At 45.4% G+C, this 72,089-nt stretch overlaps 1 protein-coding gene across 1 annotated transcript; it reads left to right on the top strand.

The window, feature by feature from the left end:
• Nucleotides 1-11,614: 11,614 nt before the first annotated feature.
• TERB2 (telomere repeat binding bouquet formation protein 2) lies at nt 11,615-66,478 on the top strand. Its single transcript, XM_029575353.1, has 7 exons — nt 11,615-11,921; nt 25,278-25,359; nt 32,316-32,455; nt 51,816-51,877; nt 54,067-54,152; nt 64,799-64,887; nt 66,015-66,478. The coding sequence occupies exons 1-7, from the start codon at nt 11,858-11,860 to the stop codon at nt 66,155-66,157; spliced, it is 666 nt and encodes a 221-aa protein (XP_029431213.1). The 5' UTR covers nt 11,615-11,857; the 3' UTR covers nt 66,158-66,478.
• Nucleotides 66,479-72,089: the final 5,611 nt, after the last annotated feature.

Raw genomic sequence — 72,089 nt, 5'->3', positions numbered from 1 at the left:
TTTGCAAACTGCTTTCCTCTACAGATCTGGGCATTATAGTCATGTGGTATAAATATATTGTCTATTTTTTATTGCTTGGGAGAGGAACATACCACCAACATAAAGGTCTTGTGTTATTTTTATTTATTATATTCTGACATTTGATCTGAGATAACACATCGGTTTACATTCGGGTACTGTAGGTATTTCCCTATCCCCAGAGGGCTTACAATCTTTCAGGCCGATACAGTAAAGTGCGGCCGCGGTTACCCTGCTTCTAACCCGCTTTCTACTCACAATTTGGCCGCGTTAGTCCTAGCTGCGATGCACTATCCCTTTTAACCCATCCTTACCGCCTCTTTAAATCTACGGGTAGCCCTTTCCGTCCGCGGCATGTATATGAGATGTCAACGATCGGATTAGCTATTCCCTCCCATACAGTAACGCGTGCCCCGATTATCGCTTTTTAAACCTGCAGTTTTGCCGCGCGTTTAACCTAATTTACCGCCTACCCCTACCCCTGCGTTAGTGTGGAGCGTCAGGCAAGCCGAGACGAAATTTCACGGGCCACGGAGCAGCCCCAGCCAGCCCCGATTCACTGCCTGACCCCCTGACTCCCCGGGACAAGACCGAAGTGAATCGGGCAAACTTTCCGCCAGCCCCCGCTCACCTGCCCTGGCCGCATCCATCTCCCGTGCTGACAGCTCCGGAGCAGCCCAAGTCCTCTCTCCCCTCCTCCCGGGGACAGCCGGCGGAGAGAGCAGCTTCAGCAGCCCGGGGCGGATCGGGCGCTCCCCATGGCTCCCTATTCTCTAAAATGTAATGAGTGCATGCCGTGACCGCGGACGTCGCACGCTGTGACCTGAGCGCCCGGCTGGCTGGGGCCAGCGCACCCAGGACACTACAGTAAAATGGATTGCGCTTCCTGGACGCGGCTTGCATTTGCATGCCATTTAAATACAGTATTGAGCGGTATGTGTTTCAAACTGTGCGTGCGGCAAACGCGGGTGTGCCCGGCGCTAACGCACCCCTTTCTACCGCACCTTACTGTATCGGCCCGTTTGTATCTGAGGCAATGGAGGGTAAAGTGACAGTGGGACTCTAACCCTGGTCTCCTGGTTCGTAGCCCACTGCTCTAACCACTAGGCTATTCCTTCTCCTGTACATAATATTGTTATTATGTTCCCTATGAGCTAAGTGACTCTTAGATGTTTCATTTGGAATGTCTGCGGGATTGGCTCAGTCACTAAACGCTATAAGGTTCTACAGGCCATGCGTAGATCACGTGTAGACATAGCTATGTTGCAAGAAACACAACTTTCAGATGCTGAACACCAGAAATTACAGAAACAATGGGTGGGTACATTTTTTTTTTCTATCTTCTCTAACCATAGTAAAGTGGGTGTGACTATACTTTTCATAAATCCCTGGCATTTACTGAGCAGCGCTCTCTTGTGGATCCAGAGGGTAGATATCTTTTCTTGGTGACAGTGTTTTGGCAAACAGATTTTGTTGGATAATGTATATGCCTCAAATGTTGATTCTCAATCCTTCTTTACTAAAATATTTAATATTTTTACAGTACTCTCATTTACCTATGGTTCTGAGGGGAGATTTTAATTTGGTGTTTGTTAGTGCTACTGGCGGCCTTTGCAGATGATTTATTAATACATCTTTCCAACCCAGTACGATCTTTACAAGCTGCAATACAAGAAATCGCAGAATATGGTCCCCTTGCAGTTTTCAAGCTTAATCTTGATAAATTGGAGGCGATAGCCGTTGGCTCTTGGAATGTCATTGTTTGGGGTGGGGGGGGGGGGGAATTTCCCTCTTAAATGGGCTGGGAGCAAAATAAAAAATGTGGGCATGTGGCTTCCCAGGGAACTCTCCACTCTTTATTCTACCAATATCTCCAAATTGCAAGAGCAAACTAAGAACTCATTGCTTGCATGATGGCACTTACCCTTGTCCTTGATGGATCACAATCATTTACTTAAAATGACCGTTCTTTGCTGATGGTTATATGTTTTGGGTGTATTGCCTGTTTCTCGCTCTGGATCCACTCTCAGGAGACTGTGGCTCATCTAGTTGTTTTCTTTGGGGAGGGGGGGGGAGGGGGTGAAAAAACCAAGACTGGCTTTCAAGGTCCTGATGAAACTTCCCCAGAAAGGGGGTTTTGGATTGCTTGACTTGAAGCTGTACAATCACGCCATTAACCTCAGGCACATAGGGGACTGGATCTTGAATATAAATTTTTACTCAAACACTGCCTTGGAGGTGTGGCTGGTTGCTCCTATTTCTCTTAGGTTCATACTCCAAGCCAACTACTCTCTTGTCTCTCATCCCTCTCTGCCATCTGCTCACAACTCTAAACCTGAAATTCTACATATACGCAGATGACATTCAAATTCTGATTCCTGTCACTGACTCGTTGGCAGCAGTAGTCCAGTAGTCAAGCAATGGGACACTTACCTGCAAATGATTAACCTTCACCTTACAGACCATAATCTGGTGCTTAACACAGCCAAGACGGAACTCCTGCTTATCGCTCCAGAAGACGGTCACCACCAACAGTCGCTTGCTAACATCCATATCGCTCAAGCAAGAGACCTGGGAGTCATAATCAATAGACACCTGAGCTTAAAGAAGTTCATAAATCACACTACCAAGGATTGCTTCTATAAATTACAGGTGCTCAAAAGACTCAAGTCTCTACTATACCATCATGATTTCAGATCTGTTCTCCACGCTATCCTGTTCTCCAAGGTAGATTATTGTAATTCTATTCTACTAGGTCTCCCAGCATCCACGATAAAACCCCTACAGATGCTTCAAAACATGGCAGTGAGAATCCTGATGAATACTAATCGGAGAGAGCACTTACACCTATACTCAAGGATCTGCACTGGCTTCCAGTTAACTTCAGAATACTACACAAATCACTCACCATTATTCACAAAAGCATCCACCATCAGACCCCACTTGACCTGCTATATCCGCTCAAACTACACACCACAGTGGGACCCATTAGGGAAGCTTACAAGGGATCTCTACACGCCCCCCCAAACAAAGTCGTGCACCAATCAACTATCAGAGAACGGGCATTCTCAACAGCGGGCCCTTCAATCTGAAACGCCATACCCCCGGACCTCCGGCAAGAAACTTGCCTCCTAGCTTTAAAAAAAAACAAACCTCAAGACATGGTTGTTCGGTCAAGCTTTCCCCTGTTCCTAAACTAGCATTACGTTTGCAAAATCTATCCTTCCCCGGTTCCTAAACAAACATTATGTTGGCATAATCTAAATAGCATTTCTTTTGCAAACCTAGACAAACCTTACTTTCGCACCACCTCCCCACCTACATTTCTGTATTTAGTATCGATTTCTCCCCCTCTTCATTTTCAATTCCCAGTTGTATTCCCTTGTTTTATTGTAACTTTTACTTCTTCTGGTTATAGTTTAGTGTATATTGTTGTTAAGATTTTTGTTCTCTGTAAACCGAATTGATTTGATTTGTATGAAGAAAGTTGGTATAAAAAAGCTCTAAATAAATAAATATATACAGCTGCAATTTTTGTCTTTCCCCTTCATAAGACGTGGCAATGCCTTCAGTCTCACTTGCTCTTGCATGCCTGCTTATCACCTTTTTTGCCAATTTGGGGGAATGTGGGTCCTTCTCTTTTTCAAGCATGGGCCTCAAAAAGTTGATATTCCTTGCCCAATTGTTTAAAGCAGATGGGTCTCTTTTGTCTTTCCCTGACTTGTATATCAGTTTAACCTGTCCCCAAATGACTTTTTTTTTTCCTTTTATCAAGTTCGTCATTATGCACAAACCCTCAATCTTACGGACCTTCACAATCTGAACTGGCAATTTCTCTTAGATTGGTTCGATGTGGAGGAACCTAGTAGATGTTCAATTTCTTTTTTTTTTTTTTTTTTTTTTATAAAGCTTTGCTAAATAAGTCCAATACTTGGACCTTGGACAGTGCCTGGGTTAAATAGCAGCAGGAATTGCAAACCTAATTTCCTTTGTCAGCTTTTGTGCATGCTCATCTGTTGTCTGAACCATCACAGGCAATGTTTAAATGAGAGAAACTCAGTATAAAATTTTGTATAGACTATTTTACCACATCAAGCTTGTCTAGCTAAATTCATGGATTGTAATGTGTGTTGCTCATTTGGGTCATTCTCTGGGGTTGTGAGCGAGTTCATATCTTTTGGATCACTATGCTGGCTACATACTGGACCTTCACATCCCTCTATCTCCTCAGACGGCACTATTTGGTATCTTTTCTACATCATTTTTGGGGACTACAAAACAAGTTATGGATACATTTTTTATTCTAGCAGCCACGGCCATCCTTTGTGCCTGGAGACTTCCGGATGAGCCTTCCACGACCCAATAGTGCAACAGTCTTCATACTCTATTGACCATGGAGCTGCTCTTGTGCAAGTACTCTTCTTCTTTTCGAGTCAAGAAGCGAACATTGGATGTTTGGATGCCCTATCTAATGTCTCTACCACATAGAACTCTGAGTCAGATTTTGAATACTCTTGATGCCTAAATCTGGTTTTGCTTTGTAGATTCATGTCTTCTCAAGAGAGGGGGTGGGTGGGGGATGGGGGAGGGGAGGGAAGGAGGGGGGTTAAAGTTCACTTAGTTCATATGTTGTTAATGATGGAAAATTACATGATCATGTGGTATGTATCAGAGCACAATATGTACCATATGCTTTAAACCTGTATTGCTTGCATTGAGCATTCTTACTAAACAGATTTCAACATAAAATGATTTAGGGAATAGCCGCTGCTTATTACTAGCATTAGAAGCATGGAATTTATTTACTGTTTGGGTATTTGCCAGGTACTTGTATTAGTCCTGGGGGAATTCAGTGCTAAATTGCCATTTTCTGCACAGCATTGCCAAATCTTGGTGGATTGGCCATATATGAGAAGTCTCAACTGAGGAACATGATGTCTTGGTCAATTTCTTGCACCCCCAAGGTCCTGCCAGGACCTTTTACTGGCTGTCCCATAGACACCTGTTAGGTTCCAGAAGAGTACATTATTGCTACCCTTGATGCACCCATAAGAACTTCATCAGGCAGGCAGTACATTTATTCTCAACCCACTTTGTCACTCATTGACAGGACATTCAAAGCATGTGCAAGGCAGGAAAAATCACTAAGTGGATTGTTGTGAAATCTGTAGTTTAAGCAATTCTTGCATGTAGTGTCTTGCCTTTTCTTGTTTTGTGCTTAAATAAAAGCTTGGAAAGCTGTGTTTGGTGCCCTGGCTGGAGTGGCTCCTAGGCGATGGGGTTGTCAATTTTGCTGAATTGGCAGTAACTCAGCCACCACTGACCAATGCAAGGTAACTAATCAGCATATAAAGCTTTGCACTGACTTTAGACATATTTTCATAAATTAGTCAAATGTGTTAAAAGCTAAAAGTGTGGTAAGTACAGTAAACTGAGCTGCATTGTAAAATTTCACAGCTCTAGCTCATTCGCATGTTTCGCATTTGGGTGCCAAAGATGGCTCTTTTTATCATAGTGCATTCATGCATGCAAATGATGCTTGTTTTTGGGACTGAAATTCTGACCAAAGCAAGGCTGGGTCCAAGACAAGAGGGTGACTTTTGTAGAAAAACATTTAAAAACTACACAGTAGAGATTTGCACCCAAAAAATGGTGAAAATTTGTATAAAAAGGTGACATTCTTTATGCTTCAGAGATCCACTCTCTCTTAAAGAAACTGAAACCCTCCTCCCATCCATCTGACCAAATTCCTTCAAAACTTCTCCTTCTAATACCAGACACCATATCCAATACCCTGGCCGATATCATAAACTGTTCTTTAGTGCAAGGAATTTACCCAGAAGCCCTAAAACTAGCATCTATCAAACCCCTTCTAAAGAAACCAAATTTGGACCCAAATGACAACAATAACTTCTGCCCTATTTCCAATCTTCCTTTTATTGCCAAGATATTGGAAAAATTAGTCAATTCACAACTCTCAGATTACCTGGAAGATCATAAAATACTGCTCCCTACACAATACGGATTCCGCAAGGCATTAAGTACTGAGTCTCTCCTCATTTCATTGTCAGACCACATCATCATGGGCTTGGACAAAGGACAATCCTTTTTACTAATCCTCCTGGACCTGTCTGCGGCGTTTGACATCGTCAACCACGCTATCCTCCTTAACCGACTGGCGGACATCGGAATAACAGGAACAGCTTTCTCCTGGTTCAAAACCTTCCTCTCAAATAGAGGATACAAAGTCAAAATAAACAATAAAGAATCTCCTCGATGCAACTCATCACTAGGAGTTCCTCAAGGCTCCTCCCTTTCCCCTACCCTCTTCAACATTTACTTACTTCCTCTTTGCCAACTGCTAACTAACCTTCAACTAAATCATTTTCTTTATGCAGACGACGTGCAAATATTGATCCCCATCAAAGAATCAATTACAAAAACCCTCAAATACTGGGAATCCTGTCGACAAGAAATCAACCTCCTACTTTCCAGTTTAAACCTGATTTTAAATTCAGCAAAAACCAAACTCCTCCTCATTTCTCCGGAAAACAGCAACACCACACAAAACACACCACCAAACATCTTTGTCTCCCAAGCTAGGGACCTAGGAGTCTTAATTGATAATCACTTAAATTTAAAAACATTCATCAACCGCACCACAAAGGACGGCTTCTACAAATTACAGATATTGAAAAGAATAAAACCACTTCTTCATTTTCAAGACTTCAGAACAGTCCTACAAGCCATAATTTTCTCCAAGATAGACTACTGCAACTCTATCTTGCTAGGCCTCCCTTCCTCGTCCTTAAAACCACTCCAGATGCTGCAAAACGCTACTGCCAGGATTTTAACAAACGCCAGAAGAAGAGATCACATCTCCCCCATTCTTAAAAAACTACACTGGCTCCCAATTAACTTCAGAATACTCCACAAGACCATCACCATCATCCATAAAACCATCTACTCTCAAGCCCCACTCAATCTCCAGATCCCACTCAGACTATACTCCTCGTCAAGACCAATCAGAGAAGCATACAGAGGATCCCTACACGTTCCACAAACAAAAGTTACACACCATCAAACATTCAGAGAACGGGCCTTTTCCACCGCTGGACCATCATTATGGAATACCATCCCCCCCGACCTCAGACAGGAACCTTGCTTACCAACATTCAGAAAAAGGCTAAAGACATGGTTATTTAGGCAAGCCTTTCCTGATCACATCTGACAATCACAATGGACTCTCATAACTTTCTCCAGAAATACTACATCCACTTGTAAATTTTCTCATTAACACTATGTAATTAATCTGAACACTATGTAATTAATTAATTTAATTATTGACTAAATCGTTTCAGCTACTCTTCTTCTTTTCCAAGTTCTAATTTCCCTTGTTTTATTGTAACTTTCTTATCTACCTATCAACACCATTTTTCGTTCAATGTTATCACTCCCCTGTTTCCTGTAAACCGGCATGATATGATTTTATCATGAATCCCGGTATAAAAAAGCTTTAAATAAATAAATAAATGTAATTATATCTTTGCTTTCAGCTGGCTATAAAACCCTCCTATTGCACATACTAGATGTACAACATGGGCCATGACTATTGATCCAGTTATGGCCTGAATTAAAGTATACATCAGAAGCAATGAGTCAAAGTAGGCCTTAAATTTCTTTTGTAAAATTTTTCATGTAGGTTGCTGGCCCATAAAAAGGATGGCAAGCTCATAGTAGGTTCCAAGCTTTGCATAGGAACTTAGCACCAGAGGTTGTAATAATCCACAAAATTTCAGTGCCTGGACAAAGTGGCCATTTTGTGTTGCGTGGAGCACAGTACTCTAAATGACCTTCATTCAGCTGCCTCTAGATCTTGAACCAATAGAGAGCCAGCCGAAAAAGTTTGCATGGTTTTGTTTGAGGCCCTAGAGAACGCCCACCCAAAATTGTATTCAATTTGAAGGAAGTCGAGCATGAATGATTTTCTGAATTGGTGCACTTGACAGGGAATGTCCCCAATGGCTCTTACTTATGCATGGGCTCCATTCTGAGAACACATGTAACCCTTTTGCTAGGGATAAGCTGGATCCCAAAGGGCCAGAAAAGAATTTCTTAAAGTAGGCTAGCTCCTCTGCCCTTTCCCCAACTCTTCTGTCTCCAAGAGGTGTATTCTTTTCTGTGAGGGAAAGGCTAACCTTCTGGGCCCGGGCACTGGGAGTGTGTGTGTGCGTGGCTACAGCTCTTTGGGATAGACACCTTGACAAAACAGGCAGGACTCGCTGGATGGGTGTTCAAATTAAAGTTTACTGTGCTTGATTTGAAAAGAATCAATATGAGCAAATAAAGTGTCCAAGTGCAACCAGATTCTTTATCCTTAAGTTGGAAGTGTTCCTTTGGAACTTGTGTTTCATCCATGGTGAGGAATGAATTTGTGTCCCAAAGGGCTGGAGGTGTCCTATCCAGGGTGGATGTCCCCTTCCCCACCGCATCTAATGTCCAAAGGGTACTTCTGAACTCCAACCTGCTTGTATCCTGCATCCCAGGGTGGAAACTCCGATGAGAGGGTCTCCTGATGTTTGTCTCCTCTTATCCCATAGTATCCTCTTCGAAAGATATGAGTGGGGACCCTTCTGGAGAAAAGGCCTCTACTGGAAGAGTTCTTACAGTCCAGCTCTGGCTAAGGAAGGGGGCAGCAAAATACTTCCTTCCCAAATCAAATGAAAAAACTCAATCTTGCCAAAAACACTGAATATTATTTACAGGTCTCTGCAACTCTTCTTGATGGGGCAAAGGGGTGTACAGATTCCTCCTGCACCACTGGAGAGGGGATTTCAACCTCCCGGAAGGCACAGGTTTAAAACAGCAAAGTCCTTATTACATTGAGAAAAATGGGGAAAAAAACAGCTCTCTCTCTAATCCTCTCCTCCTTCCAGTCAGTCTCCAAGACTGGCAGGGCAGTGTCTATTAGAGATGTGAATCGGAACCGGAATCGGTTTGGTTCCGGTTCAAATCGTGCAATTTTTTTTGTCCGGCCCGATCGGTTTTTTTTTTTTTATCGGCTGCGCCCGATCCGATAAACAAAAAACCCACCCGACCCTTTAAAATCGCTCCCTTAGCCTCCACCACCCTCCCGACCCTCCCCAAAACGTTTTAAAATTACCTGGTGGTCCAGTGGGCCCCGGGAGCGATCTCCTGCTCTCGGCTGCCACTAATAAAAATGGCGCCGATGGCCCTTTGCCCTTACCATGTGACAGGGTAACCGTGCCATTGGCTGGCCCCTGTCACATGGTAGGAGCACTGGCCGGCTGGTGCCATCTTTAAAAATGGCACGGGCCGTCCAGTGCTCCTACCATGTGACAGGGGCCGGCCAATGGCACGGTTACCCTGTCACATGGTAAGGGCAAAGGGCCATCGGCGCCATTTTTATTAGTGGCAGCCGACGGCCCAAGAGCGGGAGATTGCTCCCGGGGCCCACTGGACCACCAGGTAATTTTAAAACGTTTTTGGGGGGGTTGGGAGGGTGGTGGAGGCTAAGGGAGCGGTTTTAAAGGGTCGGGGTGGGTTTTTTGTTTATCGGCCGACAGCCCGAGCGCAAGAGAACGCTCCCGGGACCCCGCTGGACCACCAGGTGATTTTAAAACATTTTCTTTGGGGGGGGGGGGGGGTCGGGAGGGTGGTGGAGGCTAAGGGAGCAGTTTTAAAGGGTCGGGGTGGGTTTTTAGGTTGTGTCCTAACTCCCGTTAGTGTGCACTAACCCGATTAACGATTTTTTTCACGATAAATCGGTGGAATTTCTATTGTATCAGATGATATTTTAAATCATCAAAAAATGATTCACATACCTAGTGTCTATCCCTCTCTGTACTAGACTAGGGGCCTAACTTGGACAACACACTGAACATGCATCTGTCCTTCATGAAATCAAAACTACACAGCCTCGCACTCCTCCCTCATAAACTTGGCTACACATTCTAGCAAGCTTCTGGGGAGATGCTATTTGGAATGGTATGTCCCTCTTGATGAGGTGTAGGGAATGGGATATTTATTAAAAAAAAAAAAAAGAGTGGGGAACAGTAGGAAAGAGCAGAAAGATGTGAGAAAAGCTAATGAGGAGTAAGAAGAGATGAGATGAAAAGTACTGAGAAGAAACTGAGAAAAAGACTGGTGGCAGTGGTATGTGTGATGCTATGGCAGATACAGTTCACAGGGGTGAATGCACAAACAGTGCAAAATTGGAGGACCCCCCTCCCTTGCTCACTTGGAAAAGTTTGTGCCAAACAGTGGTGCTGGACTGGGCAAAGGATGTCAGGGAGGGAAAGTCGGAGGATGCTGTGCTGAAGTCAATGCCAAAGGGAGGTGCGCTCTGCCGAACTGGTGACAGTAGTGAAGTTGGTGGGGAGTGCAAGGCTGAAGATTCGCCTAGGGGGTGCGTAGTACCCTTGTACCGGCCCTGTTGGTGGAACTGGAAGTTTTCTTTTTAATTAGAAATCACATTTTTAAAACAGTACTGGGTGCACCAATTCCCACTGCAGCACGGCAAATCAAATTAATTTTGGATCAGAATGGGGGAAGTGGGCATCAACCAATTGCAAAGATAGAAGGGCAAGGGGGTGAAGGGAGGATGGCCTTAAAGGCTCTAACTTAGCCTTGATCCTCCTCCCTAAGTGCTTCTGTGTCAGATTCAGGAATCTTATTGGCATGACAATTTGTATATATTGCCTGATACAAGTACAAGAACGCAATAACAAAGCAGAGAAGGGAATTACAAGGTTCTGGTAACCTTCAGTATCGTCTCTGTTGTTGAATAACATTTCTGGCTTGGACAGAGATATGTCGTATTTTGCTGACCTTTTAAGTACCCCCCAGCATTATATGGAATTCTTTTGCAGGAAGTCTATTTATTTTCTCTGTCAGCTCTGGAAAACGTTCAGCTCTTGATACGGTTGCATTTTGCTCATCGAAGTCTGTCTCTTTTCAAGTGTTGCACCGCAGGCAGAGTCTGCCTCCTGGAGGTTTCCGTCTCTGTTTTGTGGTCCCTTATTCTTCTGTGTTTGCCTGCGTGCATGATCCAGGCGAGGGCCGCTGCTAGTCTGCGGGTTCCGCGCAGCGCTGCGTAACAGGCCGGCTTGCGGTCTTTTCCAGAATCTTCCTCCCTGTCCCTCCCGTTACCCAGGCGGTTCTCAGCTTACAGCTAGCTGCAGTGGAACGTAAAACTAGCGAAGCAGTGTATGAATGAAAAGAATTCAAATCCCCAATCTTTTCCACAGCTAAAAGACCACAACGTCCAACAGACCGGTGCTCATAGACTCAGCCGGAGCGGTCCGTCCATGAGCAGAAGTCACTGGCCCGTCTTCCGGGATCAGTCACGTGTTCTAGGAGGCACGCTCCGTGATTGGCTATCACTCCTTAGCAGCTAGCAAATTTATTGGTCACTAGAAACTCCTTCTTAGTTCTGACAGTGTCATTTATGGAATGAAAGAGCAACTGTAATTGGCTTACTTGCTGTACCTGGTCTACGGTACAAGCCCTTCTATTGGTGCTTTGTTCTTTCCACAGCTTTTTGTTTTCACAGCCGGTGCTGTGGAGCTCTTCGTTCTCTTCAGTGGGTGGAAGGGCACCTGTGCCGGGTTCAACCCTGGAAATGTGCCCTGCCAAGGCCCTTATTGTGGTTTGCAACTGAAAGTTTAAACACACAGAAGCCCCTTCATTAATCCACCAAAAACCACAGAGCTTGAAGTGTGTGAGGAAATACCGGGCTCCCAAAGGCCCTGCCATTTCAGGCCTCAGTGTAGGGTTTTGCCCTGGGCCTTTGGAAGTTTGTTGAAGGCTGGGCCTTATGTTCCAAGATGAGAAGGCGTGGATCTCCCAGAGCGTGGGCCGGGATCTGTGCGAGTTCTGGGGTAGGTCTGCACGTGTCCACAGCTTTCCATGTATTGAGAGACTTGCTTATGAAGTCCATTTTGTTATTTAGTCCAGGTGATACAGCAAGGAATTGGCTGGGTCTGACCCAAAGTCCCCTAATTTGGATACTGGGCTTGATGGGTCCTTGGTCTGACCCAGTATAGCATATGTTCTTATATTCTTATGTAAACTTCCACACAATTAAAATATTAAAAAAAACCCAGACACATTAAATAAGAACAAACAATTAAAATTAATTAAGGATTACATTAATAAGTATTAAACAATTCTCCACTCTCACTAGCTGGAAACCTCGGATTCCAGTAATCCTGAGATTGTTGTAGATTAGGGTAGGGTAGGGGATGCACACATTTTCTCTTCTCTCTGTCATATATATATATGCGCATGCATGCTCGCTGACACACCACAAACACACACTCATACATGTTCTGTACATTTGCTGCAACACCAGGCTCACACTCATATGTGTACGCTTTTGACACTCCACAATCACACTATCACTCACACATGTATGTTGGCTGACATACAATCATACTCACACATGTACACTCGCTAATGCACAGTCACATTCTCACAAGCATGCTCGCTGACGTACAATCAAACTCTCACACAAGCATGCTTATTGACTCAAATGCAGATGCTAATTGGCTCACTCACATAAGTTAAAAAAGTGTTTTTACTTACATTAGAGATTAGGTGGGTTCCCTGGAGGGCCCCTGGAGAATAAGGTCTGAGTGGGCTGCCTGTTAATGCTCTTGGGGGAGGTATTCCATAGTGTGGTAAAGAGAAGGATGCAAGGCCCCAATACATTTTTTTCATTTTTCTCTTTCTTTTTATTTTTGCCCGAGAATGACTGCAAGACTGGTGGCATAGAGCAATGGGAGGCCTCGAGGTCTGTTGGCTGCCTCCCATCCGGACAGGCAGCGCAGATATGAGGGGGAGGTAGCAGCAGCAGGAATATTTCATGCCGCCGAGGTGGAAAGGGAGGGCTCAGAGAGCGGTAGAAACAGACTGCAGGAACTGCTGCTGTTGTCTCGGAGACTATTGTTAGAGGGCCTGAGAGAGGAGTGGGCCTAGGAAGCCACCACTGACGTCACAGACATTGAATATGGCGAGAGGGAATCCTAGAGAGGTGCAGGCTCAGAGAGCCTCTGGAGAGAATGAATGTGGTGAATGAAGGATCTGAGAGAGGAATGTGTCATGCGTGGAAAATAAAACACTTGAGTAGAGAGCCATGGAGGAGGCTTCTGCTTTATGTGAATAGATGCTGCGGGGCCTTGTGTTGGTTGCAGCACCTTCACAGGCATGGGACTGCTGCAACCAACATGTGACTGACTCGACCACGCCCGAAGCCCCATAGGCCAATCTGCCCCTGTTTGGAACTTCCCACTTGATATGGCCTAGACTGGTGTAGCAGGACGAGATGGAGAAATTTTCTTACCTGCTAATTTCCTTTCCATTAGTCTTGCTACACCAGTCCAGGACCCTCCTGGGAAGCGAGGCTGCTCTTCTCAGAAACTTTGCTGATTGTCCTCTTTTGGGGCATTATTTTTCTGGTATTTGGCTATTCTTTTCACTATACTTTCTTCGACAACCTCCTTGTCTTCATTGCAGGTTACAGGGCAACTTCTCAGGTTTGTTCGAATGTTGGTTAATTTATGTATTGGGGTCTGATCCGAAACTCTGACCTTACAATATCCATCACTCCCTTGGAGGTCCCCTGTATTTATCCCATGCTTTCTTGAATTCAGATACCATTTTTGTTTCCACCACCTACATTGGGAGGCCATTCCATGCATCCACCACTCTCTCTGTAAAGAAATATTTCCTGAGATTACTCCCTCGTCCCATGACCTCTTATTCTATAACCTCTTGTACATGGAAATCTTTGAGATATTTAAATGCTTCTATCATATCTTCCCTATCTCACTTTTCCTCTAGGGTATACATGTTTAGATTTTTAAGTCTATCCTCCTATGCTTTAGAACGAAGACCACTGATCATTTTAGTGGCCACTCTCGGGACTGACTTCAACCGGTTTATTTCCTTTTGAAGGTGTGGTCTCCAGAACTGTACACATTATTCTAAATGAGGTCTCACCAGGGACCTATACATGGGCAATCTCACCTCTCTTTTTCTGTTGACAATTTCTCTCCCTCTACAGCCAAGCATCTTTCTGGCTTTTGCCATCTCTTTATCTACCTGTTTGGTCATCTTAAGATCATCAGATGCAATCACTCCCACATCTGCTCTTCTTTCGTGGTTAGAAGATTTTAATATCCAATCAAGAATTTCGGTATAGAAAAGAGTTAAATAAATAAAAATAAAATAAAAAAACTGTACCTCTCCTTTGGGTTTTTGCAGCCCAAATGCATTTCTCTGCATTCTTGCCATTAAATCTTAGCTATCAGTCTCTACACCATTCCTCAAGCTTTACTATATACCTCCTCGTGTTTTCCACACCTTCCTGGCTATCTACCCTTTGCAGGTTTTGGTATCATTGCCAAAAGGACAAACTTTTCCCTACAATCCTTTCACTATGTCATTCACACAAATCTTGAAAATAACCGGTCCCAAGACTGATCCCTTAAGCACACTGCTAGTAATGCTCCCCTCCTCAGAATAAACTGCATTTACCACTACCCTTTGTCACCTTCCACTCAGCCAGTTTCTAACCCAGTCAGTCTCTCTAGGTTCCATATCAAAAGCGCTCAATTTATATATAGTCTCCTCTGCCTAAGCGCGTCAAAGGCCTTACTGAATTCCACTACATCTAGCACTCTCCCTTGCTCCAACTCTCTGGTCACCCAATCAAAAACACTGATCAGATTTGTCTGACAAGATTTACCCCTTGTTAAACCATGCTACATTCCATTGGATTCCAGAAACTGCACTGTCCTTTGTTTTAGCAGCAATTCCATTAATTTTCTCACCATAGAAGTGAGAGTATCAGGCCTGTAGTTCTCAGCTTCCTCCTTACTTCCACTTTTATGAATAGGGACCTCATCACCCCTCTCCAGTTCTCCTGACTCTAAAGAAGCATTAAAAAGGTCAGCCAGTGAAGCTGCCAGGATTTCTCTTAGTACCCTTGGATGTATCCCATCCAGCCCCATCATCTTTATCTTCTTTAGTTATCGAGTGTTACCTCACTTCCAATCTTATTTGTGTTTGTTTTATGTGGTTCTGCTCCAGGCCCTTCCACAGTGACCACCAAATAGAAATATTTGTTAAGCAATTTAACTTTTTCCTCATCAGCTTCTACATATTCCTTTCCTTTTGAGTTTCACAATGCTACTTTTGCACTTTCTTTTATCTCTAACATATCTAAAAAAAAGTCTTGTCCTTCCCCGTTTTACTGTGTTTGCTGTTTGTTTCCATTTGAATTTTTGATTCCTGACTACTTTCCCAGGTTCTCTTAGGGCCGGATATTCAGAATTACGTGAGCTCGTAGATTTGTGCGCGCAACCTGGCACGCACAAATCTACGCCCGATTTTATAACATGCGTGCGCAGCCGCGCATGTTATAAAATCCGGGGTCGGCGCGCGCAAGGGGGTGCACACTTGTGCACCTTGCGTGCGCCGAGCCCTAGGGGAGCCCCGATGGCTTTCCCCGTTCCCTCCGAGGCCACTCCGAAATCGGAGCGGCTCGGAGGGATCTTTCCTTCCGCTCCCCCCCACCTTCCCCTTCCTTCCCCTATCTAACCCGCCCCCCCAGCCCTACCTAAATCCTCCCCTACCTTTGTTGTCCTATTTAGGCAGGCGTAACTTGCACCGGAGGCCTCGGTCCCTCCCCTGGATCGGAGCACCACCCATGCCCCCATCCCCTTCCCGCCTCTTTTCCAAAGCCCTGGGACATACACGCATCCCGGGGCTTGCGCGCATCGCCGAGCCTATACATAATAGGCTCGGCGTACGCAGGAGGGGTTTTAAAGGGTTACGCGCGTAACCTTTTGAAAATCCGCCCCTTAGCTTTTCCAAACATTGCTGCCTGTCTTCCACTTTCTGTGATCTCACTTGTAGTTTATGAACGCTATGGGCTGCTGCCACTGCTAGGCACTTTGTGAATACTCGGGATGCCGATGCAAGTCCGAATGGCAGAACTCAGTATTGAAAGGGTTGATGACCCACCAGGAAACGCAGGAACCCACCAGGAAATGCAGGACCCACCAGGAAACGCAGGAATGCAGGAGGGAATATTGGAATGTGAGCGTAAGCATCTTGAAGATCCAGAGAACAGAGCCAATCTCCTGCTTGAAGAAGGGGAAGCATGGTGCCTAAGGACACTATCCTGAATTTTTCTTTCTGTAGAAATTTGTTGAGATTTCGGAGGTCTAAGATGGGTCGTAGTCCTCCTGTTTGCTTTGGAATTAGAAAATAGTGGGAGTAGAATCCTCTGCCCTGATGAGGTCGGGGAACTGGTTGCTAACTTTTTCTCCCTTACCTTTGTGGCTACTTCTTTAGAAAACCACAGCAGCTTCATTTTCCTCTTTCCTTTATTTACTTTCCTAACAAACAGGCCGATACAGTAAAAGTTGCGGGCGAGCGGGCGAGCACCTGCTCTCCCGGCGCGCGCACAGGCCACTCTCCTGTGCGTGCGATTTAGTATTCAAATGAGGGCCCGCGCCTCTTTTTTGACAGGAGCGGCGGCTGTCAGCGAGTTTGACAGCCGACGCTCAATTTTGCCGGCGTCGGTTCTCAAACTCGCTGACAGCCACGAGTTCAGAAACTGGACGCCGGCAAAATTGAGCATCCGATTTTCAACCTGCGAGTCGCGGGCTGATTTTACATTTTTTTAAAATTATTTTTGATTATTTTTAACTTTTGGGACCTCAGACTTAATATCACCATGATATTAAGTCGGAGGGTGCACAGAAAAGCAGTTTTTACTGCTTTTCTGTGCACTTTCCCGGTGCCGGCAGAAATTAATGCCTACCTTTGAGTAGGCGCTAATTTCTGAAAGTAAAATGTGCGGCTTGGCTGCACATTTTACTTACTGGATCGCGCGGGAATGACTAATAGGGCCATCAACACGCATTTGCATGTTGCGGGTGCTATTAGTTTCGGGGGGTTGGACGCGTGTTTTCGACGCGCTATTACCCCTTACTGAATAAGGGGTAAAGCTAGCGCGTCGAAAACACGCGTCCAAACGCGGGTTAACAGTGTGCTCCACCGCAGCGCACTATACTGTATCAGCCTGAAAAAGGTTAGCTGTACTTAGAATATCTCCTTTTAGATTTGCTCACTGCTCTTCTACTTCCCTTATATTTTTCCAATCAGCTAACAATTCAAGATACTCCCCCATTTTAACAAAATTAATTTTCCTGAAATCTAGGATCCTTGCCTTTGAATGAACCTTCATCTCTTGTGCTTTAATACTGAATTACACGATTCGGTGATCACTGAATCCCAGATGATCATTAACTAGAACATCCATGTTAGTAAGCACCAGGTCCATTATCACCCCTTCTTTCTGGGTTCTGTTACCAGTTGACAGAACAGTTTTCCTTTCAGACTCCAGAATCTCCTTGCTTCTAGAAGATACCACACTTGGGATTTCCTAATCAAAATCAGACTGATTGAAATCCCTTAACAATAACACCTCCCTTTTTCATAGATTTTTCATTAAATCTATAGCCATCTCCTCTGTCTGTCTTTGGAAGCCTATATATTACACCAATATTAACAGATGTTCTATTCATTCTTTCCAAATTAACCCACAGTGCCTCCTTACCTCATAAACCCTACAATTCTGTTGCTTTGAAGTAACAACTATGAAAATCATTGTTTTGCCGCAAATATTGGCAGCTACAAGAAGTTGGTGCTAATCTTGGACTCCATGGACTGCTAAAGTAAAAATCTCCCAAAACTAAAAGTCCTTGCTAACTTGCACTATTGCTGTCCTCTAGAAGGAATTCTGCATCAAATTTGTAAAATTTTGCATCTTTGAGTTAGAACTTTTTTTTATGTTTTGAAGTTTAAAGGCAGTGATTATATTGGATTATTAAATTATTTTGATAAGTATAGTATGCAGAATTTTAAAATTTTGTGCACAGAATTCCCCAAAGAGTAGTATGTTGGAGGCATTCCCGGAGTGTATCAGGGCAGTGCTGAATTAGCCGGATAACTCCAATTTTCAGAGTTATTTGAAGAGAAAGCGATGATGCCAGGGGATGGAGAGAAATTGATCATAACAACCACGGAGAGGGAAAAAGAATCTCCCAATCAATTAAATTATTCAAGGGAGAAGGAAGGCGATGCTGTGAGGAGGTGGGGACTATTTTTATTTAAAATGTGTCATTTTTTCCCCCTAAGTACACTTTTATTTCAATCTTCCTTTGTGGTTGTAAAACCAGTTCTATATTTTGACAGTAGAGAATCTCACAAGGTGAGAACATCAGTGTCTGAATGCTATGAGTAATCGGTGTAGAAACAGTATGATGTCATTGGAAAAGCAACACTCTCTGCCACTGAGGCACATTACATAAATCAGATCTCTGAGCTGCCAATGATTTTCAGGTCATATCCAATCTGCTTAGTGGTAAAATTGCTTATTCCCTGTACGTACCCGGATCAGTCCAGACTCCTGGGTTTTGCCCCCCCCTCTAGCAGATGGAGACAGAGAAGTTTTCAAAACAAAACTCCGCCTTATATAGGATGGTGCCACCTACAGTCCGGCAGTATTTCTCTGTCTCCAGCAGATGGTGGAGGTGCAAGACCTACAGTCTGTGCTGATTGTTCATTGGAGTTAGTTAGAGTAGTGAGTTCTGTGAGTTTTAGAGAGTTTTTGGTCTGTAAAACTTTTTTACTTTGATTTAAAAAAAAAAAAAAAAGAAGGAGCAGTTTCTGTCCTGAGCCTCCCAGGGGTTTGTAAGGTCCTGAGGGGACCATCCCCCGCTGGTTGTTGAGGCAGCTGCATTACAGGGTTGAGGGCCCTCTTGTTCCAAGCTAGCAGCTGGGTGTGACACCGGGGAACTCGGTTCATTCCAGCCCGCCGGATCAGGCCCGTGGACCACTGCCGGGCAAGTCTAAAAAAAAAAAAGTTTTGATTTTCTTTCATTTTCTGTCAGTGTCACCGGCGCTGCGGCTCTCTCTTCCCTCCCTGACTTGGCACTTGGGCGGACTGCGATTATTTTTCTATTTTTTACAAACTGAATTTTAGCTTTCTCAGGCCCGCTGCCTGATGCCGCTCTCGTCTGCGTGCCGCGCATGTGGCTTGGCCCACGCGCATCTTTCTCGGGAGGGGCTGTGCTCAGCGTGTCTTCCCGGGAGGGAGGGAACCTCCAGGGCCACAAAATTAGTTAAAGGCAAGGCTGCCCAAGCTCCTTCAGTGTTAGCTGCACAGAGATCAGCTGAGGCAGATCCATTCCCGCTGAGCGCGGGAACGGAGGCCATTTTGGAGTCTTTTAGATCAGCAACTCGTGCAGCTATGGGGGAGGGAATTCTCCCGCCTCCTCTCTCTCCTCAGCCAAGGTTTCCTGGAGGGAGCGAACCTTTACAGCCTCTCTCACCTGCAACGCAGGATAGCCCTGAGGGGGCTTTTAAAGCTTTTAAAGGCTTTTAAAGCTAGGAGGGAAGGGAAGCTACAGGCTGGGGGTAAAACTTCCTCTAGTGGTCTTAAGTCTCTTTCTCGAAAGCGGTCTAAGTCTAAGGGAGTCTCTGGGTCCTCCAAAGCTAAGCGCCCTTTGTGTACAGGGGCTCATCAGACCGATACTGATTCCACAGGTCAGGATACAGACCTAGGGGACCAGGACCCGCAGGGCAAGCCTCCGATGGGGGTGGATACAGACCCTGATCAATATCCACAGGATCCAGCACGAGGCTCTCACATTGTGGAAGGAGATGACCCTAAGGTGGTCTGTCTGTTTAGGAGGGAGGAGTTGGCTCCGCTTATCCCTGCCATACTCAGAGAGCTAGGCATAGATGGGCCACCAGAGGAGTCCAGGCTAGGGGCCATGGACCCAGTGTTGTTGGGTCTGAGGGGCCCGGCTACTTCCTTTCCTTTTCATTTTTCTGCCATGGACTTGCTATATAGAATGGGATACCCTGGATCTGGGATTGAAAGTAAGCAAGGCTATGGATAAGCTATATCCTCTTCCGGAGGAAGGAATTGACATACTGTGGGTGCCCAAGTGGAGGCGGCGGTGTCCGCAGTCACCAAAAAGACCACAATCCCGGTTACAGGTGCTGCGCCCTGAAGGAACTGCAGGATAGAAAGTTGGAGTTGCAGCTCAAGAAAATTTTTGAAGCCTCGGCACTGGGAGTGCGGGCAGCTATGTGCAGCAATTTTGCCTTACGAGTGGGCCTTCGCTGGGTTCAGCAGTTACAGGCTAATGCTGGTCTTTCCGATGCAGAAGCACAGCAAGCAGGGTGTCTGGAAGCTTTGCTCGCTTATAGTGCAGATGCACTTTATGATCTGTTACGGACTTCGGCCAGATCCATGGTGTCGGCAGTCTCGGCTCGTCGGCTTCTGTAGTTAAGAAACTGGTCGGCGGATATTTCCTCCAAGGCTCAGCTGGGGTCGTTGCCTTTCAAGGGATACGGTGCGCTTCAGTCTCGATTGGTGGCTTATCCGAACAACTTATCCCGAGGAGTTCCCCTGGAGGTACCCGAATGGACAGTGGTGACCATGGACGTCAGCCTCTCCGGTTGGGGAGCGGTTTGCCTGAGGAAGTCAGTCAGGGACAATGGTCCCAGGAAGAATCTCAGTGGTCGATCAATCGTCTGGAAACCAGGGCAGTGTGGTTAGCATTGCAAGTGTTCCGCCCTCTCCTCCAGGGGAAGTCAGTCAGAATTCTTTCCGACAATGCAACCACGGTGGCTTATATCAATTGCCAAGGGGGAACCAAGAGCCAGCCAGTGGCCACGGAAGCCCGGCAGCTGATCAGCTGGGCAGAGAAATATTTAGTAAGTATTGCAGCGTCTCTCATAGCAGTAGTCGACAACGTTCAGGTGGACTTTCTCAGTCGGCACTGCCTTGATCCCGGGGAATGGGAGCTCACAGATGAAGCTTTCCAGTTCATATGCGACACATGGGGCGTACCCCACATGGATCTCATGGCAACGTTTCAGAACGCCAAGGCTCCGCTCTTCTTTGGTCGCCGCAGAGAAACAGGAGCAGAAGGGGTAGATGCCCTGGTGCTGCCCTGGCTGACCAACGTGCTGCTGTACGTCTTCCCTTCTTGGCCGCTGATAGGCAAAGTGCTCAGGAGAGTGGAGATACACCCAGCAGAAGTCATCCTCTGCGGTTGCCACTGCTCCCAGACCTTCTCCTTCAAGGGCCCGTGTGTTTGGAAGAGGTCGATCGCTTTTGTCTAGCGGCATGGCTTTTAAGAGGCGTGCCTGAGGAGCAAAGGGTATTCGAACGCTGTGGTGGCAACACTTCTCCGGTTGCGCAAGACATCCACCAACCTCGCTTATGTGCGCGTGTGGAGAATCTTTGAAATTTGGTGCGTGGAACAGGTGATTGTTCCTACTCGGTCTTCGGTGTCAGATATTTTAGGTTTCTTACAATCCAGACTCGCCAAGGGCTTATCGTGTAGTTCCCCGAGGGTTCAGGTGGCAGCTCTTAGTTGTTTGCGTGGTTCCATTCAAGACATGGCGTTGGCTGCTCACCCCAATGTGGCTCCTTTCCTAAAGGGGGCAACGTATTTACGTCCCCCAATCAGGCACCCTTGTCCTTCTTGGAATCTGAACTTGGTTCTCTCAGCTCTGTGTACGGTGCCCTTTGAGCCTCTGAAAATGGCTACAATAAAGGATCTCACGTTAAAGGTGATTTTCCTTATCGCTATCACATCTGCTCACAGGGTATCGGAGCTCTAGGCTCAATCCTGTAGGGAGCCGTTTCTGAGAATTTCGGATTCTGGTGTGTCCTTGCGGACAGTTCCTTCCTTTCTTCTGAAGGTGGTGTCTGCTTTTCACGGGAATCAGTCAGTGGAGCTTCCGTCATTTCCTGTTTTGGACCGGTCAGACCCTATGTCTAAAGACTTACGGAAGCTGGATGTTCATCGGGCTTTGTTGCGTTATCTGGAAGTTACTAATGCGTTTCGTGTGACAGACCATCTTTTTGTGCTGTGGGCTGGTCTGAAATGAGGAAATAAAGCTATGATTCTGCGCTGGTTGAAAGAGGCTATAGGTTTGGCATATTTGCTGCGTGGTAAGCCTGTACTGTTTGGTCTTCGGGCTCTTTCTACCCGTTCGCAGGCAGCTTCTTGGGCAGAGTGTCAAATGGTCTCACCGCAGGAGATCTGCAGGGCGCCGACTTGGAAGTCTTTGCATACCTTTGCCAGACACAACAGACTGGATGTTCAGGCACCGGGTGAAGGAGGCTTTGGAGAAGCAGTGCTTAGAGCGGGCCTCTCCAGATCCCATCCCAGGTAAGAAAGCTCTGGTACATCCCAGGAATCTGGACTGATCCAGGTACGTACAGGGAAAGGAAAATTAGTTTCTTACCTGATAATTGTCGTTCCTGTAGTATTTATTTATTTATTTAAGACATTTTTGTATACCGTCATTCGTATAAATACATCATAACGGATCAGTCCAGAGTCCCGCCCGGGGAACGCATGGAATCAAGGGAGAGTCCGCTCAGTTATTGATGGATTTGTTTTCAGATCTGCAGAAATTGGATTGACCATCCTCAAGTGGTTCTACAGGTTCAGTTTCTTTTTCTTGTTGAAGGGTTATTGTACATAGTTATGGTGGTTTTTTGAGAGCCATTCTGCTTTGACATTGAGTAATACTGCTGGACTGTAGGTGGCAGCATCCTATATAAGGCGGAATTTTGTTTTGAAAACGTCTCTGTCTCATTCTGCTAAGAGGGAGGGCAAAACCTAGGAATCTGGACTGATCCATGGTACTACAGGAACGAAAATTATCAGGTAAGAAACTAATTTTCCTTTAGTTTAATTCAGGGGGAAATTTTGTAACATAGGGGCGGATTTTAAAACGAGCGCGAACAGCCTACTTTTGTTTGCGCTCCAGGCGCAAACAAAAGTACGCTGGATTTTAGTAGATACGCGCGGAGCCGCGCGTATCCACTAAAATCCTGGATCGGCGCGCGCAAGGCTATGAATTTTGTATAGCCGGCGCGCGCCGAGCCGCGCAGCCTACCCCGTTCCCTCCAAGGCCGCTCCGAAATCGGAGCGGCCTCGGAGGGAACTTTCCTTTGCCCTCCCCTCACCTTCCCCTCCCTTCCCCTACCTAACCCACCCGCCCGGCCCTGTCTAAACCCCCTCCTTACCTTTGTCGGGGGATTTACGCCTCCCGGAGGGAGGCGTAAATCCCCGCGCGCCAGCGGGCCTCCTGCGCGCCGGGCCGCGACCTGGGGGCGGGTACGGAGGGCGCGGCCACGCCCCCGGGCCGTAGCCACGCCCCCGAACCCGCCCCCAAAACGCTGCCGACACGCCCCCGAAACGCCGCGACGACCGGGCCCGCCCCCGACACGCCCCCCTCCGAGAACCCCGGGACTTACGCGTCCCGGGGCTCTGCGCGCGCCGGGAGGCCTATGTAAAATAGGCTTCCCGGCGCGCAGGGCCCTGCTCGCGTAAATCCGCCCGGTTTTGGGCGGATTTACGCGAGCAGGGCTCTGAAAATCCGCCCCATAATGTGTAAGTTAGCCTGCAAATATGTGCATAAGCTATATCAATTATCAAAACATATTTACATGCATAACTCCGTTTAGAAAATTACACAGGCAAAACTATGTGTGCACAATTCCACTTGCTATGTGATGTGTATAGTTTTGCCAGGAGAATTCATGTGCATGCTTTTTTTTGAAGTTAAAATGTATGAGGATAACTTTCAAACAACTGCACATGGCAGCATATATGCAGGTATATGGCCGCGCACAGATTTACGACAGTATTTAATAACCTGTATCTTTACCCCACAACATATATGCATATATGTGCTTTTGCACGAATATATTCAATGCATTGAAAGCACATTGTTTTCTTACCTATTTTAAAAATATATGCACATAGGGGTAGATTTTAAAAAATTGCGCGATCGCGTACTTTTGTTCGCGCACCAGGTGCGAACAAAAGTACGCTGGATTTTATAAGATACGCGTGTACCCGCGCGTATCTTATAAAATCCGGGGATGGCGCGCGCAAGGGGTGCACATTTGTGCAACCTGCGCGCGCCGAGCCCAGCGCGCGCTGCCTGTTCCCTCCCTTCCCCTACCTAACCCACCCCCCCCCGGCCCTATCTAAACCCCCCCCTTACCTTTTTGGCAGATTTACGCCTGCTAAAAGCAGACGTAAATCTGCGCGCGCCTCCTCCCTGCCCCTTTTAGAAAGCCCCGGGACTTATGCGCGTCCCGGGGCTCTGCGCGCGCCGGCGGCCTATGCAAAATAGGCATGCCGGCGCGCGAGTGCCCTGCGTGCGTAAATCCAGAAGGATTTACGCGCGCAGGGCTTTTAAAATCCGCCCCATATATTTTATGTGTGAAAATAAAATAGGACCTAATTCACATAAATCGGTATTTTTAAATTGAAATTACCAGTTTTACTCCATCAGTTCACCCAGTCCTTTTCCAGGTCATGGAGACTCTTCTGGTTCTTCAACCTAAAATCCCCACAGTTCACCCAGTTCTCCCACCCAGCCAATAGTAAACAATAAACATGTTAATATCACTCAAGATAATTAGCAGGTGTAAAATTGCACAAGTAAGTTGACAAATGTGCACGCTCAAGTGTCTTTTAAAATGTGCACGTAAATGAGGCCCTGCCCCAGAACGCCGACTGCCCCCTTTTTCCACGTGTATATGTGCACGTGAAAGCAAAAATGCGCGCATACGTGTGATGTTTATAAAATAGCAGATGATACTTATGTGCACATCTCTTTGAAATTCATCACTATATGTGTAAGTTCCAACTCTGCCCAGACTCCACCTCCTGGAACACCTCTTGCCTGTAAAAGTAGATGTGTATTGGTCACGTAATATTCTAAAGGCATATTTCTGCAGGTATAGCACTACTTTACTTGCAGAAGCCCCTTTAACAATGACCCTCTCTCCCTGTTACTGTGCAGCAGATTGCATGAAGGAAACTTAAGTTGATTTTTTCTGGTGCTGAAATGATTGGCATAGCTCGCTGCTTAGTTTGGGGGGGGGGGGGGGTGGATGGTTCAAGGCATACACATGGCATATTGATGGGGAGGCAGGGGGCCTGATTCAGCACTGTCCCCCCCCCCCCCCCCCCCAGCAGACTACACCTATGGCTGTCATTAAATATTAAGAACAGCTCTTAAATAATTCTAGAGTTTATTTACAGAGACCTTTATTACTGACAGTGATTTTGAAAAAATAAATAAGCTTGTCCATTGTTTTGCAGTGGCTGAAGGAGGAGTGATCACCAATGCTTCTGCTGCTGATTACCTATTTAGTGCCGATGCTTCCCATCCGGACACACAGAGGTATATAGTTTCTTGTTATTCTTTCGCTGTAAGGATAAGTGTTAGTAGATGCATCACCGTGTATAAATACAAGGGAAGTAATGTTTGCTGACACCATATTTTTATTTTTTTTTACAATGGTAACATTTTGGAGTCTCTTGCTCAAAGTAATTTGCATAAAATCGGCTTCCTGACATTTCTTGGGTGTCTTATGTTCTTCACATGTTAATACAATGATTCTGAACAGTTTTCTTTCCAGAACCTACTTTCCAGATCACAATTATTACTTTATTAAATTTTTAGTTTTACAAAGAATGAACTTTGCACAGAAACATGAGAATAATACATTATTTGAAAAACAAATAATTCATGAAAACAAATTATCTTGTTAGTTCACAAAAAAAAAGAAGAATATATGACGAGCAGCAAATAGAGGAGAGAAAAATGGAAATCCATAAAAAAAAAGTAATTGCTAGTATCATTTTTAATACTGTCATTGTAAAACTGCAGCACTGTTGACAATTCTGAAGATCTAGTTATTGCTAATTAGGTTGTACAAGCATCAGTTAATTGTGGTTTGATTGTTCCCACTCTTTACATTCTTTTTTTTTTTTTGGCCTTGCAGTTTCATCCAGCTCAAATACAACCAGCCTTTATTGGTCTATGGCACTATGAGCCTTGAATTGCCACTTTCTGGGTTTTTTCCCCTATTTACATAACCCTCCTGACCTAGCCCAGCCATTGCAGTACTTGGTGAGGGAGCCACAAACTGCAGTACTTTTTAGAACATGACCTCAGTCTGACCATTAGGTGTCACCATGCTCAAGATGAAATAGGCGTTGAAAACCCAGAGGGGTAGATTTTAAAAGAAGCGCGATCAGCCTACTTTTGCTTGCGCATCAGACTCAAGCAAAAGTACGCTGGATTTTAGTAGATACGCGCGGAGCCGCGCGTATCCACTAAAATCCCTGGATCGGCGCGCGCAAGGCTATTGATTTTGTATAGCCGGCGCGCGCCGAGCCGCGCTGCCTAACCCGTTCCCTCCAAGGCCGCTCCGAAATCGGAGCGGCCTCGGAGGGAACTTTCCTTTGCCCTCCCCTCACCTTCCCCTCCCTTCCCCTACCTAACCCACCCGCCCGGCCCTGTCTAAACCATCCCCTTACCTTTGTCGGGGGATTTACGCCTCCCGGAGGGAGACGTAAATCCCCGCGCGCCAGCGGGCCTCCTGCGCGCCGGGCCGCGACCTGGGGGCGGGTACGGAGGGCGCGGCCACGCCCCCGGACCGCCCTGGGCCGTAGCCACGCCCCCGTACCCGCCCCCAAAACGCTCCCGACACGCCCCCGAAACGCCGCGACGACCGGGCCCGCCCCCCGACACGCCCCCGACACGCCCCCCCTCCGAAAACCCCGGGACGTACGCGAGTCCCGGGGTCTGCGCACGCCGGTAGGCCTATGTAAAATAGGCTTACCGGCGCGCAGGGCCCTGCTCGCGTAAATCCGGGCGGATTTACGCGAGCAGGGCTCTTAAAATCCGCCCCATTGTGAATAATGAGGATATCAGGATACTTTATATATGTTCTTGTAAATGTAAATGGCTTTTTAAAATTGCTCAGTAGTGTGTGTTATATTTAGATGTGTAACTTCTTTTAAAATAACCTCCCAAGTGTGTAAGTACTGTTTTGCATGCATAAAATTTGATTGTGCGTGCTTAAGCTGTACTTACATATAAAATTAAATTTTATATGTGTAAAAAAGTTATACATATATACCTCTGAAGACAAATGAAATGAATGCACATTCAAACCGATTTCACCCACAGGGAAATATGGAGCATTACTGACACTGACAAATTATGGTGATTACCAGACACAAACTTCTTTAAACCAATATTTTCAATTCCACTCCTTGAGGGCAGCAAGGTAATTTTAGACTATTTAAACAACATATTTATGTGCTTAAAATGCACTTTCTCAGCATTCAGACAGGTATATCCGTGACCAGTGGAGACAGAGCAAAGCTGATGTCACAGTATATATACCTCTGCTCTGACATTAGCTCGCTAATATTCTCTGTCTGCAGCAGATTCATGCATCTCCCTATTGGGGATTTCTTATTAAAAAAAAAAAAAGGAGAAAGAGAAGGATTAATCATGTTCCACTTCTCCTGAGGTGATACCTTGTGGTCCCTCCCTCAGTTGAGTTCTCCTAAGGTGATATCTGGTGATCCCTCCCTCAGTCGAGTGCCTTGGTCCAGTAGCTGGTTTTCTGGCGTGGAGTTAGCTGCCAGGAGAGAATAGCGGGTGCAGGAAGCCTAGTGCGGTGGTGAAGGCATTTGCTCCCTGGAAGTTAGGGAAATTCCTCCGAGGTTGAAACCTTATAGAATGATGTTGCAGTTCTTTCTTCGAGATGAGTTGCCGGCACTAATCTCTCAGACACTGAAGATGCTAGGATTGCTGGGTGCTCATCCCATGTCTGAGCCAAAGAAGAATCCCATTTTGGTTACTTTGTGTAAAACATCATGTTTCTTTCCCCTTATGGATGCTATTCAAGAGCTAATTGATCTTGATTGGGATACGAGCCTTGGAAGATCTGTACCCCCTGGATCTGATGGCAAGAGAGCAGTTGCATTTTCCAAAAGTGGATGTGCTGGTGTGTTCCATCACCAAGCAGATGACCATTCTGTTAGAAGGAGGAGCAGCATTGAAGGATGCTCAGGATAGGAAAATTGAGGCTATCCTTAAGCAGGCCTTAGAGGCAGTGGTAATGAATTTGCAGATAGCCTCTTGCTGCTCCCTGGTGGTTCACGTTTGTTTGCTTCTATCTCAGGAGGTTGATGAAACTGGTTTGAATTCCAGGGTAGTGATGGAACCGGCAGCTGCCTTTTTGGTGGATGCGGGCTGCGACCTGGTCCATACTTCTGCCAGAGGGGTGGCTTCGGTGATAGTGGCCAGACATCAGCTGTGGCTGCGGAATTGGTCAGCCAATGCTATTTCAAAGTTTAACCTTAAAAAATTGCCTTTTAAAGGATCACTTTTATTTGGGAATGAGTTAGAAAAAATGGCCGATATGTGGGCTGAATCCCAGGTTCTTCATGTGCCAGACGATAAGAAGGAGATGCCGCATTCGTTCGGCTTCTCAGAGGGTTAGACCTTTGGGTAGGTCTCAATCCTTTCAGTCCAGGCAGCCTAGACAAGGTGCAGGTTCGGGTGGCGGTGCTTCCCGACCCCCCTCAATGAAGATGTATGGACCAACCTCCTGGAGTAGGAGATAGGGGGTCACCTATCTGTTTTATTGGCAGTGGATCAGGATCACATCAGGCCAGTGGAGTCTGGCAATGATAGGGAACGGCTATACTCTGGAGTTTCTCAGTGTTTCTTGGGACCATGCAAAAGCGGCAAGCAATGGAGATTATGTTTTTGAGGCTCCTGAGCTTGTAGGCCGTAATTCCAGTGCCCAAGTCACAAAAAAATGAGTTGTTATTCCATTTATTTTGGTGTGCCCAAAAAGGAGGGTTCTTTTTGACCCATCCTGTACTTGAAGAAAGTCAATCATCATTTGCAAGTGACTTGTTTCCGCATGGAAACCTTACGCTCAGTGATAATGGCAATAAGAGTTGAGAAGTTTCTTACATCTCTGAATTTGTCAGAGACATATCTACATATTCCCATTCGATTGGAGCATCAACGGGTTCACCATTTTGGGGCGATTATAAGTTTCGAGCACTACCCTTCAGGTCACTGCAACCAGAACCTTCTCCAAGGTCATGGTGGTGGTAGCAGCAATGTTGAGAAAGGATAGCATTTTGGTCCACCCGTACCTAGACGTTTGGTTAATTCAGGTCAAAAGTTTGGAAGAGAGTCTTCAAGCCTCACGCAAGGTAGTCTTCTTGCTGCAGGAGCTAGGTTGGGTGGTGAACTTAGTCAAGAGCAATTTACAGCTGTCTCAGATGCTGGAGTATCTCAGTGTTCATTTTGATACTAAGCAAGGTAGAGTTTTTCTGCTGGAAATCCACATTCAGAAGCTGATGGCTCAGGTGTGATTATTGATTTAAGCAGTTCGCCCAATGGTACGGTCATTCCTGTAGATACTTGGTTTAATGGCGGCTACCCTAGAGGTGGTTCAGTGGGCATATGTGTCCTCTTCAGCACATACTGCTTGCACAGTGGAGTCTCAGGACTTCTCGATATGGCTTCAGTTACCGGAGGAGATCGGCATCCAACTGAAATGGTGGTTGCAGGCAGATCATCTAGGGAAGGGAGTTTCCTTGCAAGTTCTCAACTGGCTGGTTCTCATGACGGATGCAAGCCTCCAAGGTTGGGAGGTCACTGTCAGGAGTTGATAGCGCAGGGGCGCTGGATTGCATAGGAGTCCCTCTGGAGCATCAATCGTCTGGAAGCGCGTACCGTTCGGTTGGTATGCTTGCGGTTCGTTGACTGCTTGCAGGGACACGCAGACCGAGTAATGTCAGACAATGCGATGACAGTGGATTACATCCGTCACCAGGGAGGTACTAAGAGTCAACAAGTGTTGCAGGAAATAGACCAGCTCATGGTAAGGGTGGAGATAGATCTCTAGGAGATCTCTGCCTCCCACATTGCGGGAAAAGACAACGTGAGAGTCGATTTTCTCAGCAGACAGAGTCTGCGTCCAGGAGAATGGGAATTGTTGAACATAGCGTTCCAACTCATAGTGGGCCGCTGGGGCCTACTGTATCTAGACTTGCTAGCGACGTCGCCCAATGCGAAGTTTCCTAATTTCTTTAGTCACAGGTGAGATCCAAAGTCTCTGGGCATCGATGCTCTAGTTCAGGAGTAGCTGAAGGGAAAACTTCTGTATGCCTTCCCCCTCGTGGCCCTTGTTGGGTAGGTTGGTTTGGAGGATCGAGAGGCACACAGAGATGATGCTTCTGGTAGCTCCTGACTGGCCCATAAGGCTTTGGTATGCATACCTGAAGAGACTATTGTCGGGCTCTCCTCTCCAATTACCGATCCAAAGAGATCTTTTATGACAGGGGCCTAATTTTCACATGGATCCGACTCGATTTTGTCTTATGGTTATGGCCCTTGAAAGGGCTTGGTTGCTGAAGCATGGATATTCCACTGCTGTGATTTCCACTTACTTCGAGCTCAGTTCTCCACCTCCTTAGCCTATGTTCAAGTTTGGTGAGTATTTGAGGCTTGCTGTGAGGAACGAGGGCTTCATTCTTGTTCGATTAAGATCCCACTCATTTTGGACTTCTTGCAGGATGGGTTGATTAAAGGCTTGGCCCTTAATTCCTTGAAGGTACAGGTGGCGACTATTGCCTGTTTTCAAGACCAGGTGAATGGTGGACCCTTGTCGCCCATCTGGATGTGGCCCAGTTTTTGAAGAGGGTGAAGCATCTCTGTCTTCCCTTGCATTTGCCAGTGCCTTTGTGGAACTTTAATCTAGTTTTGGATTTTTTGGTGGGTCCCATCTTTCAACCACTGCATAACCTCTCCTTAAGGTTACTTACCTTGAAGGCAGTTTCACTTGTGGCAATTTGTTCTGCATGAGGAGTTTCTGAACTGCAGGCTCTCTCTTGCCATGAACTGTTCCTGCAAGTGACTCTGGGGGCAGTCCAGCTGCGAACTGTTCCATCTTTTTGCCAAAAGTGGTTTCAGACTTTCACTTGAATCAATCGATTTCTCTGCTGACACTGGTCAGGGAGAGAGATGGTGATGAATATCATCTGTTGCAGACCTTGGATGTCAAGCAACATCTCTTCAGGTGTTTGGAGGTGTCTAGACCTCTTAGGAAGACTGACCGGCTGTTTGTACGGTGGGAGTAAAGAGGGTGAGTCGGCTTCGTGGGCTACAGTGGCCTGCTGGATTAAGGAGGTTATCACAGCCACTAATGTGGATGCTGACAAGCCATTACCTAAACAGGTTAGGGCTCAGGCAGTATCATGAGTGGAGCTTCAATTGTTGTCTCCCATTGAAATTTGCCGAGTGGCGATGTGGTCCTCCTTACACACTTTTCCCAGGTATTACCATCTGGATGTGCAGGCCTGGGAGGATGCAGCCTTCGCTCATGTGGTGTTTGTCAGACTGCAGGCAGCCTCTCATCCTCTTCAGGAGTAGCTTGGGTACATTCCCCTGGTCATGGATTAACCTGTCTGAATGCTGAGAAATGAGAATCCACCTTCGCACCCTTGGCTACCAGTTTGTGGTTCTGTTGTCCTCCTGAGTGATTGCGTTTCCAGATATAACTGGTAAGTCCCTAGATTATTGATGTTACACTCTTTGTCTGAGTTCAGTGTTTCCTGTTGGCTGAGTGCTCGAGTGGTTGTCTGTTAATGGTTATAATCATTGTTACTTTGTCCACAGTTGGCTTTTGCAGATAATAGTGGTGGACTGATATCAGAGCAGAGATATATATACCGTGATGTCAGCTTTGCTCCATCTGCTGGTAGAGGATTAACTTGTCCACTAGAGAAAAGCAAATTATCAGGTAAGTAGTCATTTTTCATTAAACATGAATATCCTATGAACCATTCAATGGTGCATATTGTAGCAATTTTCAAAAGCACACTTACATGAATAAAGTGCATTTACACGTTTAAAACCCAATTTTAAGCATGTAAATGTTTTAATAAATTACCCCATAACTTCCTAAACCAAATTGATACAAATGGTACTTTTACAATGAAATTCCCAAAAAATGCCTGAATGAAAAAGAAATCAAACCAAATTTTTGACTGCACACTCCTAGAGTTCAGTAGCTAAATGATCGTTATGGCTTCTTGGCCTATGATCCAAACACGGAGTCTAAGCTATGAGCTAAAGATGTTTGCTTCCTGGCCTTTTGTCTGAGACAGTGAATCCGTATTGGGGTGGCTAATGATCTGCTCCTGATTCCTTTGGGAGACATAATGATGTTGCGACCATTGCCAAGGCAGGAGGATTAAACTCTCACTAAAAAGAAAAAAGTGTATTACAATTTAGTTACCTCTTTCCAGATTATACCAAAGTTCAGATTATGTGAACAACAAGGCCACAGTTTTCCATTCCAGCTATCTCTCTGCAACTGCCAAATCTAAAGTTCGAAATACAGTAGCATTGGGGCACTTCATTCTACCGCCTGCCTGCCTGCAAAAAGGTTTGAAACATTTTAAAAGGTTACATATACTTTTTATTGTTTTAATAGAAACTTGCATCTTTTCTCTACAGGTTGCTTCTTTCAGTGCACTTGTTGCTTCTTGTAGTGTGTCATTAATGATACGTCTCCAGAATTCACTGGTTTGATAGGTGTGGGAAGAAATCCAGAGCCTCAATGTAGATATATTGTCCTGGGGATTATAATGCCTTTGTACCTTGCTTTTTCCATTGCCGTATAACCGTGCGTTTCTGTGTGTTTTTGTCCAGATCCAAATATAAATAAGGTGAGACATACTTCATAGGCCAAATGACTTAAACCAGCTGAGAAATGACTTCAGCTGTTGTACAATGAATGTGTGTAAATATCTTCTATTTTCTGGCAACTCAGTTACAGTAATTCCAGTACTATAATAATTCCATTTGGACCTGAGGAAAGGTTAAACTCATGAAAGCTAGTCAAGAAGTGATTTATTTTTTTATTTATATTTTTATTATATCTATCCACAGTACAGACATTAACAAACAGCCACAACAAGTATAACTCGGGCATACATTGCCAAATAAACCTGCTGTTTTTTTGTTTTACAATAGCAAAATACAATCTTTCAAAATACCAGATCATAGAAATTCCTCCAAAGGGCTGCCATACTCTGTCAAAGGTCGACATCCTTTCATGTCTAATAGCCATCAGCTTTTCCATCGTATGATTTTCAGAGTCTTCGAAATAAATGTAGAAAATCCAGGGCTGTCATTTTCTTGAATGCCCAACTATCGCACACCTGGCTGCTATTAAGATCCAAAGTATAAGCTTATTCTTTGTTGTTGCAGTGGCCTCCATCAGAAAGTTAAATAAGATTTTTGGATCCCAGATTATTGTAATATGTACCATTTTTTGTATAACTTTCTGAACTGCTTTCCAAAAATTAACATTAACAGAGCAATGCCACCATATATGATCCATTGAACCCACCCCCCCATCCCCTCCAGCATTTATCAGATACCTGTGCATATATTTTGTGCAATCAGGATGGAGTAAGGTACCATCTATAATAAACTTTGTAATCATTGTCCACTAAATGTGCAGAGATTGAGTATTTAGTAACATATAATTGTATATCCTCCCAATCGTCTACCTCTATAGAGCGGTTGAGTGTCTGGGATAAAAGTGTGTCCTTAGATTTTGAACTGGGATCTGCCTGATTTGGGGCTGGGGTTTTGCTCAAAGAGCGGCTCTGAAAAAGCCAACTCTGGTATAAAGATAGCTTTCCGTATGGCCCCCACCCCTGAGGATCTGGATTGGTGTTTAGGGAACTCAGAAGGACTTCTGGGACACCTCACAGGTGTTCCCAGCATTTATTTGGCATGGTAGCCATAGAGAAGTATGGGATCCAGAAGGAGATCCTTGAGCTACCAACCAAGTGTGTACTGATGTGATTTTATATCTTGAACTGTATTATGAAGTCTTGTCTACAAACTGTGTTTGTCTTGTTTCTGGAAAGAATTATTTTGTAAAGAACTGGACTGTAAATTGGGACTACATATAAACCTTTTTCCTCATTGTTACTTAATATTACCTGCAGTGCTGTAAGACCGGAGCTATTTATGTTTATATCCCCAAATAAACCCCTTGCAACCATCAATTTTGTGTTGTGTTTGCTTGCCATGGAGCCTGTGGCTGGTTTCCCTTACCTGAAGCCGCTCTGTGGTAAAGGCAAAGGCAGGAAGCTGCTGCCGACGCTCAGTGCTGCCTTTGGCCATGGTCTGCCAGCTCAATGTAAGCCCCATCTATGCTGCCAGACCTTCTCTCTCCGCGGCTGGGATGCCACCAATCTCCTTAAGCGAGGGACCTTCCTCTAGGCGCACGTGCGCACTCTCTTCAGTCTTTTAAAGGGCCCATGGCGGGAAAATGCTGCCTACTCTCTCAGATGACATCATCCCTGGGACTATATTTAAGGCTGGATCCTGCTTCCAGCCTTTGCCTTGGCAACAGGTCTCCTCACTCCCAGTGCTGTGTGTTGCTTCCTGAGTTCCTTGTCTCCTTCCTCATTCTCTTGGATCCCCTCGGCTTTGACCTTGGACCAGACACTGACCATGACATATGCGCCTGCCTTGACCCCTGCCTAGAACCTGACCATGAGATACGCCACCTGCCTCAACCCTCGCCTGGAACCCGACCACGAGAAACGCCGCCTGCCTCGACCCTCGCCTGGAACCCGACCACGAGAAACGCCACCTGCATCAACCCTCACCTGGGACCTGTTCCCACACTCCACTGCCTTTTCTCAGACTTGGCCTGCTCTCCCGCACTTCTTCTTCTCCAGGGCTTTAATCGCTGCAGAGACCCCACGTAAGTCCAGCCGGCCCCGGCACCCGAGGGCTCAACCTAAGGGGAACGTGGGCTGGTAGTGGTGAAGCTCCAGCGGGGTCACTGCTCCTCTTCAGACTCGCCTACCGATGTGGGGACCTGTGGGGCTCCTCTTCACTGGTAGTGTCAACTCCCTCTTTGTCCTAGTGTAACATCTTATGTCCCTGTACCTCAGGGGTTGCTGGGCTGACATTGAGGTGCCTCTAACAGGCCTCTTCATGTTTTAAGTTTACCCAGAGGTTATGAAACCAACAACTTACAGTTCTTTGATATTAGACCTGAGGGCTTAGTGCAAAGAATTTCAAAACTTGTTTTAACTAGCTTCCCAACCCATGCTTTAAAAACTGTCGAATCTGGAAATAAGCAAAAAGATCTGTATTCAAAAGAGAGAATGTATCCCTAATGTCAACAAAACTCAGCACTGCCCCTCTTTCACACACTTATCCTATGTTATATAGGCCCTACGTTTCCCATCTGTGAAAGATCGCCCCTGTCAAACCTGGAGGGAACCCCTTATTATATTTAATTGGAGCTAGAGGAGAGCAAGTCCCCTATGATACCAATAATTTATAGCTTAAGTCTCACATTTTTAAAGTGGGCCTGAAATAGGGGCTAAGATGAGTACAATTCCCTTTTCAACCCAAGGATAGTATGAGATCAGGGTAGCACCCAAATACACCTGTTCAATACACACCCATTGTTTCACCTTAGTCCTATGTTCTCATTCTATTACTGCCTCAGCTGAGTCATGGAACAGTATTTCTCGACATTTGGCACGCCCAAAGCCCCCAGTCCCTTAGGCTAAATTATCTCTTAACTCTAGGAAGTCTCTGTCTCCAAATGAAGTTCAAAATCTTCTTTTGAATCTTATGAAGAACCTTTGCAGGAACCTCAATTGACAAGGTTTGGAACAAGTAGCAAAGCAGATGTAGGACATTCATTTTGATCACTGCAATCCAACCTAATCATGAAATTGTCTCATTTGTCCACCTTTGAAGATCTCCAAATATTTTATTTAATAAAGGAGGGTCATTTATCTCATACATTTGCTTTCTATCTACTACTACCCAAACCCCAAGATACTGTGCCCCGCCCACCTAAATGGAAAGGACCCCTATAGGTGCTCTGCCACTTGCCCTTTAGAATCTCAGACTTAACTATTGTTAATTTTAAACCCTGAAACCTTACCAAACTTTTCATATTCCATCATCAAAGTTGGTAAGGAGACAGAGAAGATCACATCATCTGCGTTCACAGAATTCATAAATTCCTCCTTCCCCACCTCTACCCCATCACATCTGCAGTTCTATGTATCTATGCAGCGAAAGCCTCCATTGCAAGCACAAAAAGCTGCGGGGAAGGGGACATTCCTTCCTCGTAATTCTCCCCAAGTGAAAAATTTCTGAATGTCCCCTATTAACTCGGATTCTTGCATCTGGTGCTTTATACATCTATCATACCCACGTGCAAAAGTTTTCAACAGCCTGACCTTCCACAGAAACCCAAATAGATATGGCTAATGTATGCGATCAAATGCTTTTTCAGCTTCAACCGCTAATAGTAATGAAGGAACCTTCTCTTTTTGAGCAGCCCAGGTAAAGTTAAAGACAAGCCTAATATTGTTAGTTCTGAATCTACTTGGCCTGATTGGTCTTCAGAATGAACCCAGCCAGTCTAACATCTAAAACTTTTATGTCCACATTTAATACCAAATTAGGTATATAAGAGGCACAGACCATCTTATCCCTTATGCCTTCATTGAGAGTGTTAGCCCATCTTCAGGCAAAATGTCATTGAACATGGCTTTTCAACGGACCAGCCAAAGACCACCAAAGCCCTTATAAAAACGCGCTGTATACCCGTCCATCCCCGTGCCTGTCCACCTTCAAGCTTTTAATGGCCTGTAATATACTGTGAAATAAGCACTGCTAGGTCTATGCCTTACAAATAGAAAATTATATCTCCTCCTTTATAGATCCATCTATTGAATAAAGATCTTGAAAAAATTGCCAAAACCTATCTCTAATCCCATTAAGATAAAAAAAATCCCCATTCATGCCTTTAATCTGCATAATTTGAAATTGCCTTATTTTCTTCTTTAATTTATGCGCTAACAATTTGAGAGCCTTATTCCCCCAAAATACTTCAATCTCTCCTCATACGAGGAGAGATTGAAGAATCTAAATATGTGCACCCTGGAGGAAAGGAGGAGCAGGGGTGATATCATTCAGACTTTCAGATACTTGAAAAACTTTAACGATCCAAAGACAATGGCAAACCTTTTCCGTCAGAAGAAAATCAGCAGAACCAGAGGTCACGAGCTGAGGCTCCAAGGAGGAAGACTAAGAACCAATGTCAGGAAGTATTTCTTCACGGAGAGAGTGGTGGATGCCTGGAATGCCCTTCCGGAAGAAGTGGTGAAGTCCAAAACTGTGAAGGACTTCAAAGGGGCGTGGGATAAACACTGTGGCTCCATCAGGTCTAGAGGACGTGTATAAAGAAGAGGCAGCAAAACACTGCACGGAGCGGCAGTAGCCACAGAGGCATTCACGGAGCGGGATGCCAGTGGCCAGTGGTTGGTGTTCCACCTTCACAGAGCGGAAGGATGGAGGGCTGCCATCTCCAAATTAAAAAAAGAAAAAAAACAAAATACAGGGATGGGTTCATGGGCTATAGATATTACCAATTATTAGGCTTATTCAATTACCAATTATTAGGCTTTTCAATATTTGATGATAGTTAATGTGACTTTCAAGGCATACTTCACTTTCAATGCATATCCAGCATAGCTCCCTGCTTCAACGGCAGGGGAGAAGAAAAACTAATACTTCACGCATATCCAGCATTGCCCTCTGCTTCAACGGCAGAGAGCTATGCTGCCGCTTTCCCAACTAATCAAACTTAATATTTCACTTGGAAGCAGCTCCATCACTGCTCTCTACATTAATGGTGGGGGTGAAAGGGAAATAGAACCTAAGGTTACTAAGAGCCAAGAGAAACAGATAAGTATGAGAAAAAAGAAGTGTGAAGCTTGCTGGGCAGACTGGATGGACCGATTGGTCTTCTTCTGCAGTCATTTCTATGTTTCTATGTTTCATTTCTATTTTTGGTTAATTGCATCTGATGGTAAATAGAATCTACATAGCAATTTCTTAATTTACTCCTTTCCAATTTTATTTATTTTTAACTTTTATATACCGACATTCTTGCATTAAATGCAAATCATGCCGGTTTACAGTGAAACAGAAAAAGCAGGAAAAAATTCCTTAGTCGAATACAACAATTCCAACTTTACCTACATTTTTCTAGACCTAGTACACTGATGTTCACCCTCCAACTCTTTGATGGAATCTAACAAATCTTTAGTTTGCTTTTCACTCTCCTTCTTTCTCTGAGAAGCCCATGTTATCAATTTCCTACTTAACACTGCTTTAGGCAGTCCCACACCATATTCTGTATGATCTAACCCATATCATTATGCTGCAGATATTTTTGAATCTTACACTCTGTATCATTTAATTTCCAGAACTTTTCTCTAGTCAGGGACACAGCCCCCTAATTGTATTCAAACTGGAGCATGATTCTTAGGGGCCTTCATTTTCAGTTTAAACCAATTTTCACCCATAAATTCCCAGCGTTTTCCAAAGGTGGCAATCGGCTTATACCAATTTTCAACCTAATTTTAAGCTAATTAAAGAGCTGTTCCAGAGTTGTGGATGTTTCAAGACCTCTCTCGCTACTGCTAGAAACCAGTGTGGGCCAAAATCAGACTGCATTTCAAGTCCAGATCCCCGCCCCCCCCCCCCCCCAAGCAGTGAAAGTGCTTGTCCCCCAGCCACTGATGCAGCATTTCAAGTTCAGCCTTCCCCTTCCAAACCAGCCAAAGTGCCTGATGTCTGGTATTACCAATATGGCATTTGAAGCAACCTCCGCCACCAGAACTACTTCCTAGCAGGCTTCCAGTTCCTGCACAAAAACAGAAGTGCAGTGCTGTAGAGTGTAGAAGCCACAGCAAGCAAGCTATCAAAGAAGGAGGGAGGAGGAGCCTGGAGTCACTATGGGTAAGGGTGAATGCTGTTCCACCTGGTGAGAGACAGAGGGAGATTCTTGGTGGGGCAGGGAGAAACAAGGACATGCTAATCAGAGGAGGAGGATGCTGAGTGGGTGGATAGGAGAATCTGCTTAATATAGTTTTCCTGTCCTGATTTCTATCCACCAAAATAAATTCTGATATTTACTCATTTAAATAATGTGTTATTATTTTCCACTGACTTTCTCCTGTTTTTGTTGTTATCATAATAAACTCAGATAAATTCCCAGAAAATAAAAAACGAAAATGAAGGTCCCTAAATATTTTCTATATCACCTCCTTGCTCTATCCCCATCAAGAATGAATCCATCAAAATTAAATTTATCCCAAATTATGTACCATGTGAATTAGAATAAAAAGTATAGTTTCTAGAAGTAGGACACCTCACTCGCTAGACATCCAAGAATGTGCATGCCCTGCCTAGACCATGCCCACACCCTGCCCCTTTTTTTTTGAACTTTTCAGTTGTGTGTGCAGTTGCATGTATGTGCGAATCCAGGCTGCTTTTAAAATCTGCTTGGTGCGTGCTAGCCCGACGTATTCATGCATCCCCTAATTTTGGCACGTGTCGGGCTATTTAAAATTTACCTTTTAGTGAATCAGGCCCACTGTAGCATAGTAGATTATATCAGATAAGATCTAAGTCTACCTTCTGTTCCCATCTATAATATCTTTTAAAGATATCCCCCCAGCCATCAGCTGTACATGCTTGATCTCTGCAAGAATATCATTCCGTCTCCAGATAAGTTCTGTTGTATTCCCTGTTTTGACTTCTGCCAATCTAGGTAAACTGTTAGGGGAGTAAGAACTGCAATAAAACCAAATAATTCTTGAAGACCAGAAAGTCACCTGCATAAAGTATTTGTTATATTTTATTTATTTATTTATTTATTTTATTTAAAAAGTTTTTATATACCTCTATTTGGATATAACCATCATAACGGTTTACAATATTTGTCAATATCTTATAAATCATAACAACAATACAAAATTCACAAACATTCTTACATTCATTAAATTTAAATAAAATTACAATTTAAAAAAAATATAACTCATTCATCAAATCATATCATGGCTGTCTCGGCAAAACTAATGATGAGATGGTGAAATTCTTGTTATTACTTTTGCTGTCATGGTTTCTTCTGTACCAAAAGCTTGCTTATATAACAGGTTTTAATTTTTTTCTTAAATTGGGTCACATTTGTTTCTAGTCTTAATTCTATAGGGAGTTTGTTCCAAATTGTTGGTCCAGCTAGTGACAGTGCTCTTTCCCTTACAGATGTTAACTTTGCTGATACCAAAGATTGAATCAATAAAAGTCCTTTATTGGCGGATCTTACATTTCTCTGCGGTATATGTAATCTTATTACCGCGTTTAACCATTCGACATTCTCATTGTGGATTGCTTTATGTAAAATACATAATGCCTTATATTGGACTCTCTGCTCTATTGGTAGCCGATGGAGTTCCATCAGCACGGGAGTAATATGTTCTTTTCTGTTTGCCCAACTAGAATTTGTGCTGCTGTGTTTTGCAAGATTTGTAAAGGCTGTAGAGTAGAATAGGGTAGTCCCAAATAAAGTGCGTTACAGTTGTCTGTTGATGAGAAAATTAAAGTTTGTAACACAGTCCTGAAATCTTTTGTATCTAAAAAAGGTTTTAATCTCTTAAGTGTTAAGAGGTTGTAGTACCCTTCTTTTGTTTTTTTTGCAATGTGGCTTTTAAAGTTTAATTCTGGATTCAAGTATATTCCGAGATCTTCTGATTGACGATCCCAAATGTATATTTAGTGTTTCATGTTTGAATTGTAGCGTTGAATAGTTTGGAGAAGTTTTTCTTTCTAACAACATAATTTCGGTTTTGTCAATATTGATGCACAATTTCATTTGATTTAACACTTGTTTAATTACATTCAAGGACAACGAAGTCATTTGAAATGCCTTTTCAACAGTATCATTCACAGGAATTAATATCTGAAAATCATCAGCATAAGAATAATACTTTAGCCCAAGTCCTGTTAGTAAATGACATAATAGAATCATATAAATATTAAACAAGGTTGCTGATAAGGCAGAGCCTTGTGGTGCACCGGTATTGAGGTTAATGATTTCTGAAAATCTATTATTAATTTGCACTTGAAATGTTCTGTCATTTAAAAATGAGATAAGCCATTGTAATGGTGGTCCTTCTATCCTTATTTCCTTTAACCTGTGAATCATGATTTCATGGTCCACTGTGTCGAATGCTGCCAAGAGATTGAGAAATAAAAGTAGATATTTATTTCCAGTGTTGAAACCTTTTAATACGGAATCCTGCAAGGACAGTAGTTATACTTCTGCGTTTAGGTTTTTTCTAAATCCAAATTGTGTATTGTGGAGGATATCATTCTCATCAAGATGTTTATTTAATTGTTTCAAAACTATTTTCTCTATGATTTTTGCCAGAAGAGGGAGATTTGAAATTGTTCTGTAGTTGTTCAGATTTTTGTTGTCCAAATTTTTCTTTTTTAAAATTGGTCTTATAATCGCCTTTTTTAACTACTGCAATTCAATATAATTCAGATTATAGTGTATATTTATTTAGGAATTTAGAAATGCTCATTCACTTGGGATCTCAGATGAATATGTAACAGAAAGCAAGGCTTTACTAATTATCCTGCAAGAATACCGTAGAATTTAAATTTCTTAGCATTCAGATAGGTAGATCCATGACCACTGGGTTATGCACCTCTACTAGCAGATGGAGACGGAGCAAAGCTTTGGCTCAGGAATTGCTTGGCCGATGCAATTTTGAAGTCTAATCTTACAAAATTGCCTTTTAAAGGATCATTCTTGTTTGGGAGAGAGTTGGAAAAATGGCCAATAAGTGGGGTGAGGCCCAGGTTCCTTGGTTACCAGAGGATCAGAAGCACGAGAGGTTGTGCTAGGGGTTTCAGACCCTTTCAACCCTACAGAGGAGAGGCTTCTCAGAAGACTTGGCCTTTGGATAGGTCTCAGTCCTTTCAGTCCAGGCAGTTCAGAAGGGGCGCAGGCTCGGGTAGTGGTGACCCCTGAGCCTCTCAGTGAAGGTATGCCGACCCACCCTTGGGAACACGAGATAGTGGGACACCTCTCTCTTTTTTATCAGAGGTGGGTCGAGATCACGTCAGACCAGTGGGTTCTGGAAGCGATAAGAGATGGCTACACTCTGGAGTTACTCAGTGTTCCTTTGGTTGTGTTCATGGTATCTCCTTGCAAAAGAGACAAGCAGTGGAGTATACATTGTCAAGGCTCTTCAGCCTGTGGGCTGTAGTTCCAGTGCCCATGTCACAAGAAAATATGGGCCGATAATCCATTTTTTTTTGTTGTGACCAAGACGGAGGGCTCCTTTCCCCCATTCCTAGATCTCAAGGGAATCAACCGTCATTTGCGAGGGACTCATTTTCGCATGGAAACCTTATGCTCAGTAATAATGGCAGTACAGTCGAGGGAGTTTCTGATGTCTCTGGATTTGTTAGAGGCGTACCTTCATATTCCCATCTATCTGGAGCATCAACGATTTCTGCGTTTCACTGTTTTGGGGTGACATTATCAGTTTTGAGCACTGCCTTTTGGGTTGTCCACCGCGCCCAGAACTTTTTCCAAGGATATGGTGTTGGTTGAGGCAGTGTTGAGAAAGGATGGCATTCTGGTTCACCCGGATTTAGATGATTGGCTGATTCAGGCTGATTCAGAGTCTGGAAGAGAGCCTTCGGGTCTCATGCAAGGTGATCTGCTTGCTACAGGAACTAGGTTGGGTAGTGAACTTGGCCAAGAGCAGATGTGTCTCCAAAGCTGTTTTGGAAGAACGATAGAACGGCCTTGTGCCTGCGTGCACACAGAACTGCAGACAGTTCTCAGTAGATATGTTGTCTTTTTTTCTTTTGTTAGTCAGTGCTTTGTAGTAATTTGTAGTTTTCTGTCTATCTTTGACCTTTACAATTCGAACCTGTACTCGAGTCCAATGCATTAGGAGCAGTACATAATACAGCATAAACCAAACTCACTACCACGAGAGGAGCATATAAATTTTCATTCTGATTCAGTTGGATGACAACTTTTTATGGGAACTCTGTACTCAACACATGTTACAAGTATCAGAATACAATAAATCATAAAATATAATAAATATAATATATCATAATAAATATATAATAGCTATACAGAAAATACCCTAACGCCCCTCCACTTTCACTAGGTAGAAAAGGCCACAATTCATCTAAAATATTTCTGTGACTAGCTTTTAAGAGTTATTCTTTCATCAGACCTGTGAAGAAACAGTGCAGTTATACTGAGTTTAAATAGTACAGATTTGTCTAGGTCTTAGGCTGCCTGATTATACCATTACAGACCAGTGAAGGGAAGGGGATTATATGGGATTTTGCATACTAGCAAAGCAGTGAGAGGGGGATTTCAGACAGTTTCTAGTCTAGTTACTTTGAAAAAAAGAGAAGTAACTTGGTAATTAAATTTAGGTTAGAGTACATGTTATATACCAGGGGTTCTCAACCCAATCCTCAGGACACACCTAACCAGTTAGGTTTTCAGGATATCCACAATGAATAGGCATGAGAGAGATTTTGCATGCAATAGAGGCAGTGTATGCAAATCTACCTTATGTCTATTCATTGTGAATATCCTGAAAACCTAACTGGAGGAGAAGTCCATTAACTGCTATTAATCAAGTGAACTTAGGGAATGGCCTCTGCTATTACTGGCATCAGTAGCATGGGATCTTCTTGGTGTTTGGGTACCTGCCAGGTTCATGTGGCCTGGTTTGGCCTCTGTTGCAAACAGGATGCTGGGCTTGATGGACCCTTGGTCTGACCCAGCAAGGCAATTTCTTATGTTCTTAGCTACTAAAATTCCCCTCACGTGCGTGAAGTGGCATTTGCGTGCATACGCATGCGTCAATATAAAATTTTGTGCACGTATACTCACGTGTAGCTGATTTTATAACAGCATGTATGTTATAAAATTGCCGCATCCTTGTGCCTGCACCGGCAAACACGTGTACATGTGCATCCATGCGCGGGTCTTAAATTTTACCTCTAAATGCGCATGGGGTCAATTTTAAAAGCATTGTTTGTGCTAAAAAGCTCATATTCGTGAGTATCTGGACCATGTGCAAACAATGCATATTTTAAAAGCTGGAAATTACATGCGTATATATATATATGCATGCACGAGTAAAAAAAGTGGTGGAATTGGGGGTGGAGCATGGGCGTTCCAGGGCGGGTACCAACAGTTATGCATGTAAGTCTGAATTTTAAAATCGCACACTGCAGCATGTGGCGGCCTGTTAGCTTGGTATATTTACTGTTGCTCCTGATGAGGTGAAAGTCTGTAGAAATCTCTGTTTAGGCCTAGCATGCCAGGGGAGGGGTCTGGGTCAACTTGGTGGAGTGCAGGATGAAGAACCAGAGAGGTCTGGATGACTTCAAGATAGACTGGGCAAACTGGTGGACCAATTGCAAAAACTGGCTATGTCATTCATGCAAGCATCTTTTAAAATCTGTTTACCTGTGCATATTAAAGCTGACAATTTCTTAAGGAAGATACACGACGTATGTTTGCTCAAGTAATAGCTTAAAATTAGGAGCACACATTTGCGCACTAGTTATATTTTAAATCTTACGCATGTAAATGCATACATCATTTAGAATTCCAGCGTATATTTGCTCGTGTACCCACATGTGCATGTATGGGCGCCCGCGCGCTTATTTTAAAGTTACTGTCATACTTTATAAAAGGTCTGCCTCTAAGTATAAATCTGGGATATATTTTTTTAAATGCCTAAAATATACCTGCATATGTTCTTAAAATGGGTAGAGAAAGTATTTTTTTTCTTGTATTGAAAATTCTCACAGGACAAGCAGGATGATAGTCCTCACATATTTATTTATTTATTTATACGTTTTTATATACCAAAGTATTGGCGGGGGCCTTCACTCCGGTTTACAATTATAACAACGCTATACATTGAAGTCAGATGAACAGCTTTAACAGAGTTAAAATTATAAAGAATATATACAAACACCTGTTAAAGGTCTAAGTATGTCAGAACTGTTAGAAGCATAGACATACTTTAACATATTTACAATTATAAAAACTCTTGGGAGCAATACAGACAGAGGGTTAGGGATACATTCTCAAGTGATATGAAGGTTAAGATGATCAGGTAGTGAGTTAATTGGATAGGTACTGGGTAGGGGGATGAGCTAAGGGGAAGAAGAGATATATGGGTGACATCACAGGATGGAGCCCAATCACGGAACACTTCTGTCAAAGTTTCCAGAACTTTGACTGGCCCCTACTGGGCATGCCCAGCATGGCACTAGCCCTGCAGCCAGCAGGGGTCCCCCCCCCTCCCCCTTCAGACTTCTTTTTTCTGCGCAGCAGTAGCCACGTGGTTAAGCAGCTCTGCAGAGATTCCTGACAGGAATTTTCCTCACGGAATTACTAAAAATTAATTTACCCCACTGGGATCCCTCCAACTTTTTCAAGCCGTGGTACTCTGGTAAGTTTTTTACCCATTTTCCGTCGATTAAAGTCGAGTTTGGCCCTCGCGGCCTACCGGCCGTCGACCGTACCGCAGCTCAATTTTTTCATGGCCATGGTGTCGGGGTTCCGCCGGTGCCCAGACTGTAATCGCACCATGTCCATCACAGACCCTCACAAAGTCTGTGTAATATGTCTCGGATGTGAGCACAATGTCCTAACCTGCACCAAATGTGTCCTTATGACACCAAAAGGTCGCAAGGCTAGAATGGAAAAGATGGAACTTCTCTTCCGTGCTCAAACCCGACGCCATCTATTGCATCGACGTCGTCAGAGCCGGCACCGTCAACTTCGCGCCAGCATCGACCTCCGGCCGGTGACCGTCCGGCATCGATGACTTCTCGGCCTTTGACACCCTCTACTCTCCCTCAGGACCGAGGGGATCGTAGAGATAAACATTGCCACCAGCATCGAAAGTCTCGGACCATTGAGGGAACGAAATCATCGACCTCGCCATCGTCCGAGCCGCCGTCGAAGAAGCCCCATCCAGAAAATGCACCGACCTTTTCAGCGACTAGGTCACTGAGGCAACCCTCACCTGACAGGGTATCGGGAGCTGCGACTCCGCCTTTAAATGTGGTCCCTCCAGCTATGCCTCTGCCTCCTTCTTCTGTTCCGGAGCCGGGGCTGCTTGCTTCAGGTCTCCGAGAAGAACTGGACCGGATGGTTCAGGAGGCCATCGACAAGGCGATGCATTGACTCCAGGATCTTCCGGCACCGACACCGTTACCGATTGCGGAACTGACCACTGACCCGATTCCAGCAGCGCTGGCACCGCTGCTTTTCCACCGATGGACCCCGGGTCACCGATGGCTCCGGTGCCCTCCCCGCTTACTTTGTCATCAGGAGGAGAAACACCATTCTGCATCCCTCCATCGGGAGTTCTGCCGATGCCTCAGCCATCGATGCCAATACATCCGTTGGTGCCACCGATCCACCCATTGGTGCCGACGGGTCCATCGGCTCCACCGAGCCATCCATCGATGCCATCGATGCCTGCACAAGTGCCTTCGATGCACTCATCGGTGCCTCCAGTTATTCCTTCGAGTCCTTCGGAGCTTCGACCAGGACCTTCAGGGATCCCACCGCCCCGTCCTCCTCTAGTCCCTAGAGGTACAGGTGCTGATCCCTACAACACCTGGACTGATGATTCTTCACCAGACACCGATGATTTGCCTTCACCACCTTCAGCTACTGAAAGCAGAAATCATTCTCCTCCAAAGGACCTTTCCTTCATATGTTTTGTGAAGGAGATGTCTGAATTGGTTCCCTTCCAATTACAGACTGAACAAGATGACAGGCATCAAATGATGGAGCTGTTTCAATTCCTGGATGCTCCCAAGGAAATAACCTTCATCCCTATCCACCAGGTTCTTCTGGATTGGCCACTGTTGGAAACAGGATGCTGGGCTTGATGGACCCTTGGTCTGACCCAGTATGGCATTTTCTTATCTCCTCAAAAAGAACTGGGAACATCCTGGCTCTGTGGCTCCAGTCCACAGGAAAGCTGACACCACCTATCTCGTTCAGTCAGCTCCAGGTTTTTGCAAACCTCAATTGGATCACCAATCTGTGGTTGTCGAATCTGCCCAGAAAAGAGCAAGGAGAGCAAAACCTCACATTTCCTTTCCCCCAGGCAAGGAACAGAAATTTCTAGATGCCATTGGTCGCCGTGTCTTCCAGGGATCAATGCTCATCTCCAGAATTGCCTCTTATCAGCTCTATATGACCCAATATAATAGGGTCTTATTTAAACAGATACAAGACTTAACAGACTCCGTGCCTCAGCAATTTCAAGAGCAACTCCAAACCCTAGTAAACAAGGGTTTTGAGGCAGGCAAGCATGAGATAAGATCGTCGTATGATATCTTTGACACTGCAACCAGGGTTTCTGCAGCTGCTATCACGGCAAGATGATGGGCCTGGCTCAAGTCTTCTGACCTTCACCCTGAAGTTCAGGACAGATTGTCCGACCTCCCCTGTGTAGGAGACAATCTGTTTGGCGAGCAGATTCAACGGACGGTGGCGGAACTAAAGGACCATCGTGAGACCCTGAGACAGCTCTCTCTCATGCCTTCTGAATACTCTTCAAAACAGCCTTTTTGGAAAGACTCTAAGAAGTCATACTTCCACCCGAAGAAGTCCTACCTGCCACCAACTAGAACTCATTCTACGAGACCATTTCAAAAAGCCCAGTCTCGTCAGACACGGAAACAAAAACCGCAAACAGTCCCTCAGCTGGGCCCTGCTTCTGGTTTTTGACTTACATAGAGAGCAGCAGCCAGCTTCCATTGCCCCACATACCAGTGGGAGGTCGATTGTGCCATTTCAACAGCAAGTGGCACTCGATCACCTCAGACCAGTGGGTCCTGGCAATAATTGCGCAGGGTTATTATCTGAACTTTCTCTCCATTCCACCGGACTCCCCATCTCTACCGTCGTGGAGAACATCCAATCACTCCATCCTTCTGGAACAGGCGGTCTCCCTCCTCCTCCAGTCCAAGGCAATAGAACCAGTACCCTACTCTCAGCACGGCCTAGGGTTCTATTCCCGGTACTTTCTAATCCCCAAAAAATCGGGAGGTGTTCGTCCAATTCTGGATCTATGTGCCTTCAACAAGTACCTCCAGCGAGAGAAGTTCAAAATGGTAACCTTGGGCTCTCTTCTTCCTCTTCTACAAAGAGGAGACTGGCTCTGCTCTCTAGACCTCCAGGACACATACACTCATATCGCGATAATTCCATCTCATTGCAAATACCTGAGGTTTCTAGTAGGCCCCAAGCACTATCAGTACCGAGTGTTTCCATTCGGCCTTGTGTCTGCACCACGATTCTTCACAAAATGCCTCGTTGTAGTTGTAGCCTTCCTCAGGACTCAAGGTGTTCATGTCTACCCCTATCTAGACGATTAGTTAATCAGGGCTCCCACTCAGCAAGCTGTTCTGTCATCCCTACATCTTACTTTACACACTCTAATTTCACTCGGATTTCTCATCAACTACGACAAATCCTACTTAGTCCCATCTCAACCTTATCGTTCATTGGGGCAGACTTGGACACCTTGCAGGCAAAAGCTTTTCTGCCTCGACAGCGAGCTCTCACTCTCGTGTCTCTTGCACACCAGCTGCAGTCTCAACACTGCACACAGCTTTCTCATCCTCCTGGGACACATGGCGTCCTCAGTTCAGGTCACCCCAGTGGCTCGCTTGGCCATGAGAGTCATGCATGGACTCTAAGGTCACAATGGACTCAATCCATTCAGCCCCTGTCGACCATTGTCCTCGTAACCGACTCACTCCGTCAGTCTCTCGCCTGGTGGAGAAATCAGGTCAATCTCCTCCAGGGATTGCCCTTCCAGGCTCCAGACCCTCAAATAACTCTCACCACCGATGCTTCCAACCTCGGCTGGGGAGCCCACGTGGCCGATCTGCAGAGGAAGCCAAACACCAAATAAATTTCCTGGAGCTGCAAGCAATCAGATATGCCCTCAGGGTATTTCAGGATCGCCTCTCCAATCAAGACATCCTGATCCAGATGAACAACCAGGTGGCCATGTGGTACATCAACAAACAGGGAGGGATGGGCTCCTACCTTCTGTGTCAGGAAGCTGCGCAGATATGGGCGGAGGCCCTCTCCCACTCGATGTACCTCAGGGCCACCTACTTGCCTGGAGTGGACAATGTGTTGGCAGACAAGCTGAGTCGCACCTTTCAACCGCACGAGTGGTCTTTCAACCCCTCAGTAGCAAACTCGATCTTCCACCAATGGGGTTATCCTCAAATAGACCTCTTTGTGTCACCTCAAAATCGCAAAGTAGACAACTTCTGCTCTCTCACTCGCAACCAACACTATCAGCCAAGAGACGCGTTCTCCCTATCATGGGCAACCGGTCTCCTATACGCATTCCCTCCACTTCCACTTCTCTCGAAGACTCTCGAGAAGTTACATCAGGACAAGGGAACCATGATCCTGATAGCACCCCACTGGCCGCACCAAGTGTGGTTTCCAGTACTTCAGGATCTCTCCATTCGCAGGCACATTCCCTTGGGAAAGGACCCGCTTCTAATCACTCAAAATGACGGGTGCCTCCGCCACCCCAATCTTGAAGCCTTGTCCCTGACGGCATGGATGTTGAAAGGTTAATCCTTCAGCCTCTTAACCTTTCTGAACCAGTTTCCCATGTCCTGATTGCTTCACGGAAGCCTTCCACGAGAAAATCGTATTCTTACAAATGGAACAGGTTTACGTCATGGTGCTCTTCTCAATCCCTTGACCCCTTTACCTGTCCAATCGCGAAGTTTCTGGACTCTCTCTGGCACTTGTCAGAGTCAGGTCTAAAAACTTCCTCCATCAGAATGCATGTCAGTGTGGTAACTGCCTTCCATAAAGGTGTTGGGGATGTTCCCATATCAGTACAACCCCTGGTAACATATTTTCTGAAAGGCTTGCTTCACCTCAAGCCTCCTCTGCATCCTCCGGCCCCTTCTTGGGACCTCAACCTAGTTTTGGGTCGGCTCATGAAACCACCATTCGAGCCTCTTCACTCCTGTGACCTTCGATATCTCACATGGAAAGTGATTTTCCTTTTGGCAATCACTTCAGCTCGCAGATTTAGTGAATTACAGGCCCTAGTTACCTACCCACCTTACACTAAACTTCTGCAGGACCGGGCAGTACTCCGCACTCACCCTAAATTCTTACCTAAGGTAGTTTTTGAGTTTCATCTCAATCAATCCATCATACTTCCTACCTTTTTTCCCAGACCCCATTCCAATCCAGGAGAGCAGGCTCTGCATACCCTTGACTGTAAACGGGCTCTAGCGTTCTACCTAGACCGTACAGCTGCCCACAGGAAAAGCACTCAATTGTTTCCATCCTATCAAATTGGGGTGGCCTGTGGGTAAGCAGACTCTCTCCTCCTGGTTAGCGGACTGCATAACCTTTTGCTATCAGCAAGCAGGCATTCCACTTCAAGACCGTGTTAAAGCACACTCTGTGAGGGCCATGGCGACTTCAGTAGCACACCTATAATCGGTGCCTCTTCCTGGAGTTCTCTCCATACCTTTACAGCCCACTATTGCTTAGACAAAGCCGGAAGACAAGATTCCATCTTCGGCCAATCTGTCTTGCGCAACCTATTTACAACGTGATGTACCAACACCCTTCCGCCTGCCCAGTGGGGTTCAGGATGCCCTCGGCCAAATTTCATCCCAGGCCTAGTGCCTTGCATGCCTGGGTACATTTGGTGCGTACTCGGACATCCTCAGCTCGGTACTCACCCATATGTGAGGACTACCATCCTGCTTGTCCTGTGAGAAAGCAAATGTTGCTTACCTGTAACAGGTGTTCTCACAGGACAGCAGGATGTTAGTCCTCACGAAACCCGCCCGCCGCCCCGCGGTGTTGGGTTCGTAATGTTTTCTTATTTTATTTTCGGCACTACCTGTAGCTTTTTTACAAGACTGAAGGGATCCCCTGCTGGCTGCAGGGTTAGTGCCATGCTGGGCATGCCCAGTAGGGGCCAGTCAAAGTTCTGGAAACTTTGACAGAAGTGTTCCGTGATTGGGCTCCATCCTGTGATGTCACCCATATGTGAGGACTAACATCCTGCTGTCCTGTGAGAACACCTGTTACAGGTAAGCAACATTTGCTTATTCTCGTGTGCTGATACAAAGACACATACTTTTGGCGCAGAAATACATGGTATTTTATAAAAAGTGCAAATTCTGCAACAGAATTTATAAAATACTTGAACTAATCTCAGCACGTTTACTTGTGCATGCAAATGCTGTAGCATGGATAGGTTTGAAAGTTAGGTTCCCTGAGGGCAATTTTCAAAAGATTTAACCATCTAATTTTGAGAATTAGCTGACTAAAAATCTGCTTGTTAAATTTTTCCCATGATCGACTAAACATGCCTTTCTAAATTTATAAGGCAGCCAAAGTTAGTAAGACGAAAAAGGGTTATCTTCAGAGGTGTTCCTGGGGGTGGGGGCTTATTACTTAGCCAGTTAGCATTGATGTTCAGTGCTAACTAGCTAAGTTTTGGTGAGAAACCCCAGCTGACCAGATAGCAATCTTTTATCTAGCTGGTCATTTTGATTGGTTAGATTTAGAAAAATTAACCAGTTAGATTTGGCTGAAAATTCATCTAAAGATAAATCAGTTAATTTTAACAGTTATCTTTCCTATTCAGCAGCTCTTTTAGAATTGACTATATAGATAAAGATATATTTCTGTTTTATGCATTGAAGAAATATATTTCCTGTGGTAAAAATCAGGGACAAATGCTCATAATTACATTTTCTTCCTTTTTTTGCCAACACAGAAATAAGAAGACAAATTGGTAGGTTTATTTGGGAGCAGGACAGTGATTTTCTGGTAGAAGAGGTAATTATGTTGTACCTGTTCTAGAATATGTGAACCACTTTTTCGGATTCTGATTCCAATGTTTCATGCAGTCATGTTTCTGACAATTAGTGGGCTATTCCAGGAATTAGAACCTTCTATATAGCCAATATGTGGTTTAGTAAAATTGGACCCAAAGAAGCTGATATTCAAAACGGCACTTAGTTGGAAAAGTACTACTTATCCGACTAAGTGGCGCCGCTGAATATGATTAGTGGGCACCAGTTAGCAAGATAAGTCACTTATCCAGCTAGCTATTTAGCTAGATAAATAGCTAGCTGGATAAGTGGCGGGGAATGGGCATAACAGGGAGGAGTTGAATTAGCTGGCTAACTCTGGTCAGGCCACAGAGCTGCCCTAAAGTTAGCCAGTAAACCTTATCTGGCTAACTGTAAGATAGCTGGGTATATTCAGTGGTGCTGCCTTGCCGGTGAATGTACACACTAATTGACCAGATAAGTTTATCTGGCTAGCGAGCAGAGCCACACAGTGGCTGAATATGGACCTCAAAGAATTTAGCCTTTTATATAAAATGGGAGGAAATAGTTGGAATAAATAGTTTCCATAATTTACAAGTTGTTATATTTATAAAGGGATTCTTATTTACATTGTAGAGTAATATAGAAACTGAGAGCAAATAAAGAAAGTTGGGGGCCATTCCATCTACCTATGTTCCCTAACTGCTGTAAGCGTGTGACTTACTTGATATTTGATTTACGTAGACAAGAGCAAGCCTGATGTACGAAGGAGTGATTCCCATTTTGGGGGAAATTTCAAACAGAGTGGTAGCAAAATACATCGGCAATTTTAATGTGCATAACTTTAATGCTAATTTTCAAAGAGAAACTACTCGTGATATTTCTCTTTCAAAATTAGCACATGCAAAGTATGCGTGCTTATAAATATTCATGTGCTGAGCACCTCATGTTTGTGCAGGCAACAGAAGAGGGCAAAATAATGCATGTACATTTAAAAATCAAATGTCCCTGACCTAAACACGCCCAAAGGAAGGCCTTTCTTTAATGTGACTGACATGCCCAGGTTAGATAACCTACACGTTTGAAGAGGCAATGTTCAATCCAGCCATTTTACCTCGATAAATACTCTTTAAAAATTGATCTTCTGAAGGCCTTATTTTTTAGCTGCCCACATTGATGCAAAATCCATGAGTATCTTTTACCGAAGGACTTTGCACTTCTTTTCAGAGTAAATTACATGCATGCTTTTTCTTTGAAAAGTACCTACAAGTACCCCCCATTTACACCTGATAATTTGTGCATTAGTTTCCCCCCCCCCAAGAAGAAAGACATGCATGCTTTTGAAAATTCAGAAGTGTGCTCAGGAATACAAATCCTCTCTAGAACCGCTCTTCTCAGTATGGATAAAGTTACGAGTGTAGTGGCACTTTGGGGTAGATTTTTAAAGAAGCGCGCACAGGGTACATTTGTGCGCACTACCCGGTGCGCACAAATGTACACCCGATTTTATAACATGCGCACGCTGCTGCACGCATGTTATAAAATCCGGGGTCGGCAAGCACAAGGGGTGCACACTTGTGCACCTTGCGCGCGCCGAGCCTTAGAGGAGCCCCGATGGCTTTCCCCGTTCCCTCCGAGGTCGCTCCGAAATCCAAAATCAGAGCAGCCTCGGAGGGAACTTTCCTTCTGCTCCCCCCCACCTTCCCCTATCTAACCCAACCCCCAGCCCTACCTAAATCCCCCCCCACCTTTGTTTCAGGAGTTACGGGCGTAACTTGCACGTGCCGGCCGGCTGCTGGCGCGCCATCCCCCGGCATGGCCTCTGTGCCGGAGGCCTCAGTCCCGTCCCCGGACTGGTGCCATGCCCATGGCCACGCCCATGTCCCCGCCCCTTCCTGCCCCTTTTTCAAAGGCCCGGGACATACGCGAGTCCCGGGGCTTGCGCGAGCTGCCGAGCCTATGCAAAATAGGCTCGGCGCGTGCAGGAGGGTTTTTAAAGGGTTACGCACGTATATTACACGCGTAACCCTTTGAAAATCTACCCCTTTGTGTGTAATTTTACCTGCACAAATGGAAGGCAGTTTTCAAAAAAGTCTCAAGTGCTTTACTCAAGGAAATGGCTTTGAAAATTATCTTCTTTGTGTCTATGGCAAAAATGTCCTTATTAAATTAGGCTCATTGTCTTTTCTGCAGCATAATAAAATGACACAAGGCAGAAGAAAGATCTGCAGAGAAGAGAATGATCAACTAGTGACAAGTGACAGCAGCCCAAGTTCAAGGTGAGGTAAAATATGTCCTGTAAATAGCTTCTTTAATCAAGGAAATCCAGATTATCTCTCATCTGTTTCCTCAAAATGGAGTGCAGATTTTCCATCAAAGAGCAGGCATGAATTTGCTGTTACACATGGGTGATGTTGTCTTGTGCCAACATGGACCCAGCTCTCACAGCTCAGTAAAAACTTTTTAATGAGCAAATGCTGGAGTCCCCGCATGCACTGCCTTGTGAGCTTCTCCATCTTTTTCATCTGAGCTGCTGCCCAGGCATGTTCCCAGACTCTGCAATTTTATTGGCCTAGTTTTTCTGCCTCATTGCATCATTTCTCTTTTCTAAGATGTTACCTCTGCAGTCTCTCAACAGAACTTTTCAGTTCTATAAATAAAAAGTATGAAATGGAGAAGTCTGGGGCCAAGAAAATCTTGGTCAGCAGCTTCAAGGCGTGTATCTGTGGGCACTGGATGTCCATCACAGATTAATTCAGTTTGCTATCACTGCCTGGAGCCAGATCATAACTGCCAACTACTTTAGTTGCAGTAATATGTCCATTAGGGCAGCAACGCCTCACTTGGAAAATGGAGGCCTTGCAGAATACACGATGGAGCCTCTCCTCGCCCCAGCGTGGCACAAAAACTGAATTGGGATGCTACTCCCATTGCAGGCAAGGCTTCCCCCATGGAGCCGGTTCCTTGATCTGTCTCAGATCAGGGATTGAGCATGGCAGATAGGAGTAAGGCGCTAGCTGTGGTACAGTGAAAAGGGTTTGAGATGCAAGGGATTCCCTCTGGAGCTGTATCCTTTGGTGCTCAAGAAGCCTGCACTTTCGGCATGGTCTGCCAGCAGGACAGGACCACATTGGCACAGGCGCATCCTCTTTCATGGCATGGAAGTTCCCCATGGCACCACGCCACCTCTTCTAGCTGGACCTGGCGCAGTTCAGGGCACTGTCCATTTCTTCAGCACAGAGCTCCTATATATTGTGACCTGCTAAGGTCCCATTCTTTTTGGAGTAGAGCAACTATGGCATAAAAGGAATTGTCTCCAGTGCTGTCTGTTAGTCATAGCACCGATCATCAGTAAATCTTGAATCTTGATGAATCTATTGCAATGTGACCCAGGTCGGCCATTGTAGTCCTAAATTTCTACTCAGCGCAGCTAGTGTTGGTGAGTTTTAGTAAAGAGCAGTTAGTATAGTTAGGTTTAAAAAAATTTGGACAAGTCCATAAATTGTTATTAACCCATAGAGTTAAAGGTGAATTTTAAAAGCCCAGCGCACACTAAAATCGCATGCCCACCAAATTCTAAAAGCCACCCAGATATGCGTGTATCTCCCGCTGTGCGCACATCTCAAAAGTTTTCAAAAAAGGGCCGGAGGCGTGGCATGGTCTGGGCAGAACATAGGCATTTTGGGGCATGGCTAAGAGATGTGCACATAAATACTTACGTGCCTGGGCGCGTGCCCAGATCCCCTGCCACATAAGTTTACTTCTGCTAGGCACGAGGTACAAGTTAAAAAATAAAAAGAAAGAGCCATTTTTCAGAGATTTAAAGGGTCTTGGGTAACTAGGGGGAGTGCAGACTATCAAACCAGGGGGTTTAGAGGTCCTAGCTGTTAACTGGGTGAACCGATGGACGAATTGGTGAAAATGGCAATGGTGTGGATGCATGCCCCTTTTACAATTCCCCAATTTATGTGGTAGAAGTGAGATTTACACACATAGGTGTGTACCTGCTTAAAATTGGGTGCACATATCTGTGCAGTCAAGCTATTTTATAACATGCATGCAAGTTATAAAATGGCCACATATCTGGGTGTGCGCCAACGCACATGCACTGGTTTGAAAGTTAACGTTCCTGGGAATAGCCACTATTTAGAACTGCTTGTAGCAGCATGGAATCTATTTACTGTTTGAGATCTTGACAGGTACTTGGGACTTGGATTGGCCACTATTGGAAACAGGATACTGGGCTTGATGTATCCTTGATCTTACCTAGTATGGCAATTCTTATGTTCGTATGGGTCTCCAAAGAAGATGTCTCTTCTCCAAATTCAGCGCAAATGGTCCCTTAAACAGTAAGAGTTTGTGAAGAATTTCTTCATCTCTTTTGACCCTGAGGACTGGAGAGAAAGTTTGGCACCTGTCTTCAAATCCCTACAAAGGTCCCTTGTTTCACCATAAATTTGGCTTTCTCGAGGAATCCTGTAATAAAATACATATCTTTGTATATCTTTGAGGATATAGAGGCTTTAAATGATAAGCTGCTGTTTTATTCCACTGGTACATATTGAAGCAAGTTCTCTATTAATAGGCGAGTCTCCATATTTCATAATTCACCAGTGATTATTGGGAATTTGATGACTGTCACCAAATTATAACATTCATTGTTTTTTTTAAGTCTCTTGCAAACTATTAGCTGTTATGATGTACTAGCAACTACTGACTGCTGCCAAAGAAAAAAGGCATAGTGTGTGGTTTTGAAGTTTGGATATGTGTATTTAAATATTGCAGTCACTTGAGGTCTTTTTTTGACCCTACTTGATTATCTGTGAAAAGGCTGTCACTTGCAGCAGAACTAATTTTTGGAAAGATTGGGTCTTTTTCACTCTATAAAAATTTCACTCTAAATTTTTCTGTTTTTCTCTGCTTGTTTTGATAAGACTAATAAGGATTTAGATAGCTGATGTGGTTTTTTACAGGGTTATTCCTGTGGAGCCCTAAAGGCTAGAGGATGGACATAAATAAAGCTTAACCGGCACGGAGCAGCAGTTACTACCCTTAACAGAAACGTGGGGGTAACCTTGGGAAGATTGCTGGGCAGACTGGATGGACCATTTTGGTCTTTTTCTGCCATCATTACTATGTTACTATAACTATTTGAACCAATAAATAAGATACAGCCTGCAAAGAATACAGTTTTCTCCTAGGACCAATATGGCTACTAGTATTCCTTTTCCCTTAAACGTCTGTCTCGTTTTTCTTAGTTCTGTCTATGTTCAAAACTCTGCATATACAATTTGAGTTAAATTTTCAAAAATGAGCAGTTTGACACCCAAGTGGGACTTTATGCTGATAAATTTAGTCTGTTACATGCAACTTTCCCTTTGTTGTTATGTGTTGTCAGTGGGACGCCTGGAGAGCTTTCCAGGAAAAGCCTTTTGTGTGAACTGCCACACCAGACCAGCTGCTTCTTGGTTTCAACTTTATTATTTTGTAATCCTGTAATAAAAGCACTAACATAAGTAGTATTTAACTTGGCAGTCTTGGCAGCAGAGAAACCAATGTGAAAGGACTTGTACTCCCACTAGATTATTGTTGTGGATAAATAGAGGACTTTTCTAGTACTGTTAATCTCCCTTACTTTTATGGATAGTAAGAACAGCTGAATGGGCCGGATTTTAAAACCTACCTGCGCAGGGTACATTTGTGCGCGCTACATGGCACGCACAAATGTGCACCCGATTTTATAACATGCACGGGCAGCCGTGCGCATGTTATAAAATCTGGAGTCGGCGCGCACAAGGGGGTGCACACTAGTGCACCTTGCATGCGCCAAGCCCTAGGGGAGCCCCGATGACTTTCCCCGTTCCCTCCGCCCCCCCCCCCCCCCCCCCCCCCCACCTTCCCCTCCCTTCCTTGTACATGCCGGATCAGTTCAGACTCCTGGGTTCATACATCCATACCAGCAGGCGGAGACAGAGAAAGTAAAACTGATACTGCTTTATATATCCTGATGCTCCCTGCAGTTCCTCAGTATTTGTCTGTCTCCTGCAGTGGACTGATGCTTGAACCCTGCAATTGGTCCAGTATTTATTTTGGGGTTTTTTATTTCTTGATTCTAGGTTGAGCCTGCCTCCCAGGGGGTCGGGGTTGCTCGGGAGCAGCCCTTACCCAGTTTAGTTGAGGAGGGTGGGGCTGGGGGTCAGTGACCCTTCAGTACGCCCACGCCCCAAGAAACTGTGACGTGCACATCCGGTGGTCCAGATCCCTCCCTGTCACGAGTTGGCTCCAAAATTGATTTTTTCCTCACTTTTCCCTCCTTTTTAATTACTTTGCTAAATTAAGCTGGACAGCTCCCTTATACGCCAGGAGGAAAATCTGTAGTGAGGCTGCTTTTAGAGCAGTAAAGTTCCTGTAAAAAAAAAAAAAAAAAAGCAGAGTTAGGAGCAGGAGCAGGTAGGATAGCTTGAATTGGCTCTCCCCCCCCTCCCCCAGCCCTCCTCCGGCATGCTTTAGGAGCTTTTTTCTCGGGGGGTTTTTTCCTTCAGTTTTTATTTTTGTTTTCCTGCTAGTCGGGCCGCCGGCGCTGTGATGGTTAGGGGGGTGGCCTGTTGGGCATGCGGGTCGACTCTGGCGCAGCGTGTATTTCGGGGGAGAGGGTCCCTCGGAGCTCCCTAGGCCGGCGAAACGACGGAGAGCTCTCCCTGCCTCTTCTCCGACAGCTCCGGGCTCGGCAGAAGCCACGAGGCATCCCAGCGCGGTAACCATGGGAACGGTGGCCATCTTGGATCCACAGCCTGTAGAGGAGACCCCTCCAGTGCTTTTCCCGGTGCTCCCGGGTCCTATAGAGGGACAGGGGGTACCAGTAGGACCCCAGAGGGGGGGAGCATTTTTGCCTCCAGCTGATAGTGGGCGGGCTCCAGTCCCTTTTTCGCCGGAGTTTGTGCTTTTGATGCACAAGGCTATTTTAGCACAGTACGAGGAGGCAGCCCCCTCCTCTGCTACCGGAGCCTGGACACCCCCCTAGCTCGGTTTCAGGTCAGGAGTGGCAGGGGGCGGCGCAGGGAGGAGCTGCACCTGCAAGAGAGGTGCGTGTGCCCATAGCGACTCCACAGGGGAATCCCGCCGGCCCAGGGACATCACTGCCCGGTGCTTGGGCAGCGGACCCGGATTCAGTAGAAACCAACCAGGATGATGATGTGGATTCGGGGCCGGCGGCAGAGGCGGATGACCCTAAGATTCTCAGGTTGTTCCGCAGGGACAAGCTTACGCCACTCCTTCCTCAGGTCTTGGAGGAGCTGGGGCTCCAGTCTCCACCTGACGAATCTCGCAAGGACGGTGCAGATCCAGTGTTGCGGAGCACAAGGCGTCCCTCCGCCGGGTTTCCGTACCATGAGTCCATTCAGACGGTGGTGGAGCAGGAATGGAATACTCCAGATGCGGGTTTGAGAGTCGGTAGGGCTATGGCTAAGCTTTATACTTTGACGGAACAGACCTTGGAGTTGTTTGCCCTGCCCAAGGTGGACGCCACGGTCTTCGCCGTTACGAAGAAGACAACTATCCCGGTTGCGGGGGCTATGGCTCTGAAGGACGTTCAGGATCGCAAGCTTGAGATTCAACTCAAAAGGATTTTTGAGGTCTCAGCTCTGAGTCTTTGCGCGGCTATTTGTTCCAGCCTCATGCAGAGAGCCTGCTTATGCTGGAGGAGCAGACTCTCAAGGATGCGCAAGTAGCTCAGTCGGATCGGCTGGAATCGGCAATTGCGTTTGTAGCAGATGCTTTGTACGATGTTGTCCGGTCATCCTCCTGTATTATGGGGGTCTACGGGGTCTACGGTGTCGGCACGCTGCCTACTCTGGCTCCATAACTGGTCTGCAGATGTTTCCTCTAAGTCCCAGTTAGCGTCCTTACCCTTTAAGGGTCGTCTCCTTTTTGGTGAGGAATTGGATCAGATTGTGAAGCAGTTGGCAGATACTAAGGTGCCTCACTTGCCAGAGGATAGGCCTAGGGGTTGGCGCAGTTTTCCCACGCGGCAGCATTTTCGGGATTCACGCAGGTTTCATTAGCCGCGCCCCACGGGGGCGAAGGCACAGAGGTCCTTCTCCCCTAGAGGTCAATCCTGGGGTCAGCCTTTCTGAGGGGGCCATAGACCCTTCAGAACCTCCAGCAATGCCGTTGTCTCCGGTCCCAAATCTGCTGAATGAAAGGAGGCCGGCCCACACCGCCGTTCCTTTTGTAGGAGATCGGCTAGCGTGGTTTTACGGAGAGTGGGCCAAGATCACACAGGATCAGTGGGTACTCGGTGTGATTAAAGACAGTTACGCCTTAGAATTTGCTCGGCCCGTCCGCGACCTGTTCCTAATCTCCCCCTGTGGCTCACTGCAGAAGTGCAGGGCAGTGTGGGAGACTCTGAGCAGGTTGCACCAGTTGGGGGCCGTGGTGCTGGTACCTCCGGAGGAACTCCGAACGGGGCGATATTCGATTTACTTTGTAGTCCCGGAGAAGGAGGGAACTTTTTGCTCCATTCTCGATTTGAAGCGTGTGAACGTGGCGTTGCAGTTCCCTCCGTTTTCGGATGGAGACGCAACGCTCGTTAATAGCGGCGGTGCACTCTCAGGAGTTTCTGGCGTCCCTAGATCTGACGGAAGCATATCTTCACATATCTATTTCCCGGGACCATCAACGTTACATGAGATTTATGGTATTGGGGCAGCACTTCCAGTTTCAGGTGCTTCCGTTTGGATTGGCCACGGCGCCTCAGGTCTTTACCAAAGTCATGGTAATCGTGGTGGCGACGTTACGTTGGCAGGGGATCCTGGTTCATCCCTACCTGGATGATTGGCTCATTCGGGCGAAGGTGGAAGCCAGTTGCTGTACAGCGGTGCAGATGGTACTTCGGACCTTGCATTCGTTAGGTTGGGTGGTGAATTTGGCGAAGAGCCATCTAATACCATCACAGACTCTGGAGTATCTAGGAGCATTCTTCGACACCAACCAAGGCAGAGTCTTTCTGACGAACGAGAGGGTCCGCAAGCTACAATCGTAGATTCGGCGGTTAGCACTGTTGAGAGTTCCCAGGGCTTGGGATGTGTTACAAGTCCTTGGATCCATGATGTCCACCTTGGAGCTGGTGCCGTGGGCTTTTGCTCATATGCACCCTCTTCAGAGTGCGCTTCTGGCCCAGTGGAGCCCGGTGTCGGCGAAGTATCATCAACCCATTTCCCTTCCTCCGGAGACCAAGGACAGTCTGTCGTGGTGGCTACACTCTCCCAACCTCCTGAGCGGGGTATCCTTGGAGGTTCCGGATTGGGTGGTCCTGACCACGGATGCAAGACTCTTGGGTTAGGGAGCGGTTTGTCAGAGTCAAGCAGCTCAGGGCTCCTGGTCGAGCGTAGAGGCATTTTGGTCTATCAATTGGTTGGAAGCCAGGGCAGTGCATTTGGCTTTGCTTGCTTTTCAGCCTTTACTCCAAGGGCGGTCAGTGCGAGTTCTCTCAGACAATACAACTGTAGCCTACATAAAAGGGTAAGGAGGCACCCGAAGACATGCTGTGTCGCTGGAAATTCAGGACTTGATCCGGTGGGCAGAGCAGCATTTAGTACAAATCTCGGTGTCTCATATTGCCAGGGTCGAGAATATGCAAGCCGATTATCTTAGTCGCACGCTTCTTGATCCGGGAGAATGGGAGTTGTCGGATGCAGCGATGCACCTCATTCGAGAGAAATGGGGCTGTCCGCGAGTCGACCTGATGGCGCCATATCTCAATGCAAAGGTTCCTCGGTTTTTCAGCAGACGCAGAGACTACAGGGCCAAGGGCATAGATACTCTGGTCCTTCCCTGGCCTTGGGGAGTTTTGCTGTATGTGTTTCCTCCTTGGCATCTAGTGGACAAGATCCTACGGCACATAGAGAGACACCCAGGGGAGGTGGTACTCGTGGCTCTGGAGTGGCCACGCCATCCTTGGTTCGCCGATCTGTTGAATCTAGCGGTCGACGGTCCCTTACGACTCAGTCATCTCCCCGGTCTACTACATTAGGGTCCCATATTTTCCGATCAGGCAGATCGCTTTTGTTTAGCGGCATGGCTTTTGAGAGAAGGCGTTTAAGGTCAAAAGGATACCCGGAGTGTTGCGACCGTCGCTGCCCGACGTCTCCACTCCACCCACCTTACCTCTTTTGCGATTCCCTCTTTCGTTGATGGACGTTTGGCTGCCGCGACGTCTGTTTGCTGTCCTTCTCCGGTGTCCCCGGTTCGGCTGGACGCTGCCCTCCGCCATGTTGTTCAGATGCCTAGGGGCGCGCACACGGGGCGGCTCCGACTCAAGTACCAGCTGTGGCGCAAATCTCAGGGATGTCCCCCTGTGATGACGTCATCAAGCCCGGATATTTAAGGTCTTTGTTTTTGCTAGCTATTCGAATTAGCAACGGTTTACCTAGCTTCCTCTATCAGGTATCGCTGCAGATGGGATTCGCTCTCTGCTACCTTGCTACTCTGCCTCCTTGGACTTTACCATTGGGGTACCCGCTCCTCGGGGGCCTCGCTCTCTCTTTTGCTGTTCAGGTCGCAGTCTGGAACCGATACTCGCTCCTCGAGGGCCCATGTTCCCAGACCTGCTACTGAATACCACTTCTGCCAGGAAGACACTGCTGCCTACAATACCAGTGAGTTACCATCTCTCTCTGAGCTAAACCCTGGAACCAGGTACTCGCTCCTCGAGGGCCTGCCTTCATTCCAGCTCCTGGGCTTCTTCTAAGAGACTATTGTGTGAGTGCTTTACCAACAAGGTTCCATTCCCTGAACTCTGCATATCCTGCTTACTCACTCTATTTAGTTCTCTCTACAGCACAGCCATTGTGGGATCGCTGTTCCAGAGCTTGAGGGACTACAGCCCAGCCGGGCTATTTCCAGCTCACTACTGCCACCTCTGGTGGTCCACAATTCAGTTTAATAAAAGAACTAAGTGTGTGTGTGTCTCCAAATCTGAGCCTGACTGGCAGCCCCTCTCGGGATCTTTACCCGTGGGCGTGGTCATCTGCCACCAGTCCAAGGATCCACCCACAAACTTTACAAATAATAACATGGAGTCCGTAATTACTATGCTTCTTCAATCTAGGCGGAAGTCCACTTCATTGGCGTACGTCCGTGTTTGGAAGGTTTTTGAATCCTGGTGTGTGGCGAAAGGGATTCAAGCCTTGCACGCTTCCGTGTCTCGTGTGTTATCCTTTTTACAGGATGGCTTGGTCAAGGGCCTTGCCTTTAACTCTCTTAGAGTTCATGTAGCGGCATTGACGTCTTTGAAGGGGAATCTGGATGGCTATCGCTTGTCCTCTCAACCGGATGTGGTCCATTTTATTCAAGGTGTTAAGAATTTACGTCTGCCGGTGAGGAGGCTTTGTCCTCCTTGGAACCTCAATCTCGTTCTTTGAGGTTTGTCTGAGGCCCCCTTTGAACCCATACGTAGGGCTACGCTAAAGGATGTGACTTTGAAAGTTGTTTTCTTGGTAGCCATTTGCTCTGCAAGGCGAATTTCAGAGTTACAGGCTCTGTCATGTTGTGATCCTTTTCTTAAGATATCGGATGGGGGGGTGTCCTTACGAACAGTTCCATCTTTTCTTCGAAAAGTGGTGTCTTCTTTTCATGTTAATCAGTTAGTTGAGCTGCCAGCTTTTTTGGACTTGTCTGATTCAGAACCAAATGCTCATGAGCTGCGACTATTGGACGTCCGTCGTGCATTACTCCAATATCTTAAGGTCACAAATGGTTTTCGTCGTTCTGACCATCTTTTCGTTTTGTGGAGCGGTCCAAAGAAGGGACTTCAAGCTTTCAAGACCACCATTGCCAGGTGGTTTAAGGAAGCTATTGGATCTGCTTACATTCTCAAAGGTAAGCCGGTACCGGAGGGCTTGAGGGCTCATTCCACTCGATCTCAGTCGGCCTCTTGGGCAGAGGCTCACTTGGTATCGCCACAAGAGATTTGTAGGGCAGCGACTTGGGAGTCGCTGCATACTTTTGCAAGACATTATCGACTGGATGTGGCTGATCGAGAGTCTCGGTCCATTGGCGAAAGCGTATTGCGCGCAGGACTCTCCAGGTCCCACCCTGTTTAGGAAGCTTTGGTACATCCCAGGAGTCTGGACTGATCCGGTACTTACAATGAAAAGAAAATTTGGTTCTTACCTGATAATTTTTGTTCCTGTAGTACCAAAGATCAGTCCAGAGTCCCGCCCAGGGTTTAAGGAGGATGGAGAGTCAGGCGCTTTACTGTTGTACATTACAGATCTCAGAAGTTGTTAAGTTCTCAAAGTTTATATTTCAATGGGTTTTTTTCTGATGGTTTGTTTGCGTTCAGTTTTGGTACAGATTAATACTGAGGAACTGAAATGGGCATCAGGATATATAAAGCAGTGTCAGTTTTACTTTCTCTGTCTCCGCTAGCTGGCACAGATGTATGAACCCAGGAGTCTGGACTGATCCTTGGTACTACAGGAACAAAAATTATCAAGTAAGGACTAAATTTTCTTTTCCCCTACCTAATCCGCTCCCCAGCCCTATCTAAACCCCCCCCCCCCAAACCTTTGTTTAATAAGTTGTGCCTGCCTCTGGGCAGGTGTAGATTGCGCGTGCCGGCGTGCGATCCCCCGGCACAGCCGCTGTGCCGAAGACCTCGGTCCCACCCCTGCCCCCGCCCCTTTCACAAAGCCCCGGGACATACACGCGTCCCGGGGCTTGCGCGCATCGCCGGGCCTATGCAAAATAGGCTCTGCATGTGCAGGAGGATTTACGCGCGTAACCCTTTCAAAAACAGGCCCAATATGTTTATTTTAGTGTTCATTTTCTCACTAGTAGACACTGGTGTTTTTTTCTTTTCTGCATTTTCCAAACAAAGCCAGAAATACCTACACATACTTTTCCATGTGTTTCTTGTTTATAGCAAAGAACTTCAGGGCTCAAGGTCAGCAGTTCTGAGTGAATTGACCTACTATCCTCTTCAGAATTACCCAGTGAACAACATGGTTACAGGTAAAAGAATGAACAGACATATAAAATGTTTGTCCACGTAACCTTGCCTACTGTATCTCATCCAGGTTGGTCAAAATAGACAAGGAACACTGCAGCCTCTGCTAACAGGACATTCAGCTAGTAATACAATCCTTTCTTTAAAAAAAATATCAATCATGTTGGAACAAGCATCGAGCTACCACTGCCGGTTCTCTTCCCCTAGAGAAATGGAAAGAGAATCAACTGCAGTCTTTAATGGGATAGCTGTGGCTTCATGTGTATCAGTGGAGAGGTATTTCTTTTACCTGAAATGCATAACAGGGAGGGTAATTTTGTAACAACCAGTATAGTGATAAAGTGCAGGCTTTACCAAGTATTTTCAAAGCAAACTTATATACATACGTTTGCTTTGAAAATCCTTGAATAATTTGACTATGTGCTCAAATTACTGTGCACAAAGTTACCCCTGCTCCAAGCATAGTGCAACTTTTCTCAGGCTAATTTATATGCATACTTTTTCAAATCACAAAGGCCCGGATTTTAAAAGGTTTATGGGCGTGACCAAGCCTTATGCGCGCCGGGCCAATTTTCAATGGCCCAGTCCCGTGCCAGTCCTAAATTGGAGCGGACTGGGAGGGAACTAAGGAAGGCCGCGGGCGTCGGCACGCACACGTTACAGTAATGTGCACCCCCTTGTGCGTGCCAACCCCCAATTTTATAACATGCACGCATCGGCGTGCACATGTTATAAAATCGTGCGTCCATGTCTGCACGCCGGGTAGCACGCGCACATGGACATGCGTGCGTACTTTTTAAAAATTTACCCCAAAGTATTTTATAAGTTGCAACTCTGCTGCCCCCTTCCCCACTCTCAGAACCAGATTACGCATGTACTTTTATGCACATTGGCCTCTGATGTTCAAAATGCTGCTTACACTGATAAAATAGCCAAGTAACTTTGAAAATCAAGCCCATTATAGATTCCTCCTTTAAGAATGCCCGCTATAGGAGGAATCTACTTATAACTCACTGCATTCCTTTCTTATTTACTGCTGATTATCAGAATCATCAGCAGGTAAGATCTTGAGATGGTTATTTTTTGAAAACCTTGAAGAGATGTTCATGTGTCATTTTTCCTCCCTTTGTAGGTTACTTATCAGTTGAAGGACTGAGGAAGTTCACAGGGCAGCTTCATGATTTTATTCCAGGTAGTGCAGGGTATTTAGTGTATCGTGTTCAGGATGAAACTAGTGTTTTCTCTGATGTGAGAAACAAGTTAAAAAGAAAATAAGTCTGTTAAATTTGTCTATGCTTAAATATGGACCTCCATGGTCTCCTAAATGTATTATTAAATTTGTCTTAAGTTGTTGTATTTCAGTGATAAAAATACATCCATTTTTTTATGATACCCAAAATATAGGATGTGGCATGTTAATCTTTTGCTACAGAAAAAATGTAGTGTCATGAGTAAAGAGTTAAAAACTTCGGATGAAAATTAGCAGCATTATCACAAGAATGATTTTTAGTAATGACAAAATATAAAAAAGTGAAATATGATTTTTTTTACTAGGAAGTATCTGTAGCTTTGTGAATTAGCATATATATTAAAGGAGAAGAGAAGAAACAATACTAATCTCTTTGTTTAACTTGGCCACTAGGCAATAGGAATAAAGCAAACAGCTTAATCTGTTGGCTGTTATCTTAAATTATTAGCAATTCTTTGCAAGTCTCTTGGCAAAATCTGTCATTTCCTGGTACATTCCAAGGGTCCATGATGAAACCTAATGTTGGCTTTTGACCTACTTGGAAACTTGTGCAGTATTTTGAAGCAATTACTGCAAAAAGCTAAGAGAGTAACTTTCAAACCAGCGTGCAACCAGATACGCGACCATTCTATAACATGCGTTCACATATGAATGGACATTATAAAATAATCTGGCCATGCACACATGTGCACCCAATTTTAAGTGGGCATGTGCCTAGGAGCACAAATCCGATTCTGCCGCATAAGTCAGAGTATTTTATAATGGGCACGCATCCATGCCATTGCCAGTTTCACCAGTTCGTCCACCTGTTCACCCAGTTAACAGCTAGGTCTTCCAAACCCTCCCCTCTAACTAATTTTTTGTTTTTACAATTTACACTTCCTCCATACCAGAAGTAAAATTATGTGGAAGTGGACCTGGGTGTGTGCTGGGGTGCGTAGATATTTATGCACACATCTGTTGGCCACACCCCGAAACACCCACACTCCACCCAGACCATACCCACATCATGGCCCTTTTTGAAATCTAGTGAGATGTGCACATGGTGGGAGATACGCGCGCATCTGGATGGCTTTTAAAATTCGATGGTCACGCGTGAGCCTGACTTGTGCATGCATCTCCCGATTTTGGCGTTCGCTGGGCTTTTAAAATTACCTTTAATGTTGCTAAAGCTGCTGTGGAAACTTGAAAATGTGTTTTTTGATGTTTACTGAAATTGTCCACTGATCTGCTGGAATCTTTGCAAGTCATGTACCCTTCATTAAAACAACACAGGAATTATCCAAAGATGATGTTTGAGAAAGGACTGTAGGTGGTCTCGAAAGTTGCTGCATCTTTAGGTAATTCTTTTCTGGGGCAATAAAAGGTGTCATAGTGTACAATGAATCAGGAACAATGTGGCTGGCTGCTTGTACTCTGCACTATTAGTCTTCCAATGAGGTCTGAGGTCAGTCTCATGGTCTTGTGAGTAGTTTCTTTATACCACTATGTTCCATTTCGGGCTCGAGTTCTTGCATGCCAGGACTGGAATGGGAATGCTGTTGAAGTGCTCATCTCTGGCACAGCTGTCCAGCCAAATAATACAAAATTGATGAACCTATTAAATGCTGTCTTATTTGTAAGAAAGTATCACACAACATGATAAGATGTCCTTGAGCAGGTATTGTGAATTATTTGCAGAGCTCTGGGGTTTTGTATACCTGGTTCACAAATCATAATCTTCCTAAACTTCTCGTGACATTAAGTTCGAAAAAACTATCATTTTCTGTTATTCTAGATATAAAAATCAGTGTAGCTGGCAGGACCGACCTTAGAAAACAGAAGAAAATATATATTTACTGGGTTTTATTCTGGAATTTAAGGATTTTAACTTACATCTTTTTACCTCTACACAACTAATTTTTTAATTGAGCTTAAAGCATATTCTCTAGCTAAGACAGTAGCAGGCCGATTCAGAAAAACGCGCGGGAGAGCTGGCAAGCGCCCGCTCCCGGCGCGCGCACAGGCCACTCTCCTGGGTGCGCGATTCAGGAGGGTGGCCTATGCAAATTAGGGCCCGTGGTAAAAGGAGGGTGGCCTATGCAAATTAGGGCCCGTGGTAAAAGGAGGCTCTAGGGACACTAGCGCGTCCCTAGCGCCTCCTTTTTGACAGGAACGACGGCTGTCAGCGGATTTGACAGCTGACGCTCAATTTTGCTGGCGTCTGTTCTCAAACCCGCTGACAGCCATGGGTTCGGAAAACATACGTCTGCATAATTGAGCGTCCGTCTTCCGACCCGTGGGCCGATTTTTAATTTTGTTTTTTAAATGTTTACTTTTTTTTTACTTTTGGGGCCTCCGACTTAATATCGCCATGATATTAAGTTGGAGGGTGCACAGAAAAGCAGCTCTTACCCCTTACTGAATAAGGGGTAAAGCTAGCGCGACGAAAACGCACGTCCAAATGCTGGTTAACAGTGCGCTCCACCGGAGCACACTGTATTGTATCGGCCTGCATGGCAGTAGTTGCTTATAACTCTCCCCTTAGTACAGAACTTCACCTTGTCACACAAATACCTCTCAAATTAACCATATCATGTGAATGTGACATCTTCAAAGGAAGATATACTTAAATGACATCTTTTCAAATATGTCACCCCCTTGATGGCATTTTGAGTCATTAGTGGCTTATCAAGTTGACAGCCTTAGCTTCATTGGTCAGCAAAATCTGTTCCCTTGACTCAGTTATATTACAATAATTAATTTATGAAGAGTACTATAGAAGCAAAAAATAGTACAATTACAGGGCTATCGTAGGCCTGAATTGTAGATGACCTCAGAAGTTGTATGCCAAACTAACGAATCCATTCTGCTGTCATAAAGATTTGTTACTGTGGCATGTTGCAGCCTGAGGTAAATCTTGTGTCTGTTCATTCACACATTCTCTAACTTTGCTTGTTGTGTTGTGATTCGTGAAACATTTAATGCTGACTGACAAGATCTTCAATTTTATGCTATCATCAGAACAGTCAGTGATGTTATTATGCTCCCCACATCTCACAATGGGGCAGACATGACCACATTATTGCTCTGCTGGCATAATCAGCATAATTAGCTAGCTTAGGCTCAGCATTTATTGCATTTAAAACTATTTTCAGCCCTGGGACACCAAGACTACACCTCTGTCCTATAGGGAGAAAAGGTTTCTTGCTCCATTACCAAGGATTGGCACTGCGATGGCTACACTAGAAGGAGAGTGAGATGGGGGGAGGCACCTAAAAAGGAGAAAAGCCCTGTGAATGGAGGTTTATTGCATCATAGCCCCAGTAGAGGCTGGTTCTGATTGGAAGGCCAAATGAACACGAGGAAACTGCTAGTTAAAAATATGGTGTTTAATATATAGGTTCACTTAGAGAATAGCCACTGCCATTAGCAATGGTAACATGGAATGGACTTAGCTTTTGGGTACTTGCCAGGTTCTTATGACCTGGATTGGCCACTGTTGGAAACAGGATGCTGGGCTTGAGGGACCCTTGGTCTGACCCAGTATGGCATTTTCTTATGTTCTTATGTTCTGATATATATAGATATATATATATATACATACACACACACACATTAGTGGCTATGACCCTGCTTGCGCCACTCCTGCTGGTGGGCTGTCTGCTCTGGATTCTATGTAGATGTCTAGGTAAGAAAATGCAAGGAATGGCTGGGTAGGGCAACTGACTGATCATGTACTAATAGTTGCTTGGTGACATAATGGAAGGAAGGGCAGGGAGAAAACTATAGAATTTCCAACTCTGCCCCTCCTTTTTCCCCCCCAACTGAGGCTGTGTGGATATTAAAAGAACTTCCAAAAGAGCGCTTTTGGCACTGATGTAATTGAGAGCAGTTGTCAAGGGTCCGAGCTCCTCGGGGATCAGCCTCCTTCCTGTCGCACTGAATAATAATCTGGTCATTAAGTGAGGGATATTAATGGGCAATTTTGTGTTCAAAAAAATGGAAGAACTGGCGAGCAGAGCGAAGAGAATGGGGGTGGAAAAGGCCATGGAAAGGAAAAGACGGCACCAGAATATGTGGCTGCGTTGGAAGATATGACGGAAGTGCCCATCCGAGATTTAATGAGTGCAGTGGCAGTGGCAGTTAAAGAACAGAGGCAAAAATTGAAAGCATCATTAGGTGAGCTAAATTAAAAAATGAGCAATTAGACCAATGCAATTGCAGCTATGGACCGAAGTTGGCCAGACATGATGAACATTTGGAAGGTCTAGAAGTGACGGTGACACAGCTCCAAATAAAAGAATCAGGCCTTGGAAGAGAAACTGGATGATCTGGAAAACCGCAGTCGGTTGCATAATATGTGGATCTTGGGCCTATCAGAGAATCTGCAGGGAGACGCTCTCATAGGATGTTGTGAACAAGGCCTTCCGGAGTTGCTGGGGCTGGAAATACAGGGGCACGCCCATCTTGCTAGGGCATGCCCACCGACTTGGATCGCAGGCAGTGTCAGCCCCAGAGATCGAGGCAGGTCATCGTGAAATATTTAAACTTCACTGATAAAATAAAAATCTTAACAGCATATCGGAAAAAAAAAGCAGAGCTGTGCTATGAAAACAAGAAAATATTGCTGTTCCTGGACTTTTCTGCTAAATGTCTTGCCACCAGAAAGGAAATGATGCCCTAGTACATGCAATTTTAGAAGCAAGAGATAAAGTTTTTGCTGCAATTGCCTGCCAGAATCCAGGTGTTTCATAGAGACAATGACAGACACAGCGTGACTTCATGTTGGCACAGTGCGGCTGAATTATTTAGGGTAATAGCCCAGTTATATGGTTTACATGAGAGTTCATTGTTGAGCTGATTCCCGTAGGCCCCCCTCCTATCCCCACGCGGAGATTGGGAACACATCAGCGCTGCAGGCAGAAGAAGCGGAGGTAAGTGTGTGATGTTGAAGAAAGGAAGGTTTTCAAATTGAGCAAAAGGGTGATGGAGAAGGAAAAGATAAGGGGGACGAGTTTGGGGCGTGGGTGGATAGAAGGGAATGAGTGTGGGTTGCGTGATGATCATGAATTGGTGGTATGTGAATGTGTGGAAACAAGTGCCGTCTTGCATTTTGAAAATAGAATGAAACATGTCAAGATGGATCTGGACTGGGGGATCCACTCCTGGTATTGGTTAAATTCAGCAGTACAATTCTTACTGATAGTTCATGAGTGATCTTGTGGTATGTTCGTTAATGTAGCGGGCTTATACTCTCTAAGAAAAAGGAAGAAGATGTAAGTGGAGCTTAGAAAAAAAAGAGCAAAGTTTGTATTTCTTCAAGAAACCCATCTAAAGAATCAGGTAATTGCCAGGTTCTTGTGGCCTGGTTTGGCCTCTGTTGGAAACAGGATGCTGGGCTTAATGGACCCTTGGTCTGACCCAGCATGGCAATTTCTTATGTTCTTATGTTAACTTCCCAAAGAAGAGAAATTTAGTATTGCATGCCAACCTTTAAGGACCGCATTTTATGACCCCAAGACTTGGATGTGTGTGTTTATAGATGGTGTTTTGTACTTGCTCTGTTGGGGTGGAGGAATAGGGGTAGGTATTTGAGTGTGATTGGGAAGTTAGTGGGGCAGACATGGAAAGATGTTGGCTGGTAGGTTTACACGGGCTATGTGGAGGTAGTATGGGGAGAGTTGAATGTGAGTGAGTGTGTGTCAGAGTGTGTGTACACACTCTTCCTCCCTCTCCACTCTTCATCCCCCTGTGTGTGGGGTTGATGAAAGGTATGTTGGGGATGTGTGTGTTCACTCTTTTCCCCTGCACTCTCCACTTTCTTCCCCTCCCCTCTCCTCCCCTGTCTTGCGTGTTGGGAAGGGAGGGATATGATATGGGGATGAGTATGTTTTTGAGGAAGATGGGTGCACTCTTTCTCCTTAGCACACTCCTTTTCCCTGTACGTACCCGGATCAGTCCAGACTCCTGGGTTTG

This window comes from Rhinatrema bivittatum, chromosome 13 (assembly GCF_901001135.1).
Source record: "Rhinatrema bivittatum chromosome 13, aRhiBiv1.1, whole genome shotgun sequence".
NCBI lineage: Eukaryota > Metazoa > Chordata > Amphibia > Gymnophiona > Rhinatrematidae > Rhinatrema > Rhinatrema bivittatum.
Note: the sequence above shows the minus strand (reverse complement) of the source record. Positions and strands in the feature narration are given on the sequence as shown.

Excerpts from the sequence above, each read along its gene's own strand:
- TERB2 (XM_029575353.1), top strand. The coding sequence starts at position 11,858 with ATGTTCCAAGATGAGAAGGCGTGGATCTCCCAGAGCGTGGGCCGGGAT. Across the intron at positions 11,922-25,277 it reads GGATCTGTGCGAGTTCTGGG|TGGCTGAAGGAGGAGTGATC; the intron begins GTAGGTCTGCAC and ends ATTGTTTTGCAG. Across the intron at positions 32,456-51,815 it reads GCCTGCCTGCCTGCAAAAAG|AAATAAGAAGACAAATTGGT; the intron begins GTTTGAAACATT and ends TTGCCAACACAG.